Raw genomic sequence first — 72089 nt, 5'->3', positions numbered from 1 at the left:
TTTCAGTCTTATATCTTGTTTGACTCCAGTCCTTCAAATGATAAAACCACAGAACAGAAAATATAATTGTAGAAGCTGTATGTATAGCCCAAGTTCTAAATACAATAAAAAATGAAATCTAAGCATTGGGAATGTTTTTATGTCAAGCCATTAAATATTTTTTTCTTATTGTAATATTTATCGACTTATCAATACATTTGTATGTAAGATCATATAGCTTATTTTAAGACATCTTGCTTAGTAAATTTTGCTTATCCCATAAATATCAAAATTTGATTCTGACCTTAGAATTCAAACTCAATTTTAATAAGCTTCTTTTGAAATTCTCACAGTTCAAATACAATTTTTTTTAAAAAAGATTACATTACCAATTTTCAGCTAATGTATTCGATGAGAAGTGAATCAAAATTATACCTTTTTTTGTCTAACTGAAATGATTACAATATGCAAGCTTTTGAGGCAGTTCAGGCTTACATATTGTAATCTGTTCATATAGCCAATAAAAGGTATCATTTTACTTCACTACTCATTACATCCATAATGAATAACAATGTACTGTACATTACCCTACTACTATAACTAATGTATATCCATCCATCCATCCATTTTCAAACCCGCTGAATCCGAATACAGGGTCACGGGGGTCTGCTGGAGCCAATTCCAGCCAACACAGGGCACAAGGCAGGAACCAATCCTGGGCAGGGTGCCAACCCACCGCAGACTAATGTATATAAACAGTAAATTTAATCTAATTAAATTTAAATTTAATCTAATGTTTAGCAAGAAATGTACAGTATATAGCGAGTACAGTGAAGAGGATTATAAAGAAACAAAGTTTGACCCCTGAGCATAATAATAACAAAAAAAATAAAGAAGTTTTCAACTGTCTAATTGAGGATTTTCCAATTTAACTTTAAAAGTGGCAATAGTAATTCCAAACTAAAACCACACTGGGGAGTTAAAAGTGACAATTGCAGTACAGAGTGTGAGATAAAGATGTTGCTCAGTCAATGATCTGCTTACTCCGTAGGGAGAAAATAACACAGTTAACCTAGACACCAAATAGAAATGATTGAATTAAGAGAAATCTCTTGGGAGCTTACATTAAGAAGTGGATAATGATTCTAATACAAAGTGAGATTCCTCTAAAGCTCTTGTATATGACATTATCTCTGAAACAAGAACAATGTGGAAATATTTCCATCTGTTTTTATATGTGCTATTGAACACTTTTTTACATTTTGTGCAATAAACAAATAAAAAATGTATTATTTATCAGTCTCCTTGTATATACATGCCCAATGTTATTCACACTGCTAAAATATAACTTCATTGAACAGAGACAAATGACAAACCTTCAGAGATCTTGTAAAAAATAACTGAAAATGACTGAATAAATAGTTATCTGCCAATTGAGACCCAATATAGATAGATAGATAGATAGATAGATAGATACTTTATTAATCTCAAGGGGAAATTCACAATATATAAATATATAATATACGAGGTGTGGCAGAAAAGTCATGAGACTGATTTTTTATTTACCAAAGTTTTTATTTTTTTCAAACATCAATGTTATCCCCTTCAAAGTAGTTCCCTTGGGCAGATACATACCGATGGAGACATGGTTCCCACTTTTGGTAGCAGCGCTGGAAGTCTTCAACCGGTATGGTCTTCAGCATGTCCGTTATACTCTTTTGGATGTTTTCTAAAGTCCCGAAATGACGTCCTTTGAGGACATTTTTCAGTTTAGGAAAAAGTCACATGGACTGAGGTCAGGTGAATAAGGGGGCTGGGGAACCACAGGAATGCCTTTTGAGGTAAAAAATTCTGTTATGGAGAGGGCAGTTTTTCGGCACCATTTTGGCACAGACCTTTCGCATGTGCAAATGTTCAGTCAAAATTTGATGAACAGTAAATCTGTTCAAATTTAATTGTTCACTCAACATTCTTAATGTTAAACGACGGTCTGATCTCACGAGAGTGTTCACATGTTCAATGTTTTCATTGGTTTTCGAAGTTAAAGTCCTCCCTGAACGGTGTTCATCTTCAACGTGTTTTCTGCCTTCCAAAAATGATTTGTGCCAGCGAAAAACTTGAGCTTGGGATAAAGAATGTTCCCCATAGGCCTGTTTTAACTTTTCAAACGTCACACTTGCCGTTTAATGGCACAACGTTGCTCCAAATTCCGCTGTTCCATTTTGCGTGACGCACAACCAAAAACACAACTTCACTAATAGCAGTCACAAAAATCACGTAGTTAATGGAAGGAGTTGAAACTCGCACTGAGCTATGGGAGGGTACTGATACACGTGCTTTATCAAGGACACCAGCGCAGCGTTGCCAGATCGCTTGCAGTGTTGCCAGTCTCATTACTTTTCTGCCACATCTCGTATAATATATAAAACTAAAATGTATAAATGTAAATTCTCAGATTGATGGGAGGAATTTAAAGTATTTGAGCCAAAGAATGGCTTTGGTACGTCAGATAGATGCCACTATCTTTCAGGTAGGACACCATTTGCTTTGATAAAAAAGACAAATCATGTGAGTGATTATGAGGACTGCAGGCAGCCTTGGGTTACCTGAAGTCTCATGTTCCAACGAAAATACATGGTTTAGCATGACAACTTATAGAAGGAAGTAGTTTCAGAATATGGGACAGATGTATGCATCAGACATTCAGAAGAGGTGGCATTAAAAAAGAAAGTTGCCATGGATGAAGCCAAAATTCTTTCATTTTTAACACATTCATAATTGAATGTTGCAGTGACTCTGGTTTTCTACAATCTTCATGATTCCTCTTTCACATTAAGCAAGTCACTGAAGACCAGTTTTCTTTTGATAAATTACTTCTCGACAACAACAACATTTTTTACAGAAAGTATTTGGGTTTTCTTTGACCATTAATGGTTAAAAATGTGATTACGTTCACACTTTACTGTTTAGGGAGATTAGTTGCATCATCCTGATTAATGTTTATATTTCTGTATATCTCTGTTATCAACATTATAATGATGAATCATTCTGATTCTGGAATGGCAGTGAGAAATTTCCATCAGTATGAACACAACAAGTTCAACCTGCTTTATTTAAATGTGAACCTGACCACAATCTTATCTATCTTACTCCCACCTACAACACTGGTATTAGACAGCAACAGCTTTCTTATCATTATCCAAGACAGTATTTCAGGAATTTTGTTTATTATAACATTTATATTTTTGCTCTGTGTGCTCTAATTTTCTCCATACAAAAGGTATGCAATTTAGGTTATTTGATAGCACTGAGACTGGGTATGGGTGAGATTTTCCCTACATATTTTTTCATTTTTTTCCCAAATTCTCACATTCTTAAGACTTGAATGTTACATTAAAAGATGATTCTACATTTGCTTCCTATGAGTGAATGATTGTGTGAACATGAGAGGGCCCTGTAATATAACAACAATTTATTTTTTGTATAGTCCAAAATCACACAAGGAATGCCTCAATGAGCTTTAACAAGACCTATTTACGTAGTTACTATACAATACAATAGTAGAAACTACAAGACAAAACGCAAGAACAGATTACACTACTCACTAAATACAGAACTATCAGATAGAAGGATACAGATTTGTTCAAATACATCAAAAACAGTAGAAACTAACAAATGAAAAACAACATTTATCCATCAGCTAATTGTAGAACCACTCCCATATTATAGAACAGGAGTCAGACATGCCAGACACAGAGTCCTGGAAATGATTTTTCCATAGGCATGCAAACATCTTGACAGTAGAGCAGCAGACCAAGTGGCACATAAGGATACTGAGAAGAGAAAAAAATAGGTGAAAATTAGTAACAGCTTATAAACATCATATTACTTATATTTAAGTACTAATGACTAACAACAGAGATGCAGTATGAACAGCTAACCAGCAGCTCTAGTCATGGTATGTTAAACTGAAGTAATGAGTTTTCAGTATGGATTTAAAAGCTCAGACTGAAGTGGCAACTCTTATAGTAGCAGGCAGCCTATTCCACAGCTTTGGAGTACTGTAACTAAAAGCTTGGCTCCAATTGTTACTTTATTAATTCATTAAATCATAAGCAGGCCAGCCTCATGAGATCTCAAGTTGCACTGTGGTTTGTAAGTAATAATACATTTAGATAATTAAGCAGAGCCTTTGCCATATAAGGCTTTAATGTGAAAAGGAAGATTTTGAAATCATCCATTGCAAAGACTTTAGAACTGGGGTTAATATGTTCATATTTTCTTGTTTTTGTAATAATTCTTATAGCAGCATTTTGAATTAACTGAAAGCTATGTAAAGAACAATTTGAGCAGCCAGTGAACACCACACTGCTGTACTCCACCCTACTAGAAATAAATGCATGAATTCATTTATAAGAATCCTGCATATTTAGAAAGAGCCTTGATTTCCAACATTTTTAAGATGGAAAAAACATGTTTTGGATAGTTTTGTAGGGTTTGCTTTAAATAAATCACATGCAACCTCTGTAACTTGTATTTCCTTTTCTGACCATACCATTATCCTCTCCCCTTCTGTTACAAATCTGGGTGTCAAGTTACACTCCCATTTGTCATTTGATACACATTCCCATCACCTTTGTAAAATTGCATTCCTTCATCTCCAAAACATAGTCAAACTCCGTCCCTAACTCTCCCTCTGTGATGTTGAAAAGCTGGTTCATGCCTTTGTTTCATCCAGGCTGGATTATTGTAATACACTCCTCATTCGGATACCCAACAAGAGCCTTCAAAAGTTCCAACAAATTCAAAATACTGCTGCAAGAATCCTGATGAGGGTGTGGAAATATGAACACATTTCACCTATCCTTCAGTCACTTCATTGGCACCCTAACCACCTCTGTATTGAATACAAACTCTGTTTGTTTACTCACCAGTGTATCTATGGAAATGCTCCATAATATCTGAAGGAACTCCTTATACTACAATCCACTGCAAGAAACTTCCGTTTTCCAAATAACTGCCACCTTTGCCCCCCTTTTGATCAAACTTCATACAATGGATGACTGAGCATTTGCAGCCGCTGCTCCATGGCTCTGGAATGCCCTACCAGAGAGCATAAGTACACAGCAGATTGTGGGCTATTTTAAAAAACAGCTAAAGACTTTTCTATTTAGGAAAGCATATTAACAAGAATGCTATATCTCTGTTGTTTTATCTCTGTTTTTATCTTGCCTTGCTTTTATTTAAACATTTTTATGTAGCACTTTGAGATTTACTGCTAAAGTAAAGTGTCCTATAAATAAAATGCATTATTATTATTATTACTATTGTCAAAGTTAATACCTAAATTGCATGCTAATTCGGTAAAACTAATGTTGATTCCAACTTAGTTAAAAAGTGACAGAATGTTGTTGTGGTCAGTGTCATTCATCCTAGTAAATGGCATTTCTGTTTTTTATGTATTGAGAGATAATTTTCATCAATCCACTCCTTTAACTTAATGATGCAACTAATTAAAGACAGCATGTGAAAAATATCATTTGGTTTAAAACAAAGGCATAATTGGGTGTCACTTGCATATATGAGTGAAAACTAATGTTTTCTAATAATAGTTCCCAATGGAGGCATGTAAAGTGAAAACATTACTGAACCCTGTGAGACATCATATTTAACTTCTAAGTATAATGATTGAGTACTGTCAGCATATTTCTATACATACTGGAATTCATTTGATAAATAAGAACTAACCAGGCAAGTACATTGTTTGTAAGTGCAATGTAATTCTCCATATTGTGTAATCTACTCTCTATATATAAAATCCTGAGCCTAAAAGTGCAACGTTTTTAAGTCACGTTTATTGTCATGCTTTAAATCGGCTTATTTTAAAACCTACATATATATGTTTGGTATCATTCTATCATTTTCAGATTCTTATTCCATTTTTAAATTATAAACTAAAAAATATCAAGAACTCACATCCTGCAAGACGAAACTTAACCAAGAGTGCCAAGAGATTTAACCTAGCCTGGACTGGAAATAAAAGGCAAAGTGGAGGACAGCTGCTTTACAGGCTTTTAAATGTTCAAAGTTCTGTGTGAGATGCAGATCATGTGGCACAGCAGCAGCAGCAAGCCAGCAGCGGATCAAGAAAAGAGGAGGTAAAAAAACTGTATTTGTTTCCCATTGTATCACCATTTAAAAGGGGGTTTGGGGGAATGACCACATCTCCTTGGGCTGCATTCAGTCCTCCCTCTTTACAATGTGAGCGGCAGATTGGCCGCAACTGGGGGTTGGGCGCCGAAGGTGCTAGAGGTGCTTGCCCCCCTAGTATAATATATAACAATGTCATCACACACTGCACTTTTACCTAACATACATACTTACCATGGAATTTCCTTTATCACAAGTCAATGTCATTGACAACTTGGGCAATTGCTGTTTAGATTGGACTTTCTCAAATATATTGTAATGTGTAAGGTGAGAATGAAATTGAATGGCAACTATTTTTTCAAGTATTTTATCAAGCTATCAAGAAAAGGAAAACTGGAAATGGGTTTATAATTATTAAGTGTATATTGGTCAAACTCTAGCTTTTTAAGTAACTGTCTGATAACTGACACTTTCAGTTCATCAAGGTTTGTGCCAGTCTGATATTGATCTGGCTAAGGAAGGTTGTTTCCAAAACATCTATTGAGCTTTTTACTAGTTTAGTTGTTACTGGGTCTAAGGAACAAGTAATAGGTATAGTTTTTTAAATTATAGTTATGACTTACTGTTTACTAAAGTAATGCACACAGGATGAGACAGGGTTTGCTAATCTAGTATTAAATTTGCAATGTGGCACTGAGATCTGGGATCATATATTGTCAAATATTGCAATAAAGAAGATCATAAAGTCTGAACAGCTCATTTTGCATAGTAGTTCAGAATCATCATTTCTTAGATTAGCCATTGTTTTAAACAGAATATGAGAATTATTATTGCTGTTATCTATATCTAGAATATCTAGAATAGCCAGAGCAGGCTATAAAAAGAGTTTGTTTTTACCTCTTAACACTCTTTTGTCCATGCAATTCAGAAAACCATCAGTTTTGCTGCTCTCCGCCTATGCTCCAGTTTTCAACACTCTAAGAGCACAGGATTACTTTCTATGCACTTTTATCACATTTATTTTAATAGAAGCTACTGTATCCAAAGCCTATTTCAAAGTCACATTATAATTTGATGGTAACTGATCCAAACTGTTTTCCACTATTATGCTTGAGTTTACCTAAATATCTACAAATTTTGATGGCGAGTTACAATTCAGATGTTGCACTGTCCTTGTTTTATTTCATGAGTGTACTCATAAGGACAAAATCAATTCAAACATAATTAAGAAGTGATCAGAAATAACTTTAATGGTGTAATATTAAAAATTTTAATCTTAATTCCATAAGTAGCAATTATATCTAATGTGTGGTTATGAGTCTGGCAATTGGCATTGACAATCTGGCCAAACCCTATTAAATTTAACAAATAAGTAAAACATTTGCTAAAAATGTTGGTTTCCACATCAATGTGTATATTAAAATCACCCATCGACAATACATGATCATAAGGTATGACTAAATCAGACAAAAGGCATTCAAGTTCAGTAATGAGCAATGAATATGGGCCCAGTGATCTGTAGACCAGTACTACAGTTGTGCAGGAATCTGTTTTGACACACTGCAAAACATTTTTTCTTAAAAAGTAAAAATTTCTTATTTTAAGGTAATATATCTAATATTTTGCCCCAAGAGATTAAATATCTCACGTAGCATTGTATGTGTTAGATTATTTTGCTCAATTCAAGATAACTGGTCTTAAGCTATCTGACTTAGATATAAAGTGTAAAATTTTGACTTAAAAAAGCACAATTGTGAGAGAAAAGCCTGTTATCAACTACAGTAAAGAGCATAGCAGGACAAACTGTATATTCTTATTTCAAGAACCAAAACTTTCTAGGCTTATCTTGTTTTAAGAAATGAGTAAGACACAACCCAAAGACTTTTTTCATTCCAGAAAGGTTTTAGAATACACCCTTGATTTTCAACAACTACAACATTTCAGATTAACACTTGCCTAATTCAGTGGCCTTTCTCTGTAACTAGTATGATTTAATAGCTGGATTCCCAGCAAAGAGTAGTACTTTATTATATTCAAATGGTAACATTTTTTTTCAAATCAAAATGGTTTCCAGATTTTAAAATAAATTACTCTTGCATAAAAATGTGGCTGGTGGTTTGATGCAAGAGTTTTGTGTCTGTGTCAAATAAATGGTTTAATCCAAACAGTATTGCTGGAATTTATTAATATAAAAAGAAAAGTTCAAGAATTTGGGAATCTTTAAAAGTTTTATATAGTTCATTGATATCCCCCTGGTAGTACTTCGCAAGAATATATATTTTGTTTCTCAGTCATGTAGTCTCACAGGAATTAAAATCAACCAGCTTCATAGCATCAACAAAACTGGTAGACTTATCCAGGGATTTTAATTTCAAATGACAAAACATCTCTATCAAAGAGCACAGCATCATGAATTTGAAACTCCAAACAATATAATGTGTAGTGTTGATATGGCTCAAAAGTCATTTTAAACTCAAAGCCACAAACGAGCAGCAAATAAAACAACGCCAAATCATCTTTGGTGTTTAAACAGCAAAACCACGAGTGCTGAGCAATGGTAGCTGTTATGTAGAGTAATATACATAATTGTTCTATTATTTAAGCAAAAGAATTTATTTACTTCAATGACGTTGTTGAGTATATGAAAAGCTAATGTTCTTTTTTTTTTTTACAAGTACGGTTATTTTTTTTTTAAAAATATAATATCCAGTGCTGTTTTTGACTCCTTCTTTGGATGTAATGGAACATACCTTTCTTTGAGCATGCGTAAACGCGTTCCCTAAAAAGCATCCTTAGCTTTCTCGCACATCAGACATTACATTTTGAAAATGTTCTCACCATAAGGTTATTAACAATGTTACAATCTTTACAAAGCTAAAATACTGAATTGCTCTTCACAGCTGATAATTAACCTATTTCTGCATATAAATCAATGGATTCACTTGACAAAGTCACACTGGAAATATTAAAAGGTAAGCTTCTAATTGGCATTTACTGTTGCTGCGGTGCATTCTGTTTTTATGAATTCACAAGAATTTACCTGTCCACTTTGATACCTATAATCATTACAACACAAAACAGAAGTAGTGGGGCAAGCTAGTTTCGTGTAACCATTACATAAAATTTTAAAAAGAAATGCAGGTGTTTATGGTATAAATATTTATTATTTCATTTCTGTTTTTCACCTTTGCAATTTATCAAGAAAACACTGGCCTGAATTATAACTTCCAATGCACGCAGTTCTTGCATTCGAACATATTGGTACATTTAGCACTTCTCTTGCCATTTTAGGCATTAATGAGTGGTTTGAGGCTGCACAGTAACAACTGGCTCTTTTTATTGAGCACCATCATTGTTCGATTTCATATATACAGAGAGTTATTATGAAATAAATGTTGGTTAAATGTCATTGATTTATTTATTTGTTACAGTGATTTATGAAAAAGGTTGTTAAAGATGTTCTGATACAGACTTCTGCTTGCTTAAAAATAAATTGAAATATATCTTTTAAAAATGTGCTAAGTTCTAACTGCATTGCACATGCCTCATGCTATTGCCGGTAGTAAAAGCGAACACGAATCAAGTCGCTTCTATTAGAAATATCTTTAAAGAAATTTAGAGGCCAGTATTTTTAAATTAAAACCCACAATGGTAAGCTCATTACTTGAATATAAAAAGATCATTGCACTTAAAACAGCAAGGGGGCACCCATCCCCCTTAATTTCGATATCAGTACCATACATGAGTGCATCAGAAGCACAAATTGGGGACCTCCAAGAGTTCTCCACTCACGCTTAAATTTTCTATAAAAAAATCGAAGGTTTGGGCACAACTTGTACAACTTTGCCTATATTCTACAGCCAGCCCTGAGTGAGACAGTGCTCTTCAATACTTTAATGGCATAGGTGAAGGCCCCAGTCTGAGTGAAATGTTAACGCCCTGCTAATTTTATACACTCACAAATTAAGTTATTAAGTCATATGTATCGTGTCCTTGATCAGGCAACAGAGTAAATACAGCTCTGTATGATATCTCTACTTGCCTAAAACCTCAGTATGATATACTTCTTCAGAAAAGAAGCAAAATATAAAACATTTTTAAAAAGGTATCATGATTTGCTCTTGTACCATCCTTCAAGAAACTCTGATAAATTTGTAAATGTATCACTTAAAGCCTAAAACCTGAGCTGGAAATGACTGCTGGTAATTGTGCAGATGATGTCCAAATATGAATGAATTACTGGTCTTTTCTGTTGCTTTCAAGTTGCAAATGTTACAGAAGATCTTCTAGGGACACTTCCACATGAAGATCTGAACATTTCCTTCGAAGAAAGACCTCAAGAAATATTGTTGAGTAAACAATGTAGTTATTATTACTTTTGCTATGTTCTTTTTGTTGAGATTAAAGACTCTTGTAGCAACTTTTATGTCAGAAATGTCCATGTCCTGATGATACTTGAGATCAAGCAAGGAAGAAATATAAATGATAATAGGGAAAAGGAGGACGTTTCTGATATGAAAGTGATGACAACATAAATATATATTTATAGATGTGGAAATTTGAAGAGTAGAAACTTGGGCTTGGTCCTTCTCAATTAAAATTTCCCATAATTCAATAAAAGCAGTTTGAAATGTCACACCTGAGCACAGGACAGCTCATGTATCCATCAAGGCTGTTGCCCCAACATGTTCACATCACCATATGAATCTTTGTGTAAACATGTATTTATGTATATTTGTAATTTATACAAAGTCTATGTTAATTTATAAATATTTTGATAAACTTCTTTATCATGGCACCAGAGAATGATAGTGTGTCACCTGTTAATTAGCACACACAAGTAAGAATTTCACAGTACTCATGTAGCACTTATTTCGATCAATACAACATAGTGTGAAAATACTCCAAATCAATAGATAACTGAGCACATATTGTTTCTGTGTTTTATCAGGACGTAAAGAAGACTACTATCTTGTTTTTAGTTACCTAAAAATTTAACAGTGAAAATCTAAGTGGTCAGATATTTGAGCAATGCTTTCTTTGATTTGTCTATTATAAAAAAAAAATCATGGAGAGAAAAAGTAGGGCCACGATACGTGATCTTCATGTTAAGATGACGGAAGACACTTAAAAGACCCGCAAGACTAGAGAGCTTGGCCACGGAGCGTCTCGCGGGGACCATAAACATGAGACTTTGTACCAAGAGACTGACCCAGGACTGTCTCACGATGATGTAGAACATGAGATTCTTGCAAGGCACGCCGTACTTACAAATAAATAAGAACAAGGGCAACCAGCAACATACTCAGTCGTGTTTTGGCTTTGAGCACACACAGATCCAGGGCTCTCAACGCATATAAAGCGTATGAGGACAATACGTTATAAATGAAACATAGACGACTAAGCAAAGAAGAAAGCAGCGTGGAGAAAAGAGATGCAAAAGCGTTGGAGAGATAAAAAAAAAGAATAATCTAGGTGCAAATTCAGAAAATAAGGAAAGTAATTATCAGCCCGGAACAAGTGGAATTGAAAAAAAAGCATGTCCAATCTGAACGTTGGTGCTATACACATGCAGAGCAGGTTAGAGAGTATGAAAGCAGTGGAATCGGAAAGGCTCAAAAAAAAAAAAAAAACAGCGAGATACATGTGGAGAAAGTTAAAGAATATGAAAGTAGGAAAATTAGAAAGTATAAAAAAAAGAAAGTAAAGATCGCAGGAGCACAAACAAACAGAAATTATTACTCGAAAAAGGGAAAATAATCACCATGGACCAGGTGTCATTAAAAAAAAAAGCAGGACAAAGCAAGGTCAGAAATAAAAGACAGAGTAGAAAACAAAGTAAAACATCATAAAAAGGTTAAAAAACAAGGGGGCCAAACACATGCAGAGCAGGTTAGAGATAATCAAAACTGGAATTCAAAAGACTAAAAAAAAACATAGGTGTGAAACACATGCAGAGCAAGATACAAAATATGAAAGCAGAAAAAAACGACAGTGTCAAAAAAAAAGAAAGTAAAATCGCATTAGCGCAAAGAAAGAGAAATTATTACTCGGAAAAATAACGAAAAGGCGAATAGAGATTGAATATATGGACATAGGTGATATGTCAGAAGTATGTAAATATTGTAAGGCTTTGAAGTTTAAGTCAAGATAATTTCAAAAACAGAGTTTACCTCACATGCATTTATTGGTTATTTTGCAAAAAAAAAATATTAACTGCTGATGATGTAGATTGTTTTGTCTGTGCTGAAATTCCAAACAGAGAAAGCTATCCTGAATTATGGTACAAAGTCATTAAACACATGTCTCACTGACCACATTTAAAAGATTCAGCACTTTGGGACTCGAAAGATTCCAAATATTGCTTTTACAGAAGTTCTGAAATAAAAGTGAAACTAATGAAATAGCAACAATTGAAAGAAAAAAAAATGTTATTATTGTGTATCCAGAAAAACAAAAATGGGGTTGGCGAGCGAAGCGAGCATGGGGCAAAGCCCCCTAGTATGTTAAATAAAAGTAAATATTTCCATTTATGTTAGGCTTCATCAAAGTTCATAATTCATAACCAGTTTATTGGTAACTGGTGACTATTTTTAATGTCTTCTTCCTGTATTTTTTAACAGGAGCTGCTGTTTTCTGTGCAGTAAGATACCTTACAAGACAACTGTACATCTCCCTCATCTTCTGAATGCAATACTCTAAAAAATGCCAGTCTTTCACCCACTCTTCAATCCAGTGAGCAAGGATGTTCCAGAAAACGTTTAAGAGAAGCCAGCCCCTCTAAAAATCATTCAACTACCAAGCCCCAAATACATACTTCATAGTGATGGTTAGTTGGAGCAGGTCAGAAAACATTACTTTGAACTGCAGCACATAGGGAAAGAGGAGCATTGTATTCTTTCAAAGGATCTTCTCTGTAGATTAATTAGAAATACAGTGACCAACATGCCCATTTTGAGGACAACAACAAGGGAAGACAAATATACCTCCAAACATGAGGTTTCTTCAATGGCAAAATGTATAGTCAAGTATTATCCAATGCTAAATGCAGCTGAAGATCAAAATTCATGGGTGAGTTTAAGTAAGTAGTTTTTATAGGGGTTTTAGACTGACCAGTCACACCTTGTATTCACCTGCACACTTTTTAAAAGAGTGTAATTTCATTACAGGAACCTGTGTTTAAACAACTCCTGAAAAGGCTACAGAATATCCGCACACCTCAGAAGCGACAGGGCTCTATGCCTCAAACAAATAAAGAGATGTCTCAGCATCACCACTGACGTGCCTGATGTTGCTGAAGTCGAGAATTCAGGTGAGGCTGATTAAACTGCATCATCAGAGAATTCTATTGCTTCAGAGACGCTTGTTAACGTGACACCTTCTTGTCATACCCAAGAAGTTACAGCCGAGAAAAAATGTGAAACATCTGGTAAGTGCACAATAAAGATGGTCATATCCCATCTTAGTTCAGACTGTTTAGAAAACACAACTGATTTGATTATTCATTTATATGTTTTTGCAGCTGTTGACACAATTGTTGACAGCCACCAAATATAGGCCATGCACTAAAAAACACTACAGGACCTTTACAAGAAGCCAAGGACAAATAAATTTGCAGTTACCTAGCTCCTTGATCATGAATTTAATGCACAGTGGTCATTTATAGATTCTATGGGAGGCTTACCCATGCTTTAAATAACTGGATCATGTAAGTACATAAAACACAGACATTTGACTGCAATGTTTTTAAAAATGGTTTCTTAAAACGAAATATGTGCTGACTTTGAAGAGTGTGCTTATTTTAGGTAATGGATGAAATTTGTTGTATTCTTAGTTGGAATAATCTAAACTACATCACAGAAGTTAAGAGCAGATGGACCAGTTTTATGGAAAAGCACAGTTTTATGGTGTAATGAAGAACATCCTGAAGCATCCACATATGCATGAAGAAGGTAAAATTTATCATGCAGATTTTATTCAAACTCATTTTCTAGTTAGTTATGCACTTTACTCAGTGTTGCAGGATATGCCTAATGAATAGCCTAAATGAAAGTCAAATTGAAGTTGTTTAAAGTTACGATATTTTGCACTTGATGCTCAAAGGGTTGCACTTTTTTATGACATTTTTTCCATAAAGACATAGTCTATATTATAGTAAGCCAAACTTAGAGAATTTTTCATGCAAAATATTATTGCTGCACTCTTTGCCAGTTATCACTGTTAAAAGTTTGCAAGTTTATGTTATGCATTTCTGACTGTAAATTGTGACCAGATGAGACAGTCCTGAACGACAATGTAAAATAATGATATGGATATGACTTTTATGTTATATACAAGCTAATCTTCCTGTACCAACTAATTTTCATGTGCTTATGTTTTTCTCTGTTTCCGTATTGTAAACACAGCAATAGTGCTGTTGGATACTGATGTAATACTTAAATAAAGAGCAGTGCTAATGATTATGTCTTTATCCATCCATCCATCTTCTTCCTCTTATCCGAGGTCGGGTTGTGGGGCAGCAGCTTGAGCAGAGATGCCCAGACTTCCCTCTCCCCGGCCATTTCTTCTAGCTCTTCTGGGGGAATCCCGAATTGTTCCCAGGCCAGCCAGGAGACATAGTCCCTCTAGAGTGTCCTGGGTCTTCTCGGGGCCTCCTCCCGGTTAGACGTACCCGGAACACCTCACCAGGGAGGCGTCCAGGAGGCATTCTGATCAGATGCCCAAGCCACCTCATCAGACTCCTCTCAATGCGGAGGAGCACTGGCTCTACTCTGAGGCCCTCCCGGAGGTCTTTGAAGTACTCCCCCCACCGACCCACAACGTCCCGTTGAGGTCAGCAGCGCACCATCCCCACCATATACAGTGTTGACACTGCACTGCTTCCCCCTCCTGAGACGCCGGATAGTGGACCAGAATCTCCTCAAAGCCGTTCAAAAGTCGTTCTCCATGGCCTCCCCAAACTCCTCCCACACCTGAGTTTTTGCCTCAGCAACCACTAAAGCTGAATTCCGCTTGGCCTGCCGATACCTATCAGCTGCCTCAAGAGTCCCACAGGACAAAAGGGTCCTGTAGGACTCCTTCTTCAACTTGACGGCATCCTTTACCACCTGTGTCCACCAAAGGGATTGCCGCCACGACAGGCACCGACCACCTTATGGCCACAGCTCCGGTCAGCCGACTCAACAATAGAGGCACGGAACATGGCCCATTCGGACTCAATGTCCCCCACCTCTCTCGAGACATGGTCAAAGTTCTACCGGAGGTGGGAGTTGAAGCTACTTCTGACAGGGGACTCTGCCAGACGTTCCCAGCAGTCCCTCACAACACGTTTGGGCCTACCAGGCCTGACCGGCATCCTCCCCCACCATCGAAGCCTACTCACCACCAGGTGATGATCGGTTGACAGCTCCTCCCCTCTCTTCACCCGAGTGTCCAAGACATGTGGCCGCAGGTCCGACGACACAACCACAAAATTGATCATCAAACTGAGACCTAGGGTGTCTTGGTGCCAAGTGCACATATGAACACCCCTATGCTCGAACATGGTGTTCGTTATGGACAATCTGTGATGAGCACAGAAGTCCAATAACAAAACATCGCTCAGGTTCAGATTGGGGGGGCCATTCCTCCCAATCACGCCCTTCTAGCTCTCAATGTCATTGCCCATGTGAGCATTGAAGTCTCCCAGATGTACAAGGGAGTCCCCAGAAGGTATGCCTTCTAGCACTCCCTCCAGGGACTCCAAAAAGGGTGGGTACTCCAAACTGCTGTTCAGTGCATACGCACAAACAACAGTCAGGACCTGTCCCCCCACCTGAAGGCAGAGGGAGGCTACCCTCTCGTCCACTGGGGATTATGACTTTATTGCAAGTTATTTTATGTAATCTGGAAGCCAACATATATCAGGAAATTATATCTTAATTATGTGTCTTGAATGTAAGCATGAATTCTTAATTCAAACCTCTGCCAAAATATTTGGTTTGAATTTGAAATGAAGACCGTCCTAAAATGAGAGCACTGTGCTACTTTTACCTTATTCTTTTGTAGGTGGACTGAAATTTGTTGTATATATCATGCAAACATAGCTTAGTATGTGTTGAAATTAACTAATTTCAGGATTTTTAATAAATCCAAGTCAATATATCTCACTACATTGGCGTATAATATTGCTTATTTCAAGCATTTATTTCATAATAATCATATTTTTTTTCTTATTCTGTGATTTTTGTAAAATAATTTTCCTGTTTTAAGATATATGCTCTGAGATTAAATATTGGACTACCTTTTTCAACTTGTTTCAAGCAACAAGACTTTCATTCTCCACTGGTATTAAGAATTTTCCACTTATATTAGTGATTTATTCTCTTGTTCCTTGGCCTTCATTTTTTAGTGTGCTAAAATTAAGAATGCAAAATAACTGAATTTAAATAATTTTCTAATATTCAATGTATTTCCACTGTTGAAAGTTTAATCCCAAGTAACTTGTTCTAAAAACAGCATTTTCTACTTATTTCAAATCTTTGAACACCTATCAGAGCTTTCTTATTTCTAGACTGGAACTAACTTATTTTATATGTCTTGGCAAGTACAATTATCTTGCTGGATAGACAGATATTTTCACTAATATTAAGTCATTCTCTCTTGAAATCCAGTGTTTATATCTTATTTCTTAGCTAAGTTTTTTTTACAGAGTAACTAATATGTCTGTCTTAAAGGATGTGAATTCACCTAAATTCACCTACATTTTTGAAAGCTGTTTGCAGATCATCACAAAGAATTATCCCAAGACCAACTACTTGACCTGTATCTCTTGATTTATGAAGAAATGTATAACAGTTTATTGATGCCTCAGCTAGGAGAATGCTTTCAAATTTACCCAGCTAGGTTTCAGTAGGAAGACACAAATCATATTTTATTCTTAATATAATATTGTTTACCAAACCAGCATTATTTTTAAGTCAGTAAAATCAAGCAACATTTTAAACTGCAAGGATATTTTTTTGTACTGGTGTTATGCACTTTGTTTTAATTAATATTAAATCTATACTAATAAAAGGCAAAGCCCTCACTGACTGACTGACTGACTCACTGACTCATCACTAATTCACCAACTTCCCGTGTAGGTAGAAGGCTGAAATTTGGCAGGCTCATTCCTTACAGGTTACTTACAAAAGTTAAGCAGGTTTCATTTTGAAATTTTACGCGTAACGGTCATAACTGATTCCTACTTACGTACATATATACGGCCATAGCCTGCAGCTCGGTCGCCGTGTGAGGCGGATCACCCATCACCATGCCTCCCACGTAGTTGGCTGCCTGCCTATATTGCATCCCCCATACGCACGCCTCCCACGCAATTGAGTGCCTGCCCATATAAGGCCGTCTGTCAGCAGCAATCCAATAGACACACTTCCGCTACGAGGCGTTTGTCATGCCTAAGACGAATACGATATTCACAAGATACAAGTTTAGTGAGAAGACGCAAGGTTTAAACGAGACTTTTGATCACTTTGTAACGGAGTTGAAATTGCTGGTGAAGGACTGTGCTTATGAGATGGTCAGGGATAGAATAGTGTTTGGCACAAACTTAGCAAAAGCGCGAGAGAAACTTTTAAGTGCCGGGTCTGAGCTAACATTAAATAAAGCTGTGGACATCGCAAGATCGCACAAGATAGCACAACCACAGCTGAGAACCTTCGATGCATGTACTCCGAGCGGCTGACGTGAACTGACTGTGAACGCAGCCGCATACACAAAAAGCAAGAGCTCCAAAGAGCGCTGAACAAAAAACGCATTACACAATTGAGAAGGCAGGAAAAGAATATGAAGCATGTGATGTATACAGGCATATTCATAAGTGCAGGTACTGCGGAAACAAAGTACACGGTGGAAAAAGTCAATGTCCAGCTAAAGGAAGACAGTTTTAAAAAATGTGGTAAATTGAACCACTTCGCTAAAGTTTGCAGGACTGGGAAAGGTAAACCCGTGCATGCAGTGTGTGATGTCTCAGATAAAGAGGAACACGAGCTGTTTATTGATGCAGTAAGAAAGGAACAACCCTCTGAATCTGAACAAGCCTTTGTAGACATATCAATAGGAAAGCACGGTGTAAAGCTTAAGTTTAAATTAAGTTCATAGACACGCTGCCTCTAAATATTCACAGGCAAATCCAAAACTTAATACCGGGAATGCCTGTTAAACATCTTAGATTCATGAGTACCGATTTGGGTAGTGAACACTTCGATGAATGAAACCTGTTATATTTACAACGGTTGACAAACACGGAATATAACTTGAACACAACACATCCTCCAAATACTGAACCTGATTGAAAAAAAATAATGATAATCAAATCCTTGATGACAGCAATACTCATAACAGTCACAAAACAATTACATTGACAATCATGTTACGTTATTTTTAAAATGTTTCCTTTTCTTTTTCATAGCTTCTTTAACACACTACTTCTCCGCTGCGAAGTGCGGGTATTTTGCTAGTTACTAATATAAGTAGCCCTAGTTTAGGATCTCATTTTAATTCTTGGTTTAATTATGCTGTTTATACTAGTCAGTAACTAGAATTTACTAATTTATATGGGACAGCTTTGAAGTACCAGTTGAAGAACACTTTGGGTTATACTTAATTAAATTCTGCACAAGATAATTTCAAGACAACCTTTAAAATTTGGCCCCCGTTTGAAAACACCTGCTTTAATGCAACCACATAGCAATGTACTCCCAGCTAATATTTGAAAACACCTATTAGATTTGACATTTAAACCAAGACTGAAGACTCTTTATTTAGCAAAAATTAGTCATGTCACAGCTTCTGCCGAGGTTGTTCCACATTACTCTCTTATGTCACTTTTTAACTGTTTATTGCTTTGCTATTATTAATTATTTTCTATTTTTTAATTTCTTGGTGTCTGTGGTGGCATCTATTTTACCTTCAGTGGAATGCTACATAACATGTCAGACTCGCTTTAAGTGTCCAAATGTCATTTGCCTGCAAATATTCTTTTCACAATATAACTGACCTAAGACACTTCAAATTTTGACTTAGATCCACTTTGTATATGTTTGTTGTGAAACCTAGGGGGCACCACAGAGCCCCAAATCTCAAACACAAACACAAAAAACAGTATTTGGTTCAAATAAAGGGGTTTTTATTACAAAAACAGCTTTGTATAACAATTATACAAGCTGTCTCTATTTCATTTTTCTCTCTCTCTCTCTTCCTCTTTTTCTCAGCACTGCTACTCCTCCAGGTTAGTGTTACCTGTCTCCGCTCCCAGCTGTTACTCACCAAGTCAAGGTAGCACAGACTCTTTTACTGAGGACCCAGGAGTACTTCCAGTGACATGATGTAGCCAGTAGGAAACACTTCCAGGTTATTAGAAAGCAAGGGATGTCCTCCCCCAGCAGCACGCTCTATTGTCCTTCAGGGACCCATACAGGGCTGCTCCTTTGGACTTTAACTCCAGTGCGACCCAAAATGGGACTTTATATGAGGGGCAATGACACATTTAAAGTGGGGGAAGAACTGCTCACTGCTGCCAGTTCTTCAGGCATCCCACCCAGGACGGGGCTCATAAGGTGTCCCAATCGGGTATTCCAACTCTTTCCTGGATGGGACACCCAACCATCCTCTGTGGCATTTAAACTATATATATATATATATATATATATATATATATATATATATATATATATATATATATATATATATATATATATATATATATATACTACAAAATACCGTGCTTATGAGCGAGAAGTAGTGTGTTAAAGAAGTAATGAAAAAGAAAAGGCAACATTTGGAAAATAACATAACATGATTGTCAATGTAATTGTTTTGTCACTGTTATGAGTGTTTCTGTCATATATATATATATATATGTATATACACACACACACACACACACATATAAACATATATATATATACATATCCATACATATAAACATATGCACATATATATACACATACATATATACACATACATCTACATATATATACATATCTACATATACATACACACACATATATACACAAAAACACATATATATATACATACACACATATACTCAGCAAAAAAAGAAACGTCCCTTTTTCAGGACTGTGTATTTCAACAATAATGTTTTAAAAATCCAAATAACTTTACAGATCTTCACTGTAAAGGGTTTAAACAATGTTTTCCATGCATGTTCAATTAACCATAATCAATTAATTAGCATGCACCTGTGGAATGGTCGTTAAGACCTTAACAGCTTACAGAAAGTAGGCATTTAAGGTCACGGTTCTAAAAACGCAGGACACTAAAGAGACTTGTCTACCGACTGTGAAAAACACCCAAAGAAAGATGCCCAGGGTCCCTGCTCATCTGCGTGAACGTGCATTAGGCATGCTGCAGGGAGGCATGAGGACTGCTGATGTGGCTAGGTCAATAAATTGCCATGTGTGAGAGGCCTAAGACAGCACTACAGGAAGACAGGAAGGACAGCTGATCATCCTCGCAGTGGAAGACCACGTGTAACAACACCTGCACAGGATCGGTACATCCGAATATCACACCTGCGTGACAGGTACAGGATGGCCACAACAACTGCCCGAGTCACACCAGGAACACACAATCCCTCCATCAGTGCTCAGACTGTCCGCAATAGTCTGAGAGAGGCTGGACTGAGGGCTTGTAGGCCTGTTGTAAGGCAGGTCCTTACCAGACATCACCAGCAACAACGCCGCCTATGGGCACAAACCCAATGAGCTACCACACATGCACAAGGTTCGAGCCGCATGTAGACGAAGCTAGAGCATTTCTGCGGGAATGGAGTGAATAAACTGTGCGGGCACTGCAGTATCGTACTTTGCCTTCAGTGTGCTATTACACTGCAGCTCAATGACCTCCATCTGAATCTGCACAGGTGCAGTTTCCACATTGACGGCAAATGGGTTGCGAAACAACTCAAAATTCTTTTTTTGTTCTTCAAAGTCACCAAAGCGCTGTGCGAAATCAGTGCGCAGTGCGCTCAGTTTATCAGCAAAGTGCGTATTTGAGAACACCGTTGTGCCGACTTGGTTCAACATTATAACTATAATGGTGATAAGAGACAAGTTCAAAAGCTGCTGTCTAAATCTTGGGCTTTGTTGCACGGTGCATCTTTTGTATCAGCTGAAAAGTGTTTACTACTGCTACAAACCGCTTTAGACAGTTAAGAATATGAATTTTTGTTGGTTTCACAATTCTTAATCCGCACAAGGGTTTAACCATAGAAAACACCGTTTGTATTAATCTTTTAATACTGATCTTTTGACAGATGCTGGAAACACAAGGGTGCATTTCTTTAGAATCAGATTCTAGTAAAAGACAACCGTGCCCATCCTGAGATTCGTCACCCAAACGGCATACTAAACAAGATCCCGTTAATACATCTCTTACACAGCTACTGACCACGTAAGCTACAACAGACTTTACACAATGCTTCATTAATATCAATCCGGCTCTGTGACTGCGATGGCTGACAAGTGTTTGGGAAATTACACAAAGATCTTGAGACTTCAGATTTGAAGTTGAACAAGCTTTTACAATGAGTTTAAAGACCTCACCGGCCATCTTAAATTTAGTCTAATATGGGGAAAAAAAAAAAGAAAAGTTATTTTTCCACACAAAACATACATATTCCAGACGGGGTGTCAGTACAACATAGAATTCTGGACAATATTTCAGAAGCCAACTGGATAGTTTTCTTAACAGAATCGTCATTACTGTTGGAGCAGATATAAGCCACACGTCTTAAAAGACACAAAAATGTACCATGTGTCATTACAAGAACTCTATTCCCTATTGATCTATAGATACATCTAGTCACATGTGAAATAGCCATTATGGTTTTTAAATTGGCCCTTTTGTCCAAATAAAGAAAACACTCCACTAAGCCAGGCATTCTTTCAGTAAGCTTTTCAATGTCATGAATTAAATCTTTAACATCTAGTTTTAAATAATCTTTCTTTTTATCAATAAGACCTTTCAAAGTTGCTGAAAGTACTTCTTTTGCATAATACTTGGGCTCCCTGCATGCAATCTGTCAAGTTAAAATAAAATAAAATCAGAGCCTATTTTGTACCGCCATGCAAATAGACTTAACAGAAATTTCATAAAGTCCAGACTCACAATGTCCAAGGTTGTGCCGTCTAGGTCAGGTGTGTCTGTCTTTTTCTTGTCAAAGGTCGTGCTGCATCCAGCAGGTGCTTCAGTCTTTTTCACGGACTGGTGAGTTTCTCTTTTTGGCACCTCCTTTAAAGAAAAAAGTAAAATAGGTGTGAAAGTCAAGAAAAGCAATACACCTGTGAAAGCCAAGAAAAAGCAATACATCTCTGAAAGCCAAGAACATTTATAAAAAAAAAAAGCATACATTCAGAATTACCTGATTAGACTTCTCTGCTTCAGCTTCATGTTCTACAAAAACTGGTATTCTTCTAAAATGATGACACCGGCCTCTGCTTTATCGGTTGGTTTTGTTGTTGCAGAATCCATGTCTTGCTTCCTTCTAGTAAAACAAAACCGATAATGGTGTAATGGTGTGTCTCCGCGATGGACCAGCAAGCTCTGACGCTGCAATGGACCAGCGAGAATGCTCGACTGGCCCAGCAACACACAAACACTGGGTAAGACACGATGGACCAGCGAGAACGCTCGACTGGCCCAGCAACACACGGACTGGGTAAGCTGCTGGGCGGCAAGCTCCATAGGTCATGATGGTGTGTATGTTTAATTAATCTTTTTAGCCTAGGTATGATTAACTTGTGCCTTAAAACAAGAATAAGAAAAAAGAACCGGCGCATTTGATACGTATTGGCTATTTGCGCGGAACGCATACAGAGCTGTCATTTTCTAAGCCAGGAGTTAGTGCCGATCAAAAGAGCAAAAGTAAGGCGTGTACTTTTAAAAATGTGTATATTATTATGATTATGCATCACAGTGTTTTATTCTATCATAGACCTATAAAGTAAATGGTAAAATGGAATTCTCTTGTTGTTATTCTTAACACGCGTCATTTAATTTATGATAGCCTAGAGGCTAGTAAGTCACGCTAGAGCAGATGGTCTTGTAAATAAATAAATAAATAAAAATCCGGTAACGTGTTTATATATATATATATATATATATATATATATATATATATATATATATTGTGGCAGTAGGGGGCGCTAGTGCTCCCTTGAACCCTCAGGTACAACTCCAGACACCAGGTAAAAGTCCAAGACTCTTTATTTTTGTTTAACAACAATGTGCACAAAGCACCCTCCACACTACTCATTCAAAACACTATTCTCTCCAACAATAAACTCTCCTCCTCGCCCAGACACTTGCTCCTCTACCTCCCAGCTCAGCTCAGCGTCTGGACTGAGGCACCGTCCTTTTATAGCCCCTGACCCGGAGGTGTTCCTGTCCCAACAGTCCACAGTTCCTTATTCCTTCCGGGTCAGGGCAAACAGTCCTTTTCTTCAACCCGGAGCACGTCGTTCCTTCCTGTCACATGACCATGACGTACTCCCGGGTTATAGGGCACACAAGAGCCCATGAGCCCCCCTACAGCGACTCCTGGTGGTCCCCAAGGTATCCAGCAGGGCTGTGTAAAAACACTACATAGTCCATAAGGCCCTGCTGGAACTCGGGGCACGATCCTGCTGTCGGGAGAGCTCCTCCTGGCGGCCTGGGGGTGCGGACCGGCATGGGAAGCCGGCAGTCCTCCACAATATATATATTAAGTCATGAATGTGCGTACATGTTTATTTAGTCTTTTTATTCCTGGCATGATTAGCTTGTACCTTAAAAAGAAGAAAAAACATTATTTTGGTGCATAGCAACCATTAATTAATTAACTAGGATATGTTAAGAAATAAAATGTTTATATTATTATGATTATGCATAACATCATAAGTCATGTTAGATGGTTATCGGTCTATTATATATAACCGACTTGGGCGGAATTACACATTAAAATATTTTAATGCATTTTGCATTCCTGGAGCGTTATGGCTCGCTTCTTAGATTCGGATGAATTTGATGCACACTTTTCCGAACGACACAGAATTACTGAAACGCCCGGTAAGATTTGTATAATATATATATATAATATATAATATATAATATATAATCAGTTAAAAAATCCATTGGTTTACTTCCTAATGGGGTATAAGGATATTTGTATGTACAATGTTAATTTTAAAATACAACCACTAAATTATTATTATTATTATTATTATTATTATTATTATTATTATGAATATTATTATTATTAATATTATTATTATTTAATAATATTTTCAGCAGAGAAATTGCTTGAATCTCGATTAACAACAGCCTTGCCGAGAAAGAGCACCAAAAAGCCAACAAGACGCGTTACAACTACCCTAATAGGAACTGTAATGACGCCTCGGCAGACTACAGGTATGAAAATAAAAAGAAAAAAACATTTGATGTTTAACAAATAATTTAGTTGTTAATACCAATATGGCTGCTCTATTTTGTTTTGCATTCACATTATAAGTAAAGCATCCTGTAATCTGTAAGCCCTGTTGTCCATGCATAGCACTCAAAAAACCCCCAGCGTCAGCCAAGTGAATCACATGGGCTGCTGCCCCCTGGCTTGCCACTGTGTGCAAATCAGTGATAAGAATTTGGCAGACAATGCCCTGACGTGGACCGTTGCCCATTGTTTGGCTCTGTGTGTAAATCACCGATAAGAGCTATCCTCCCCAAAGGCCTCAGAAAAGGTCAAACGGTATAGAAAAAAGGTTGGCCGTGTGTCACTATTTCGGGGGCCCTTTCGGGATTGACGAGCTTAATGAATGGATGCACATATTAATATTTATATTATATAGCTTTTATCAGGGGGTCCGGTACCCCATACTCCCGGAGCACCCCTCCACAGGGTTCCCCGAGGGACACGGTCGAATGCCTTTTCCAAGTCCACAAAACACATGTAGACTGGTTGGGCAAACTCCCATGCACCCTCTAGGATTCTGCTAAGGGTGTAGAACGGGTCCACTGTTCTGCGACCAGGACGAAAACCACACTGTTCCTCCTGAATCCGAGATTCAACTATCCGACGGACCCTTCTCTCCAGAACCCTTGAATAGACTTTTCCAAGGAGGCTGAGGAGTGTGATCCCTCTGTAGTTGGAACACACCCTCCGGTCCCCCTTTTAAAGAGGGGACCACCACCCCAGTCTGCCAATCCAGAGGCACTGTCCCCGATGTCCATGCGATGTTGCAGAGACGTGTCAACCAAGACAGTCCTACAACATCCAGAGCCTTGAGGAACTCTGGGCGTATCTCATCCACCCCCGGGGCCCTGCCACCAAGGAGTTTTTTGACCACCTTGGTGACCTATTGTTGTTGAGCGTCTACAAGATGTTTCTATAAAGGTGCTATACATGCATGAAAGTGCATGGAAATACTTTACAACGGGTCCTACGGCGATAGATTATAAAGTGATTTTTCTTCTATTACACAGCGAATATTATTTTGGCATTTTAGACGTGAAGAAATTTATCGGGGCTAATTATTTTTGTGAAATTTGTCACGCCGCTTATTCTCACAAAGATCGCCATGTTTGTGCCAATACTTGCAGGGCCTGCCTCGATGATTCTTGCATTGAAGTAACAGGCTGTTAAATTATATGTCCAATATGCAAAATCATCTGTCACTCAAACGATTGCCATGTTACAGTGAAAAATCATGCAATAGTGCTACAAACACGACATTTAGTTCACTTTATTCAAGAACTATGGACAAAGTTAACTACTTAAAAATGCAGGGGTTTCAGGTGCATCGATTCTGGGAACGTAATTGTCGGCGTCTGGTTCGTGAAAACATTCGTGTGCAGAATTTCCTGAAAACCGCTCGTCTGCCTGAGGCTTTGAACCCTATGGAATCTCTCTTTGGCGGTCGAACAAATGCAGCACGTTTATATTACAAGGTGTGCACTAGTGAAAAAATCCATTACTATGATTTTATGAGTTTATATCCTTATGTGTATAAAACCAAAAGATATCCAGTCGGTCATCCAAAAATTATTTATAAGGATTTTGAACCATTAGAAACGTTTTTCAGATTAGCCTGGGTGAGGGTGTATCCACCCAGAAATCTTGTATTCCCTGTTTTGCCATGCAAAATAAACAAAAAATTATACTTTACACTTTGCCACACTTGTGTTGTAACACAGCAGCACTCCCTGTACACACATTGATGAGAAGGGAGCACTTACCGGTTGCTGGACAACACCGGAATTGTTTGCAGCCATTCAGCTGGGATGCAAAATTGAAAGCATATATGAAATATGGCATTTTGAACAAAGCTCTACCGAACTTTTTTCAGAGTATATTAATGGCCATTTAAAAGCTAAGCAAGAATCTTTGGGTTATCCTGAGAGCTGTCTAAACACAGAACAGTGTAAACAGTATGTATCCATGTTTTATGAAAAGGAAGGTGTACAATTAAGCGAGCACCTAATTAAAAAAAATCTGGCCAGAAGACAAATTGCAAAACTTCTTTTAAATTATCTATTTGCACAAAGACCTAATTTGCCACATACATCTTTAGTTACGGATCCAGAAAAACTGTTTGAATTATTATTTGCCCAAAATTATGAGGTATCTACGTGTGATTTTATTGATGATGAATATGCCTGTGTGAATTGGATATATTTGTAATGGTAAAAATGATAATAATAATAATTAACAGTACAATTGGATGAACAAGTGCATTTAAAATAGTGTTACTAGATGGTGACCACTTAGTGAAAATATTCCACCAGTGATGTGTAGATATCTCCTCAATTTCTTCTGCAGAGGTAATTACTTTTGTTTCATCAGTTTTCAATCTTACTAGTAGGTCCCTTGCTTTTTGTAACGTTACATTAAACAGATGTTCATATTGTTTAGCATGCTCTAAAATCTTTTATATTTAGATAGTTCTATCTCATAGGCAAATTGTAAATTCAGGAATGGGTTAGCTTCTGCTTCCCAATGTATATCCTCCCATGTAGTTAACATGTAGGTTCTTCCATAATAGTCATCTCGTATAGTAATAACATTGGTGCGACAGGATACCCCTGGGCCCTTGTAGTGGGTACCATCACTCCAAGTGATGTTATTTATTGTCACAGCACATGCAGAAGTAGTATCAGTTTGAAACACTTAAGTGGAATTTACTGCTATTTGGCGCCAATAACATGCTCCAGCTAAAGGATGCAACCAGGGATGTGGCAATGTACCCACCCTTTGACATACAAACCCTTCTTGCCAGTAATAACAAAAGGCATGTTCAACAGTATTATTATTCAGATCTATCCATTGTCTATCTACTATGGGTGCCCACCATGTTCCTCCTAGTAAAACAGGCAAAACATGAAACGGACACCAAACATTGTCCTCTTCAGCAGTGGTTGCTACCTGAAATACAGCTTGGCATAGTGATTCCTCACACATGAAGGACTTTGGCTGCAACCACCAGTCCAATGGTAATTTTAATTCTTTTCTCCAATGTTGGGGGTCTTTGAATCCCAAATCTGACTTAAAATTTAGTTACTGCTGTATAGCAATAATCTGTTAAATAGCAAGCTGATTCTTCATCTATGGCCCATTGGCTTTGCAAACCAGTCCATAAGGACTCATTTAACCACCCATGGTGAGTCTTCCATAAAAGCAACTCTTGTATATGCCTATCTGCCAACTCTGGCCCCCAATGAGCCAAAGTTTGCAAACTATTGGCTTGTTTCACACCAATAGATGATAATTTGTTATATATTGTTGCTATGTCAGCAGTATTAAGAGACCCTAAACCTAAACCTCCTACTCCTAAACCAGTTCCTATAGCTCCCCACATGTCTCGTTTTGGCCTTCGTTTTATTCCTACCTTATGAGGAGGCCATAAGGATTGTATGTTTCTACAATTATATGTTGCACCTCTACTGCGGGGTACTATATGTTCCCCTCTTGGAAACTCGTGACTTTTTATATCAAACCCACTAACATTAATGTTGAGTGCTACAATAATTATTTTATGTGCTACCCTAGCTTTTTTACAACCTTTCATTTGTCTAAGTAATGTTGCATCAAATGGATAACCATTCCCTCTCCTAGTCTTATGAATTTCCCATAACATTACTGGTACTTTTACATTTGTTGTTGCTTCCTGTTTAACCGCATATAATATTACATCATTCTCGGGTGTTGAAATTGCAGTCAGCTGTTGCCCCCCCTTCAATTGTCCAACATAATACTCCGTTAGAATCAGGTTTACAGTTCATCATAGCCAAACAGACAGATACGTTATTATGCACAGTCACAGTTATTGCAGTGTCTTCATAAGTCATCACAGGTAAAGGTAACAGTTCAGGATATTCCAGTTTCATGGAAAATGGAGCCGTAGGTGTCTTGTCTCGTAACTGCCAGGTACAGTTCTTGGTAAGTGTGAAGTTCAAGGTCACATATTTTTCTGTTCCTGGCGTATCATCAGCCCAAAAGACTTTATTATAGGGGGTGCATCAACTCCATCCGGTCCATAAACCATCAGTCCCGATTATTCCACACGTGAGGATAATCTGTGAAAGGGAAAACAGAGGGTTGACTGAGAGCCCGTTAAAAGAACCATTCTAGTGTCTCCTGGTCCTGCAGCTATTATTTCTCCTGCCCTAGGCTTTTGCCCTGGAGTTAAAACCCATACCTTCCCTCCACTTTCTCCTTTAAACTGTTCAATACTGACTAAAACAGGTGTGACTTTTTCTATGTGCAATTTACATATGGCCTGTCCTTCAGCTATGTGTATGTCTTTACTGCCTTGATTTTCCAATACTAAATACCATTCATTTAAACAGATATCTAATGTCTCTGTTAAGCATGCATCTGTTACAAGCATTTCAACATTTATTCTAACCTCCCATTCCTTTGGCCACTGACCTGTTATTCCCAAGCTGAGTCTTTCTGAGGAGTTTAACTTAATTGTAAGTGATTTAGGTGCCCTAACCAATAACCCTGTGGGAGTTAATTCATTGTTTGCCAGTGGACTAATTGTTGTCAGGTGGAGGGCACACACAGGTGGCTCTCCTCCGACATTTTGATGTCTCATAAAAGGTGTGGACCCAGCCAACGGACGATTATTGAGATTAAATAAGGCTTGCTTTAAAACTTTAGTCCAGCCTTTAAGATGATTATGCCCAGTTAGTTTTTTAACTTGTTCTTTCAAAAGGCCATTCATTCTCTCAATAAGTCCTGCTGCCTGTGGGTGATAAGGGATATGCAGAGTCCACTGAATGCCAGCTCCTTGAGCCCACTCTTGTACATCTCTCCCAGCAAAGTGGCTTCCTTGATCACTTTGGATTTCTTCAGGCACTCCATATGCTTGGATTAAATGGCTCAGTCCATTAAGTGTAGCTTTCTGGTCAGCTCTTGTTGATGGATAAGCTTGTAACAGTCCAGAATAAGTATCTACTGCAGTTAAAGCATATAGTAGTTTATTTTCTCGTGGCAGTGGCCCAATGTAATCCATCTGCCAAATTTGTCCTGGTCCCATTCCTCTCTTTAGTTTACCAGTTGCCTTCTTCTGTAGGGATTATTGTTTTACTTCTGTACATGTGGAGCAATTATTCACTATTTGTTTAACAATATCTGTAGGGACTAGTATACATTGCTGATGACACCATTGATATGTTTTTTCTGCTCCCATGTGTCCTGAAGTTTCATGAGCCCACCTTGCTAATGATATTATGGAAGGCTCAATTACATTTACTTCAGCATATTTGAACAATTCATCATTCTCTGTATAGGCTTCTTCCAGGTTGATTTCTCGAACAGCAGCTATTATATCAGCTTGTTGGTTATAACTCCTCTCAAGGGATATCAGTGGGGCATGGGCATCCACATGACCAATGAGAGTCTCCCCTCTTGTGCCCATTGTCCAAAGCTGCTCCTACAGTTCTGTGCCACCCCAGAGTTCTCTCCCATGAATAGTCCAAGCAGCCCTTCTCCACATTGTGATCCACACTGTTAGTCCTTGAAAAACTGCCCAGCTATCAGTATAAACAACAATAGGGAAGCTTTGATTTTCTGTTAATGCCATAGCGACAGCAATAAGTTCAGCCCATTGGCTTGATTTACCTTCCCCTGTTGCTGCAGGATGGTCTCAGTGTGAGGTTGATAAGCCACTGCTCTCCAAAGCCTTTTTCCTCCTTCCACAGTGCTGACCCGTCTGTGAACCAGCTGTTCTCCTGTTGCGCTGGTGTCAAATGATCGTAGGCTGGTGCTTCTTTAAAGGGCAACTCCACTACAGGCAGAACAGCTGGTATGTCATCTGGATCCTCATAAATCACAGCTCCGGCCATGGCCCCTTGTAAGGCACTCGTGTCTTTGCCTTCAAAGTGTGCTCTTGCTTGCAAATACCATTTCCATTTGCATAAAGTTTGATTTTTGGGCAGCGCCTGCTCTCGCTCCCAGGCCATTATCTCTAACCCACCCAGCAATGGGCAAATTAGTGTGTAGCTTTACCCGAGCAGGACCTGTCTGTTTCTCAGTGTGCAAAAGAGCCCAGGATGCTGTAAGAAGCTGCTTTTCAAGTGGTGTGTATTTAGTCTGTGATCCTGTCAGCTGTTGGCTCCAAAAGCCGATGGGAACACGTTTACTGCCATGCTTTTTCCATAAGCTCCACGTAGCAATATTATTCTGTTCTGTGGCTTCCAGTTCAAAAGGCAAATTAGCTTTTAAAGGTCACAGTCCTTGGTGTTAGACTAAAGCTTCTTTAGCTGCCTCAAAAGCAACTTGTTGTTTTTCTGTCCATTCAAACTGTGCCTTTTTCTTGACAACATCATGTATAGGTCTTAAAATTAGTCCCAAATGTGGCACAAAAGCTCTCCAAAATCCCATTAATCCCACAAAAGATTGAGCTTCTTTTTTGTTAGTTGGTGCCTTTAATTTATACAAAGAGTCAATTACTTTTTGGGGCACTCGTTTTTCTGGTCCAAACCACATCATGCCCAGAAATTTAACTTCTCTAGTGGGTCCTTGGATTTTGTCTTTATTTATAGCCCATCCTCTGCTCTCCATGTGGGATATTAAAACTGGCAATGCATTTGTTACTGATGCTTCATCCCCAGTTAACATTATGTCATCCACATAATGGAAACATTGTATCTTTTCCAAATCTGGGCAGGTAGCCAGATCTCTTGCTACAAGTCCATGGCACAACGTCGGGCTGTGTAGGTTTCCCTGTGGCAGTACTTGAAAGGTGTACTGTCTGTCCTTCCATGTAAATGCAAACTGATCTTGACTTTGGGTTGCAATTGGAATAGAGAAAAAAAAACATTAGCCAGGTCAATAACAGCATGCCACTCTCCTGCATTAGCCATGATGTCTTCTATGATGGTAACAATATCAGGAACTGCAGCAGTCAATTGCGGTGCTTTAGCATTTAGACCTCTGTAATCAATTGTCATTCTCCATGAACCATCCGGTTTTCTGACTGGCCACACAGGAGAATTGAAAAAGGCAAACTGCAGGTCGAATAATTCCTACCCACAATAACTCTTCCACTGTTTCTCCTATTTCCTGCAAACCTCCTGGCAAACGATACTGTTTTAAATTTACAGGTGTATCAGGGACTGGGATTTCTAAAGGGGTCCATTTTGCCTTTCCTCTTACTATTGCTTTCGCTACTCTACACATTACATTACGACTCCCAAAATAAAATCTTCCCCATTCTGTTTGGAATGACTTTCCTGTAAGAATATTTATCCCCAGAATATATCCAGGCAATTCTGAAATAAGCACCTTAGCTTTAAAAGAGGGTGACTTTCCTATTGCTAAGTGTACTGTGATTAGTTTCGCCTGGATATCTGAGCCTCCGTATCCATTTACATTTACAATTGGTCCTGAAAAGTTATGTGGATTCCCGTGAATTAAAGTGACTTCTGCCCCAGTATCCATAAGTGCCATAACCTGATGTGTTTTTTTTCCTTTACCCCAGTAAATGGTTAGCGGGACGTACGGGCGTCGGTCTCCTGCATGAATGAGCCGTACCTCCCCGCCTACAGGAGACCTGCCCTCTCCTCAATAGGTTGGTTAGGGTGTGTGCCACTCTTTCGGAAAGTTAAAAAAGCGTTTCGGTGTTTGTTCGGAGTGTTTCTTTTCCTCCTCACTAGGCGGTGCGGTTGGAGGGATTCTGCCCTCGTCTGTTTTAGACTTTCTCAGAGCTTGCCATCTCTGAAAAAGTTCCCCTGTTGGTTTGCCATCGATATCCATTCAATTTATTCCTGCTTGTATCAAATCACGCACCATCTTTGTACGGCTTATTCTTTGTATTGTATGTCCTGCTATGGCTCTGACTGGTCTCTGCCCAGCCGATACCGTTGCACCCAATTCATCTAACTGGCCCAATAATGCGGCCACATCCCATACTGTCTGCTGATTAACTCCGGCAAGCATAGATAATAGAGCCCCTTTTAAATGATACAGTGCATTTTTTATTAGATGGTTCCGCATTCCAGCAGTGAATGCTTCATTATCAGGACCAGCAAACACAACTCCTGGTGCGGCTTTATAAATAGCTGATTGCACACCCATTTCTCGCAGCTGATCTATCAATTTTTTCCGCGTCTCTTGCATCTGGATATGCGTGTTTCATGGCGTTTACGACCCATTCCACTATGGATACGATCGCTTGATTCTGTCCCCCTCGTAACACATTTCTTAATTTCGGATTCGTGGTGATAGAGCCTAAATGTTTGATCTCTGTATCTGTCAATTGCCAACTATCACCCCCTTCATCCCACATTCGTAATATCCACTGCATCAAGCTCTCGCCTGGTTTCAGTCTATATTGTTTACCAAGTTCCAGAAACTCTGCTTGTGTAAAATCGCGGACGGTTCGCGTTACCCTGTGCTGTCCACCTGGGTGCCCCTTGGCTTTATTTTGCATGACCGGTCTCGCATCTATAATTGTACACTTGTCATTATTATATTTTAGCGCATCTACGTCCTCATCATCCTCCTCCCAGATATTGTCGTCACTATCTGAGTTATGTACACTGCCATCCCATGTTTCTGGGTTACAATTGCCTTGCATTATGGCTCGTATTTTAAAAGAGGAAACGGGGTGTGTTTTGCCTTGTTTACGATGCTTAGCATGCACTAAACGGACAGCTAGCGTAGTACATTTAGTTTCCCACTCGTTCGCCCGAGATGTCGCATTTTCTATGCATTCTCGAGTAATAAGTTGCTTTTCTTGTAGGTTTTCTATTTCTTGTTTGAGTTCCCCATAATCATATTCTGCAGTTTATGATCCAACTCATGTACTGCAGTTAATAAAAGCCAGCCGATTTCACCGGCAGATTGTTGTTCCTTTTTTCCCCTGCGTTCTAGCCTGAGTGCCAATACCGCCTGTTGGACATTTGAAGGATTAATATCTCCCTCTAACTCAGGCCACGCTATTGGGGCTGTATAAGTATTAAATAACTCAGCCACGGGTGTCCATGACAGTGCGCACGACCAACCAGGCAAGTGACTGAGACCACCTCTACCAGCATTTTCCAAAGCATATGTTTTAAATATATTATTCATCATAAAATTATGATTTATTAATATTAATATTGGTTATTAATATAGCCACAATCCTGCCAACTACGCCCGAATAATTCCGATGGGAGTGTTAGCTCCTTGGAAATATGTTCTTTTATATTGTGGCATTTTAATAAACCTATATTTTAAATAATTATAAATAATAACAGCGATATCCTTCTTTTCAGCGATAGGCGGCGACAAAGTCACAGACAAGGCAGAATATACTTAGCTTGTTTAAAGCATCTTATGTTGCTGTATAGACAGGAGAAACAGGCCAGCTTCATTTCACCGAGGATTTCTCTTGGGGACCCGGTCGTGTAGAAACTGCTTTTTTTTGTCACAACGAAGGTGGATTTTGGACCAATATCTTTTGTCCACACAGTTTCTCAAAGTTGGCAAGGCTCCAAGCTCTTTTATATTGTTTTCTACATGACCAGGCTCCCATTACAATTCCAAACAAGGCAGACAAATTCGTGCTGATCATCAAACAGTCGGTTCAAATAACACTCAGTCCTTTTTAGTGCTTACAACACAGCCTTCCAGCTGTCCCTGTCTCTCTTTATGCTTTGCTTGGCCCAGCAATTCTGAATGCTGACACTCTATGCTAAATCTGGCTCAGATCTTCATGGCATGTTACACAGAAAAAGAATGAAAAATACATTTAAAAAGAGTTAAAACAGATGCAGTGACACAACTCTTAATATTATAACAAACCTATTATAACAATTGTTCAGAATCTTTTTTGCCAGGAAAAACAGAACCATACTATAGCCTTAAATGCAAAATACAAATATCAATATTGGCCCATCAGATGTAACCCACAAGATGGCACAACTTTCTTGAGGCTTATGAGGATGCCACTATGTCAGCCTTTGGCTTTCTACTGGTAGATTTAAATACTAATACTCCAGATGACTTTCGTCTCAGAGCATCCATATACTCATCGCAGCACCCAGTGGCTTACATGTTTAAAAAACCCAAGGATAAAAAAATGTGATTTTAGCGTCCCCGGTATCATTTTGTAAAAGATGTCATCCTGATCACCATGTCGTCCAGGATTAAACGAAATTTACAACTCATACGATTGCTTATAAAGGTAAAACCAAAACAGAGAAAGTCCATTTTGTGTGCAGCTTCTAACAATTTAATTCTGGCTTTTTGTGAAATTGCACTCAATGCAATTAAGGGTAGCTTACCTTTAAATTCCAGACAGATTGGCATTTTTAAAAAGAAACACATTATTATAAAAAATCTGAGCAAAATAAAAAATAAAAAAGTTACTATTAAATGAAAGAAACCAATTATAAATCAGTCTGGTGGATTTATTGGTCAACTACTCGGCATAGTGATCCCTTTACTCACCGGTCTAATTTCGAATCGGTCAATGGAGCACGCTGAGAAAATGTACCTTGTACGAAAAGCAACTGCAGCAGATCAAAACATCTTCTGGTGAAGAAACAGATATGACAAAAAATACTATGCAAACTCTTGACAATGAAATGAGGAGTATTTTACAAAATAGCACCCTATCACCGCATGAAAAAGTGGAACTGTATTTTTATACTTTGCAGCGATATCTGAGTCTATTCAGACAATGTGAATCACAGAAGTCTACATTAACTCTCTTTCTACCAGAAACTGAAGCGCCATCCCAGACCACATCATTGCACCCGACCACTGACAGGGGTGATATTGTCATAAGAGACGTTTTGGAATCCGTCTCTCAGAGACACCGGAAAAATATGGAAATGCTAATTCGGAAAATGACACAAAACCCGTCCACAATGTCCTGGAATGAAAGAGGGGAATTTTTATATAAAGGCACACCTGTTATTGGCACAAATATGGTTGATCTGATCAAGTTCGCAACGCAAACACGAACATTAAACAAGAGTGGAAAACTAAAAGGTTGGGATTTATTATTTAACGCTATGGCCGAAATTAACGTACTCGGGTCCATTTTTCCAAACATGGACGTTTAGGTTTTATTTCAAGAGATTAAAAATGATACAAAGCCGATTCAAACAGCCAGTAAACATCTTCGCCCAACTGTATCACATGATTTTCCAACCATGCTGGGCCAGGCCTCTGGCTCTGCAACTGAAACGCCCTTCTTCGGCGGACTGCGGTCTGTCTTTGTTAATTTGTCAACAGCCCGATCAGCCATTTACTGGTCCTCCTTACCTTCTTTCGGGGTGTGAGGTGCTTCGCTCGCCTCCCCCTTCCCCTTTGGAAGGTCCAAGTCCGTCTCTTTGGATACGAAGGTGCAAACAGCGGGACGAGGAGCTCCTCCTTCCCAGAAAACACTGGGGTTGATCACGTATCCCTCGCTGGCTGCCAACATGCGGAAGTCCACTTCCATGCTCTTTGGCTCGTACAGGAGCGTGCCATTGTCTTCGGGTAAGTCTCCTTTCTCCCGCGGAGCCTCTAGGTGATCATCTCCGAGGTAAATGCATGGGGTAAAGTGTGTTATTTTAAACAGATTATCGATGACATTCCCGGCACGTACCTCAGTGCGATCGTCTGTCCCTGGATGCTTCTCCGGACTTGTGAGGCCACTCCGTAACTCCTCCCAAGCGTCGGCCATTACGAGTGTGGCTCTTCCACTGGCTTTGTCGCTTTGTTTGCCCTTCTTCTTCCCCATTCCGGACTTGGTAAAAAGGGTTCCAGCGTTGTTGCTGCGTGTCTGTACGTTGTCCTCAGGAGTTCTCTGCCCACAGAAAATGTTTTAAACAGGTCCTCTGCCAAAAGGATGGCCATAGAATCCTACCGTCTACACCACTGTGACAGATAGGGGGCACTGTCGTTCCCTTGAACCCTTGTCCAATATGCCAGACACCAGATAAAAGTCCAAAAGTAGACTTTATTCAAATTGCACAGTGCACAAAGCACTCTCCTCTCCACAATACTCATTAAATAAATTACAATACTCAATAATACACAATTCACCACTCCCAGACGCGTTGCCACTCTTCCACCCAGCTCAGCTCGCCGTCTGGGACCTCCCAAAATCCTTTTATATTCCCTGACCCGGAAGTGTTCCAATCTCCAGTCCATGTGATCTCCTATCACTTCCGGGTCAGATAAAAAGTCCTTTTCTTCACCCCGGAAGCACGTCATTCCCCTTGTCCATGTGACTCGGACGTACTTCCGGGGCGTAGGGTAAATAACCGTCGTTCCTCTCTGCAGCGTCATCTAGTGGCCCCCACGGAAAAAGACTCCAATGTCCATGATGCCCTGCTGGTCTTCGGGGCACCTCCATGCTGCAGGGAGAGCTCCACCTGGCGGCTTGGGAGTATTGGCTGGGATGAACGGCCAGCCATACACCACAATGCGTAGGTGCATGTATCTCTGTAGTTTTTTGTTACAAGCATGTTTAAAAATTGATAAATCTTGCTGGACGAAAATGCAACTTGATTATTACCTTACCATACTGGAACAGAACTGGTTTATTCTGGTCCATCTTAATTTCAATCCTTATAGTATTGAAGCTTTGCACGGCAAGAGGTATATAGTGTGGTTTTTCAAAAAATATGGTGACATTTGCACCGTCTTCACCTTTTATGTTTACACATCTCAGTAATGGTGCATGTGTATCTCCAACAAGTTGTGGTTCGATAATAACATGGTGGAAAAACTACCTGTAATATCACCTGAATGAGGTGACTTGTTAGACGGCTTATCTGGATCAAACCCGAGAATGTAAGCCAGCTCCCCAGACACGGAACAAAATGGCTTTATCACCCATCAGGCGAACGGATCTACTGGCAGGATTGTATTTTAGCATTGGCTTAGGAGATGACGGGTTGGTATTAATGACATGATTAATTTCCGACAACAATGCTTCTGTATTCCTGAAATAGCCTTTGTTTAAAGTGTATATCCATTTTGTTGATCTTGTTTCCTCATTCATTAGTATAAAAGATGCTGGCTGAGTGATGGAATTGAAAGTTTTTGGGTAAGTCAGTTCCACCAATGCCACTTCCCAGTCTCTGGACAATTGTCTTGGCTAGCTGAACGGTGAATGATGCTATCGTGTTGTTGGGAAAAGTCCTGGCTGATGAATTACTCTGCAAGTGTCATATAAAATCCATTTCTGACTGTAGACATTTTTTTTTCTTGCTTTCTCAACTCCTTATGTCTTTCACTTCTGAAGCCTTGATCCAACTGTTAAATTTCTTGTCCCAGCCAAGCCATTTTACCAATACATGCTTATTTCTACCATGCACACGAGTGGCTATAATTTTCTGGATTCGGTACACCTGGTTAGCATCGGGGTTTATTTTTTGTAACTCTTCTGCGTAAAACGTTCCTTGGATTTCATCACCTGCGTAATGTTTTAGTTTATATACAGGTTTGACCCGTTTAAAACAGTCCACGATAATAAATATTTCATCTGTAAATGACTGCTCATAGCCTTTTTCATTTACGCCTTTTAATTTTGAAACTCGGACATGATCACCTATTTTCAAAGTGCACAGAGTAGATTTTCTTTGCTTGGCCCTACCATAGACTGTTTTCCAAACACTTTCAGCATTTTCAGGAGTCACATCTACAGGTCTTGTTTTAATCGTGGTGTAAAAACTGTGGTTATAACTCTGCAGAAAGTCTGACAGGACATCTTATATACCGAAAAGTATTGGCATATGTAAAATATTTCCACAATTTGGATTTTAAGGTTCTATTGAACCGTTCTACTATGCTGGCCTTTACATCGCTGTTCGTGACAAAATGTACAATATTCTGTCTTAGAAGTTTTTGTACCAATGTGTTATGAAATTATTTGCCTTGGTCTTTCTGTAGCTTCTTAGGAACTCTACCCTGTCTAAAGATTAAATAAAACCCTGAGAAATTTTTTCCCTGTCTTGGCCTTTAATGGCACAGCCCAAGCATATTTTGAGAGCACATCGATACACGTAAGGATAAATTTATGATCATCATTGAATTTTGAGTAATAAGACATCTCTACCAAATCTGCTTGCCACTAGTCATCAATCGTTGAAACAATGGTTCTGTTTCCCTTGAACCTCAGCCGTGCTGGTTTGTGCACACTGTAGGTATATTGTCCACTCATCCATTCCAATACGTTTTTTCGCTTAACATTTTTCCGACGACGATACATTTCTCAACAAGCTGTTAATACCACCAAAACTGGTGGTGTGTAATAGATTCTCTCTAAAAATTTTTTTGTACATCCTCTCTTTGGGTCTGTCACTCATGTTCTCTGTACTATCTGTACACACACCGGCACTGTACGCAGATAAGAGCAGGATGTCTGCTCTGCCCCATTGCTGACTTACCTTTTTGACACCTTACAGGTTCCCGAAGCACCGTCTCGGCTTACAAAACCGATCACTCTGTTTTTAGGACCAAGGCCAAGATCAGCTGACCATTTTCCTTAAGCACCACTGACAAAAGGTCCGATGCCTGTCAAACATAGCACCCAGGAAAACAGGGCAGAGACACCTAAGAGAGCCAGGAAACACCCCGCCCAATAACCAAGTTGGCAGCAGGTGGGTACCGGAAATGCCAGGGGGGCGGGACATACACCTGTCAAAATCTTATGATGTATAATTGTGACGCACCTTTACTACTGATGTGTTTACTCAAGATCCTGCCTTTTCCTAGATGATTATAAAGAGTTTTCTTAATGATACTACTATTGCCTTTGCCAGTGGCTTGTCACATAAACCTCGTCAAAAGATCTATGATCTGAAAATTCTCTCAGTTTCAGAGATTCAATGCCCCTGCATGATAGACCAGGGACAAAAATCCTCATTGCTAGCAAAAGGGCTGAAAAAAATGCTCCACCATTGGTCTGTGCAAATCGTTTGTGTCATATTAGGTGCTTTTGCTGCAAATGCTTTGAAAACAATCATTTTATTTTGTTATTTTCAGAAACTCCATTTCATTTTGGTCCCACCTCTTTCTCTCATTCCAGTCCAGACTGTCAGGTCAGATTCAGGTTGGGGAGCATGCACTGGTACAGGACATTGCACACCTACCACATGACGAAACAGTTTGGGATTCCGGTTGGCAATCCCCCAGACAGACACGTTCCTGTCCCACCATCCAGAAATGACATCTATCGGCCGCAGCCAGGTGTTATGTGGGTGTCCCTTGACCTTGTCCAGCCTTTCCTCAGCAATGGGGATCCTGTGAGCCATATTATCTTCAGGAAATTGCACAACATGGTTGTATTGCTGTAACTGATGCTCCCTCACAATGCAGGTAATGCCTCATTTGGGACTCCTTGAGTAACTGCTTGTTTGACACAAAGTCAAACCAATGGTAACCAAAGATTTTCCAAAGAGACACAGTACTGAAGGAATCCCGTCTTCATCTCAGGTTACTGGATAGCGTCCATATCTCACAACCATGTAGAAAAACAGGAAGCACCAGGACTCTAAAAACTTGGACCTTCATGCTTTTGCAGAGATATTGGGGAGCTCTACACACCCATTTCCAGTGACTTCATGACCCACCCCATACTCTCCCAATCCGCCTACTAACTTCATAGGAAGAGTCATCAGAGACATGAAAGTCACTGCCAGAGTAAGTAAACCTCTCAATGAGGTCAACATTCTCTCTGCAGACAGACACACTGCTGATGGTTGTGCCCAAGAGGCCATTAAAAGCCTGGCCAGTCCAGAATGGCAATTATTAAAATGCATTTGCTATCTAGAATTAACTTTGAAAGCTCAATGTTTCCTCTTTCTCCCTCTTCCAAAGAACTAGTGAAGAAGAATATCTAGTGTCTTCATTTCTTTGAAATCACAAGAGACCATCTATTAAAAATTCTACTGAAATGCAGGATGTCTCCCTTGCAGACTTTAACAATTCCACATTGCCTTAACTTTGTGGCCAGTCTGCATATTGTAATCTTTTTTGTTAGCCAAAAATTGGTGCCATTTTGCTTGACTTCTCATTACTTATTTCTAATAAAGTCCCCTTTCCCTATTGTTGGCCCCAGATGCGTCTTATGCCCTTTACATGTGGAGATGTGTTGAAAAATTGATTGGTCTAAAGCCAGGATGGCACCACCACACCCCTTTATTTTGTAAATCGGTTCTAAATATTGAAGGCTGTCCAATTTTCACCTCCCCTTGATGTGGTGTCTGTAAGATGGGAGATATACTGTATTTCATGAGTCAGGGCTGGAAACATTCCTTTCTCTTCAATGTAGGCATCCTATCTCTTCCACTTCCTACTTTTTCAATTTGCAGCTGAGGTCTTTGCTTTAGACATGTGGAATCCCCCTCTTCCCCAAAACTATTCATGTCTGGTATTAATTTGCTTCAAACCTAAATCCAAATCGATATTTGATCTCTACTGCCTGCTTCACAAACCATCCCTAAATACTTACCCAAACCTTTGTAACTGTCCTTCTAACAGACCATTCCACATCCTCTGTATTGTGCTGGCTAATCATTTTTCAAAATTTCACAAATTGCTTTTAAAATCCTTATCACCAGCACACACAATCAATATTTGTCCAGTTAGTGTTCTATGCCTGCCAGAGATGTAATCTAATGGGAATATAACTAGATCTCCTAGCCCTCTTAATGTCATTTGCACCTTCCTTGATATGTACTGGGAATGTTCTGTGACTGCGGCTCTCTGGCATCTGAATACCTCATCCTCCTGGACCTCTTTCTCTTTCCTCACTATCTTTTTTTTTCTCTCACAACACAGGCTTTTAATTACTGCTACCATTGCATCTAAGTTGCAGCCAGCCTCTACCTGAAATTTCCTCTTTTGTCTCTCTTAAAATCTGGAAATCTTCATTTTACAATCTTACCCTTCTTGAATTTTCCCATCTCAGATCAACAACACTCCATTAAGCTCTATTGACCCCACCTGACTTTTTGCTTTTGAGTTAGTAAAACGTATAATTGGGGGCTATGTTAGTCTTCTTTCCACTTTTCCTCATTCTTTTTTTCCCCCCTTCCTTTGACCATGTGTGTGGTGCGTGTGTATGTACCAAATTACCTATTGACTCTTTTTATTTTGTTCCTGTAAAGTTATCCACCTCAGGTGGGCTGAATGTGTTTTTGTTCTTACATAACCCAAATATCAATTATTGTTGGTTTCCTTTGAATTTTTTTCAGTAAAAAATTGATCACAAAAAACGGTATTATTATTTTATTTATATTTAAGTTCCTATTTAATGATATGATGTTTGCCTAAGACTTCTAATTATTTTTGGGACATTTAGATTTACAAATATATAGGATGTGTTATGAATTGTACTATTTATCTGTATGTTGATTGGTGCAAACTAACGTGTTTCATAATGATGGTATGCAAATTATCCTGTTTTTTTAAACAGAAAGCTCTCCCAACCTTACTTAGTCTGCAATAGAGAACTAGAGAACTTGGCTATTAATATGCAGGCTGCATTGAATTCAATGCTGTAGTAAATGAGGATAACCTTGAAATTATTAGAATGATGACCTTCACAGTTATTTAAAGGGAATTTCCACAAAACCAGTCTATTGCAGGCACACACAGGCACACACCAGTGCTTAGCGATTCCGAACCAAAAGTATGAGCAAATTATTATTACATCAGTAGCCAAAATATGTTTTAAAAAATGAACAGAATAGTTCAAATGTGTGCCTTAAAATTATTTAATTAGCTTCAGTATACAATTATCATCACAGTTTTATATATTTTTTCACAGACAAACTATTGTGAACCATTCTGTCTTCTATGTGTTTTTTACTTGTTGGAACGATTAGCATTATAGCTTTGTGGCTAACAGAAGGAAGCCAACCATGCCATAAAAAGCATAAGGTAAACAATGTATGCACTATTGCATACTTGAATGACATAAAATAGATTTTATATAAAGCATTAAATAATATAATGTGTTTTAGCAGTATATGAAAAAAAACAATCAGAATAATAATTAAGCCACAGTATTTGATTGAAGCAGTTTATAAAATTATCCTTGATTAAAATACATTTACAATTTTTAGCATTTAGTAGAACAGAATTTGCTGTTGTATTAATTGAATATTAACACATAAAAATTATACTTAACATTACAGTTTTCCCATCCATTTTGTGTCACACCGCTTCTTTGAAGCAGAGTTGTCCTTTTCTGTAAAAATTACAAAACCATCTACTGAAAACTGGTTCCAGTCATTGAAATCACCTTGTATGCTGTCCCTGGAGACAAACCAAAAGCTTTTACATCATTTTAGTGACATCAAGGTTCACTATCCTACAGTCATGATAGGATTAGCAAATCCAGATTTCGGTGCATATTAGTCAACACACTTATGGAAATTTAGATTAATAGTGCATTCAACTAATGGGAAAATTCCATTAAGTCTCACTACAAATTGACCATCAACAATGTGAAAACACATTAAAAGAATATACCTATTTCCATCACCTAGTAAAAGGTAATGTAATTGTTGAAAAATAAAATTCAAATTGAAGGACACTTGCTTCTTTTATTTAAGTGCTTTGTAGTGCAACATTGCTGTATTGGGTAAGAAAAAGAACGCTTTCTGCAGTAATGCAATTTCAGTAACGTATTAGCATCAGCAAGTCATGCATTAGGTTTAAATAAGTACTGAAAAAAACTTCTTTATATTAAACATATACTGTACATTTTTAAAGTGTTCTGTGAAAATAAAATCCATTTTACATGAGCAGTACATGGAATTCTTTCTCCAATTTCACAAGGTCTTTCCTCATAATATATCAGTCTCTTATTAAAGCCAAGTTTATGGTTCTTTCCCAACATGGTCTACCAGTTTAGTGATCAATGTGCCAACTAGAAACTAACCAAAATTCAGAGAGCTGCAATATGTGTTTGCTAATTCTTTAAATTAGGAATCAGTGGGTTTTGTTTCTGAAAGCAACCTTGTTGAAATGCTGAAACATTAATTTATTAGAGATTTTACCATTTTATTTACAAATTAAATAATAATTTGCACAAATAAAACATCAGCCATACTGCACATTGTCTTCATTTGTGTGTAAAAATAGGTTTTTTATTTCTATGATTTGTTATTCAATAAAATCTTAATGTTGATTTAGTTCAGTTAATAACAATTTGTTGAAATAGTAATTTTTCTCGCTCCCATGACAGGCTGAAATTGTTTGTAAACTGAGATGCATCATTCTTGTGTTGAGCTATAAAAGCAAAATTACATTAGACATAAGAGAAAGCAGAAAAAGTAAACTGAGTGATATGAACCAACCTTGGCATTAGCAACAACTAAACATGTAATCCATGATTGATTTTTTTTTTTACGTACCAACTATAATTTAAACCATCAAGTTTATGGCTTCAAGAAACATACTACGCAAATGTTACTAGATATTGTGCAAAGCTTAAAGACACAGATTCCCTCCTTATTAAAATAATATATCAAAAGAAAAACAAATAATGGTGAGGCTTTGTTAAAAAAACTGGTGAATGTTGGATCTGTAGGTATCAGGAAAAATGGAAATTCTCCAAAGAATATACATTTCTTATGTTGCTTCATAATGGCCATTCTGATTCTTTCAAGCTACCCTGTAAATGGAAATTTTCATTTAATCATCAGTAAGATCCAGTGTGGGCAGCAGTTAAAATTTTTTTTTGTCCCTCTCTGAATTATTACCTTCACAAATATATAATGAAATAATTTATGCTTAATTATACAGTGGAACCTCGGTTTGCAAGCATAATTCGTTCCAGAAACATGCTCGCAATCCAAAGCACTCGTATATCAAAGCGAATTTCCCCATAAGAAATAATGGAAACTCAGATGATTCATTCCACAACCCAAAACTATTCATATAAAAATGATTAATACAAAATATACAGTAAAATACATAATACAAATTAACCTGTAAATTAAATTTAAATTAATTTAATTAATTTAAATTACCTTTAAAAAGAATCATGGCTGGTGTGAGTTTCTAAACTCATGTGGGATTCCACCCAACGGGACGACACGCGGAAGAGCGTCCCAAAGCAATCGCAGTCTCCCAGCTGTAGCAGTTCGCCGTATAAGCGCATCCAAAAAGATCGCAGACATGCTATAAGCGCCTGTCGTCAATGGGTCATACAAGGAACATTATAAAGATCCCGCTACAATAAATAACAGAGCTGTTGCTGTTTCAAGCTGAATAAAGCTGGTGTTAAAGTACTGAGACTCAGCTTCGTGTTTTGGGGAGCAAGATCGGGATTCGTACTTCACAGTGCACACACACACAGTCACAATCCTATAGTAAACAGTATACGCTCGTACGGATGTTGACTATATGAGTGAGGCACACAGACTCAGACGGAGAATAGGAGAAGATTGCCAGAGAGAGAGAGAGACAGGCGAACGAGATAAGGAGAGAGAGAGAGAGAGACGCACTGGGTGAGCGAGATAAGGAGAGAGAGAGAGATGCGCTGGGCGAGCGAGCGAGCGAGATAAGGAGAGAGAGAGAGAGACGCGCTGGGCGAGCAAGCGAGCAAGAGAGAGAGAGAGAGAGACACACTGGGCGAGCGAGATAAGGAGAGAGAGAGAAGAACCATCAAGCTCAGTTGTGATCACATGACGCTCAGCAGACAAAGTGTATCCATACTACTCATATTGCAAGACATCGCTCGTTTATCAAGTCAAAATTTATTCAAAATCTTGCTCATCTTGCAAAACACTCGTAAACTAAGTTACTTGTAAACCGAGGTGTATAATGTATATTAAACATGCTGATAATTAATTTCATATTACATTGTCCTGTTTGAAAGAGCAAAGCATAAGCATAGTTAAAACTATAGTTTAAACTAAGATTATACTTTACAGAATTTGTAACACTTTAGGTACTGCAGGAATGCATCTTTTACTCATTTACTGTTATGTAACAACACCTTAACAAAGGCTTGTTTTAGTCTTTATAAAATTTATAAAACATCAGTAGATCAGTAGGTTATTTGTCTCTGTGCAGTGTGGTACATTGAGATGTTGGTAAAATTACTTATTAATATGAAGGATTCACAGGTCTTATACTAAATGTGTAATATCAAGAGAAATACACCTCATTCAAATTACCACAGACTATTTCAAAGTAATGTTTTATTAGGAGGTAACATTGCAGATTAAATAAGCATTTTACTAATGTAATGCAAGTGTTATGAAAACCCAAAAAAGTATACGTTAAAACTTTATTTCAAAATAGTAATTGACTAATAGATGCATTTTTACAGCTCCTAAAGTCTCACCTGAAAATCATTAATTTTATGAATTAAATGAAGGAGAATCATGTGACTTGTCCTTGGGTAATGCACAATTCAAGAATAAAAAAATAACAATCATGTGATTCATTCATAGGCAGCAATTCAGTTTCATTTGAAAGAATAAGTGAATCATACATGCCTGGTGGAATCAAAGAGCTGTAAGAAAGTGTGTGTTAAAGTAAGACTGAAAACAAACAATTGTTAGAAATTAGAAAATTTTATTCAGTTTTCTTTGACTAAATTGTTTAATTGTACAAAGGGACCTAAACATATTAGTTTAATTTTACATTTATATATTTTCTTTACAACATCTGCAACAACAAATTATACAAAACAAAAATGTATAATTAGTGTAAATGTGTTATTACTGTATTATACAGTACTTGCTTGATCAATAATAGCACCACAAGTGACAAAGTTCTCATTCAGCAGTAATAATTCAGTTTGAGCCTGAAAGAATTATAAGTGAAGTGAATGTAAATCATAAATCATATAGTCGGTACAAGCACATGTGCTTTAAACATCTACCTGTAAAACAAAGAAAACATCATGCATACACTACAGTACTCCAGTCGGGGTCTGCTGAATCAATTCATTCATGCCCCTATATTGATTTATATGACTCACTTAAAAGAACAATTCACAAGAAACGAATTTGCAAATCATCCCTTACTAATATTGAATGATTCTTCTGACTGTCTGCAGCAGGATCAATTAGGAAAACCCTAGTAGCTCAATTGTCTAAATTAGTGTAGGATTATTTTGGTTTCACATGCAAACTCTTTTGACAATGGCAAAATAAGTATTTCTAATGGTGGAAGTAATATGCATGGTTAGCTTTTTAAAACAGTTTAGAAACGTTTCTGATGCGCCAGAATGAGAAACAGAGATAATATTTTTTGAGTTCTAAAATGAAAAGTGCAGATTTAAAATAGAATAAAAATGACTTCATTGTTTTTTTTTCAGTAGAACTGAAGGATTAAGTGGCCTGCCATGATTAGGGCAACACTCTTGATTAGAGATGTACATTTAGCTTTCATATTTGCAACAATAGTTTCTTAACAGAAGGAAAAGAGAAAGACTCTAAGGAGTTTTCAGACTGTGTCTCCCTGTGGAACTGAGAAAATCTACAGAAAGATGCAGACATATAATGTTTCAATTGTAATGTATCATGTCATTCTAAGATGAATAGTCCCAGAATTCCAGAAAACTAGTAATCACATTATTTGAAAGGGTTTGGTAAGTTAATCAGTCTGATTGTAGTATTTATCTTAATAATACTAATCGCATACATAATAAAGTGGAAAAATGTAATGCTAAGGTGAGAGCTGCAGCTGACATAGTGTCCCCTTGGAACACCCAAAGAGTGTCTGATTTAAAAAGAACATGCCCGAGAGCTGAACGTAAAAGGGGGAAAACTAAACTCATAGTCCACTGTAAAATATTGAAGGTAAAAATAACTGAATATAACAACTCAGTCTTATATCTCTAAAATTATAAATGATAGTACTAGTAATCCAAGAGTTTAATTTTCAACCATTCATCATCTCTTAAACCCAGCTCTCTCAATGGAATGCCCCCTAGAAACCACTAGTGAAACTTGTGAGGATTTTGCTATATTTTTTTATCAAAAAATAAATCAAATTAGAAATAACATAATACAGTCCCAAGAAGTTAATCCAATTAAATGTCAGCCAGGATTTCCAGATGTCCCGATTTGAGCAGGTCTGTCCTGAGTTCAACAGACAAATCCAGAGTCCTGTATTGCCTCAGAAAATCCCAATTGAACAGAAACTGTATGTAAAATTAAAAAAAAATCTTCAATTTTCATATTGCATATCTGAATAAAGAGGATCTCTAACTTTTTGTAGACAGCCGATGTTTTTTTAATAAATAAAAGCTGAATCCAAGTATTTGAATCATGTGTGTTCATGTACGTCATGTGCTTGTGTCATTAAAGTTTTCTCATGCTCATCATGGCTGCTTGCACTTCTGTGTAATTTGTTTTGAAAGTAACGTGATACTAATAAAGACTTTTTGACTAACAAGTGTGGTCCCCCGAGGGCTTGTGCCTCCTCCAGACTGCGAGGGGGCGTCCGCCCTGGTTATGTTGGGGGCCTCGGGTGAAGGGCTTGGAAGCCTAGCCCTGTTGGGACCCGTGGCCACCGCCAGGCGGCACCCCAGTGCCTCAATATCCCGGGAGCCCAGCACTTCCGCCACACCAGGAAGTGCTAGGGGGAAGATGACAGGGGACAACTGGACGGCTTCCGGGTGCGCAGCCGGCACTTCTGCCACACTGGGGTGTGGCTATGGACGAATGCCGGGAAACAGCTGGAGCCCATCTGGGTTCCCATTTAAGGGGCCGCCTCCCTCCAGTCATCGGCGGATGTTGGGTGGAAGAGGACGGAGCTAGAGTGAAGACTGGAGGCAGCCAGGAGAGAGAGGCACAGAGACTGTGAGGCCTGGACATCGGACTGGAGGCACTGGGTTTCTGAGTGCACGAAAATTGTAAATATAGTTGTAAATAAAAGTGTGTTGGGTGCAACAATGATGTCCGTCTACCTGTGTCCGGGTCCTAGTCCACACAAGGTAGGCTGTATCTGCATTCTACTTACATATATTGTGTCGTATTATATGAAACATAAAACATATTACAAGTTATATCAAACACACCCATTGTAGCTGCATTTTCCCAAAATTACCAAAGTTCAGCAGCTTCAACTCAGAAAATGGGATTTAACAAAAGCCTGACGCGCAGAAATGATTCCATAGGCAAAATATCTTCGTTTTTGAAAGTTTAGTTAAGTTTTGAAGTAGAACAGTTCACACAAAAAAAGGAAAATTAAAATAGCAAAAAAGGAAAAATTAATGTTAAGAAAAGTTCAGTTCTAAGCTTAATCTTGTTACTTCTCAAATCGTTACTATTTACTTAACATTTCTGAACCATTTCAAAACGGTCAGAAAACTGTATGCTTATCCCATTTCTAAGTTTAAAATGAGTCTTTTAAGTCCCTATGTACTGGGACCTGTTCTAAACAACAACTGAGCTTATTATCACACTGTTTCTCAGTTACAGTAAGAAGGTTCTATCTCTTGCTAACTTATAGGGGGAAAAAACTATACCATAAGTTATGATTGTGAAAGAAATTTATATTCTATTCAAATTAAGCAAACATTAATATAAGTTTAACTCAAAACTTTAACTTTCTAAGATTGGCTCTTACACCCATACTTCTCTGTTTTACATATGTTCTCTTCTATATATGTTCTTAATTCCATTTGTGTTAAACTTTTCATGTTTATGTATATCTATAAATATACTTAAATTAGAATGATCTAATTTATTGTCTTCCTTAGTTCCTTAACATTTTTTTTTTTGGTCTTTTGTAATGGTTGCTGTTCCAAGCTGTGATTTTGGAAATCTGGCAACCCTGATCCCAGCATATCCTTTTAAGTGAGTTAAATTCTTTAACTGGAATAGATCAACCTGAAATTCGTAGAATCATTTTTCAGCTTAAACATTTCAACTGCATCCTTACCCCATTTTTTTTTTAAAGAAGTTTACAATGTCCTAATCGATATTGTACTTGATATAGTAAATTCATCATTAGATACAGGGGTCTTCCCTGACTGCCTAAAGACTGCAATTGATAAACTCCTGCTCAAGAAAAATGACAGCAACGCACTGGTTAAAGTAGTAAATGATTTGCAGGTTAAAGCAGACAACGGCCACATCATTTGACACCACAGTATTATAAATAAATAGTGTTGGAGAGTGGGTTGTCCTCTCTGGCAGTGTAATAAATTTGTTTCAGTTGTACTTAAAAGGTTTAAAATTCTTTGTTAGTTGTGGAGACCAAGATATTGTATACTAGCCTCCCCCACAGCTCCGCTCATGTAGTAGTTGAAACAGGACAGTAAGGAGGACCTTGCCTGGCTCCCTACTCCTAACGTCACACTTCCCCTTCCCTTCATCCTGCAGCCTCTGTCTCAGATTAGCGTGAATGTATCGCTCCTGCAAAATCAACCAGAATGTTCAAGCAAATTATTGAAAAAAAAATGGATCTAAATCCGTTAAGTAGTTCTCTCATGAAAAGAGGACAGACATACAGACTGACAGATGTTGGATTTTATATAGAGAGAGATGGTGTACCATTAGGATCTATTTTGGGTCCACTGCTCTTTTTAAAATAAATGCTTACATTAGGTCAGATTATCTCAGCTATCACAGCTATGCAGATGACACACAGCTTTATCTATAGCGCCTGATGAACCTGATGCTTTTGGCTCTCTGATCCAATGTCTTAGCAGTGTTTCCAAATGGAGGAGTGGAAATTTTCTCAAACTAAATATGCAATAAACAGAATTCTTAGTGATTGGCAAACATGGATATAGCAAGGATATTAGAAATAAACTTGATCCCTTAGATTTAAAAATCAGGCCAATAATGTGAACCATTAAATAAAAAACTGCCAGAAACCCATTATTTTAATATGGCTTTTTCTGAGCTATATTTTAGTTGTATTTCTAATAGACTGTATGGGCATAGAATTATCATATTCTTCAGGTATCCACAGGTATCTGGATTAATCCCCACTATTCTGTGCTGTTTTTTCCTGGTTCTTCTGTGGTGATGATTTGCAGCACCACCACCTGATCTAGGCACCATGCAGTCCCCTGAGATGGAATGAAGGAGAGTGTCTCAGCTGTCCACAAGACCAACTTCACTAAATTCCTATTATATGAAGCATGAAAATTAAGGAGGGGCGGCACGGTGGCGCAGTGGTAGCGCTGCTGCCTCGCAGTTAGGAGACCTGGGTTCGCTTCCCGGGTCCTCCCTGCGTGGAGTTCACATGTTCTCCCCGTGTCTGCGTGGGTTTCCTCCGGGCACTCCGGTTTCCTCCCACAATCCAAAGACGTGCAGGTTAGGTGGATTGGCGATTCTAAATTGGCCCTAGTGTGTGCTTGGTGTGTGGGTGTGTTTGTGTGTGTCCTGCGGTGGGTTGGCACCCTGCCCAGGATTGGTTCCTGCCTTGTGCCCTGTGTTGGCTGGGATTGGCTCCAGCAGACCCCCGTGACCCTGTATTCGGATTCAGCGGGTTGGAAAATGGATGGATGGATGGATGGAAAATTAAGGATTGATTTAGGAACATGTACGTTAGGTAGAATGCCTATTGGGGGATAGGTGGTCTTTTGGCCATGCAGATTTTGTTTTTTTTTCTCCAGCGTAATTGGACTTTTGTTTGTTTTTTCTATCCGTCATGCCATCTAACCTAACCTTTTTTGTCGTTTCTTAATTCTTTAAGAAACAGCAATTGTTTTTCTTAAATATTGTTAGTTGTTTTTCTTTTCTTGTAACTTTCTCTTTGTCATCTTGTAAAGCACTTTGAGCTACATTGTTGTATAAAAATGTCCTACATAAATAAATGTTGTTGTTAATGGTACAATAAAGCACTACAAGGGTAATAGCTTTCAATTGCAAGAATCTTTAAATGATTGACTTTAAAATGATGTGTTGATTATGGAGCAGCTGGCAATTTCATAAGTTGACTTTTGATTTTAATGTTTGATTTTAATGTATTGTCTATAAAGTAACTAAAAAATTAAATATATGCTACATATTGGGATGATGTCTTTTCCTTGTCTTTCATTTTTGCACATATTAGTAAAAATACATTTTTTTCTTCCATATCATAAGCTGCAGTACTCTTAAAATCCTCCCTGGAGCCCATTTATATAAAGCTATAGACTTTCACTGGTGCTAAGAGTAAAATCTGTAGGCTTATAATCAGGAGCCTCATGTATAAACGGTGCGTATGCACAAAAATGTTGTGTAAGCCTGTTTTCACTTTCAAATCGTGATGTATACAACCTAAACTTGGCGATAAGCCACGCACATTTTCACGGTAGCTAAATGCTTGGCGTACGCAACTCCATGGTTTTGCAAACTGGCGGCACCCAGCATCAAAGCAGTACTACTGTTTCAATGTGGTTTCCCTTACTTTTTTAGATCCACATCCCTGACGCAGCTTTATAAATACACTGATATTAACCGCATATTGTTTATTAGTTTAATGCATCTGATTGTAATTAACCTGTAACAATATAATGGTCCACAGAATGGTCAAATTATTCTAAATACCATAGCTGCTTTAGCGTTGTTACTCTCACTGCACCTTCTTCTTCTTTCAGCTGCTCCTGTTAGAGTTTGCCACAGCGGTTCATCTTTTTCCATATTACTCTCACTGCACCACTTGGAATATTTATATCACTGTATCTGAGTGGGGAATCACAGCTCTACAGTAGCTGATTGGAAAGAGATTATCGGTATACAGCATTAAGCACATGCTGCCTAAGCCATGCTGTCTATTGAACTGCTCTCATATGGCAAACACTTCAGAGTCTTTCCTCACGGTTCAGAAACAGTTTCATCCCAAGAACTATTAACGCACTGAATCAGTCCATCAAGTGCTCCTTGTAAAGCTCTTTGTACTTATAAGTACACTTACCTCACTGTAAACTTGGAATACAGTTATAATATTGCACAACCTGAGCCACTTTATAAAGTGCGTATTTACATATGATGACAATATCATTTGTAAGATGAAATGCAGCAAAATATGCTTATTATACAGATAAAACTTTAACTTAATTTAAATAATCTATATTGTTAATAATTAAACATGTGAGGACACAGTGCAGCAGCGCTAGCGAGGAGCTGGCGCTCCGTTCACGGATTGTTCCTGCCTCGCGCTGTATTCTTGCTGGGGCTGGCACGACACTGGAAGGATAGATGGATAGAATAATTAAACATGTACTACGAAGATATTTCAATGTTCCTTAAAGGTTTTGAAGAATCTGCGTTCTAAGCTTACAGATGGCTTAATGTCTATTACAGAGCTGATTGTGTGGCGATTGGGTATTTGGAGAGGGAAAGGTAGGGGCGGGAATTGGGGGTTAGTACGTTTGAAAGAGACAGTACTGCTGCAATAAATTATTTCATTGAAGGTCGTGCACTGCGCAGCAAGAAGCTTGCGTGGGCCAAGAACAATCACTGCGTCACTGTGTTCCCATGTTTAATAACATGCTTTAATTCCTATCATCATGAAAATGATATTGTAAGAGCCATTTTCCTAGTTCTATAAGATTCATGAATATTTTACTAGATGACAATGCATAATCTATGGGAGGCTCTTGTAACCCCCATAAATAGAATTGTATTGGTATATTCCTGCCATTTCTAACAGCTTTGAGAAAACAATATTCTTCAGTTAGTGACAGCCTTGCCATGAGTAAGGTATGGAAGGCATAAGGTTTTAAACCGTGCCAACCAGCCTACGGGCCTTTTGAGTGTGAAGTAACTCGTAAAGCAGCACTTATTTAAGTGTTGAACCGTATACTTAAGGCATACAGAAGAAGAAATTAAGAATCTTTAAGTATAACAACAACAACAACATTTATTTATATAGCACATTTTCATACAAACAGTAGCTCAAAGTGCTTTACATATTAAAGAATAGAAAAATGAAGGACACAATTATAAAACAAAATAAATCAACATTAACATCGAATAAGAGTAAGGTTCAATGGCCAGGGGGGACAGAAAAAACAAAAAAACTCCAGGACGGCTGGAGAAAAATAAAATGTGTAGGGATTCCAGACCATGAGACCGCCCAGTCCCCTCTGGGCATTCTACCTAACATAAATGAAACAGTCCTCTTTGGATTTAGGTTTCTCACGGAAGGGCTTGATGATGATGATGGTCACGTAGACTTCTGCCTTTTAATCCGTCCATCATTTATAGTATAGAAAGAAGAAGCTAACAATCTTTAAGTATATAAGATATTAAGAACCTTTAAGTATAGAAAGAAAAAGTAAAGAACCTTTTAAGTATAAAAAATAACTAAAGTTTCTCAAGAAAAGCTACGTTTATAGAAGATACATTTTTTCTTTTTCTTTTGCCTGTTATTCTACGTGTGTAACTATTTTTTCTTTTATTCTTGTGTTGATTTTTTGCTTTTAACATTCACTAAATATTTTAAAAACAAACTTTTGGACTTTGAGTTTTCTTTAGACACACGTTTTACCCGTGCTTGACTTCGCATTATGCTCCGGCAGCTACAGATATCAAGTATACATCTCAGTATTTTAATTATTCTGAGAGCTGTAACATCACAAATGTAATGGATTCTGTGTCCTGTCGGAGGAAGAGAAAGCCCGTTTAAGAAGCACGTAGTGATTCACACACATAGAGCACATAGAAGATGAAATACAAAACAAAGCACTTAAAGTGCTACTTTAGTTACGATGGGATTTGAGAAACTACTAAATTAAATGATTTTAAGATGAAGTTTATGATGTTCTACTTTAATGACAAAATAAACTATGTGATTAAAGTGGAAATTTTGAGGTTAAAGTTGACATTTCGTGCTTTTTTTTGTTCTGTACCCTAATACGCTATCATATGACATTCAGACGGTGGGCTACGACTCACCTTTCACGGCAACTTTGATATCTGACAATTTTTTTATTTTAGGCACTGTGTGACTTTGTGAACTTGAGCTTTCGAGTTTCTCCGACACTCTATGTCACTCAATCAACTTCCTTTTGTTGTTTATACCACTGTTTAAGCCAACAAATAGTACGTTTTTCCTTGCCTCCACTTGGTATTCGCTGAAATTCTTTTATTTTCCCCTGTGCTTTTGCCATTGCCTTTTCACAGAATTCTGAACATAAGGGCTATTTATACTGATTTGCATATTCATATAGGCATAATTCTGAGAGGAGTTTGGGGAGTGACAACAGGCGCATGCACGTGCATTACTTTTCACGCTGACCGTGATTTATGGAGAGGAAGAACATGGAAGTTGGCGAACACACAGATTTATGCATCTGGATTTTTTTGTGCGTATGCACATTTCCGCTTTTGTACATGCGCCACATTTTAGTGTGAATTCTACGCACGGCGTTATGCATGAGGCCCCAGGTGTTCACCCCGGCAATCAGACGATCCAATACCTAATGGATGTTTTTGGCTGTAAAGAAAGATGAGTATCTAAGACCTCGTGCTGACTACTGAAAATTAAACAATTCCTCACATCTATTGATCTATTTATTGAAAAAATGTTCACTTAATTAAGAACCTACAATCACCGAAGGTTACTTCATGATGTATTAAAAATTCCAGCTTTTCTGTCTTTTGTTAATAATAATTTTGGGATGCTTAAAGAATTTTGTCTTGGTATATTGAAAATATGTTGACAATTTCCTCTGCTGTAAATATCCACAATGATACGTTTTGGTAAGTTTAAGACATAAGAAATTCAATTACAGAAATGTTCCACAGACTTTCAGTTTGATTTTGTTGATGAGATCTGAAACAGAGGATTCATTCAGTACTAACCTGGCCAGTCTGCACTTCTAAGAAATATGTTTAATGATTCATTTTGCTAATTACTAAAGCATTTCCACAATTCTGAAGAGAAAAGGCAATTTAATTCAATAAAGCCAATTCTGATACTCTAATTTCCCCAAAAAGACATCAACCAGAGTGTTGAAGGTTCCTGAAGTATTACTGTCTACCACACTACTTGATTACTTATTTCATGTTTCTATGATTGTGTGAGTAAAGAGCTTACTAGTGTTTGTGCAAAATATACCTTTAACAACTTTCCATCTGCGGACTTGTGTACTTCTTGAAAAACTTGTATTAAAATAATATCTTATATCCCTTTTCTAACCTTTATTAGAACTTTGAAAAGCTGGACAATGTCTCTGAAAACTTTACGGTGATAGCTAAGGACGGGGAGCCAACAAACTGGTCACAGCCAGTCTCCAGTAGAAAAAAAGAAATGATTGTTGGGGTTCAGTCATTAGAGGAATTTAGATGCAGGTTTGATCCAGAAATAAAGAGTCTTGTATTATGTGTTGCCCTAAGGGTGCAAAGGTAAGAGATCTTCCTAGTAGTGTGAATAGGCTCTTGGTGGAGGTGGAACAAATGACATACATAAGGGCAGTCTGTCATCTTTGTAATCTAAATTTAAAGAGTTAGTTGACAAACTAAAGTGTAGAATTTACAAGGTGGTCTGCTTTTAGGTTCTTCCTATTTCACATGCCATGTCCAGTTAATCTAAAGAGATTAGAAGGCTTAACCTGTGACCCTAATCTTTGTATAGGATACAGGTGCATATTATTATGGGACATTGGGACTTCTTCTGGAATAGATGGAACATTTTCAAGAGTGACTGGTTATGAATGAACAGAAGGAGAACCCCAAGATATTAGAGAGCCATGTGAGTAGATTATTTGAGGTAGGGAATGGGGGGAAAGGAATTTTAGGATAGGCCAGGTTTAGAATTTCACAAAAAGGGACAGGCAGTAGTTTAAATACAAATACAATACATAACCTGGCAAGTTCTAGTTCACTGTTAAAAGGCTAAATTAAAGTATGTAATACATTAAAAATGATTTGCTTTAGTGCTAAGAAAATTAAGAATAAAATAAGCAAATTGAATCTGTATATAGCTACATGTAACTATGATATAATAGATATAGCAGAAGCCTGGGGAAATAACAGAGATTTCAGTTGAGTATTACATAGACACATTATTTAGGAAAGACAGGAAAAACTAAAAGGTAGTTGTCATTTATGTAAAACAGGATTTAAATGCAAGACTTCTTCATTTAGAAGGCAGCCACAGCTTTGCAAGGATGTTTATATTTTACTAGAGAACATCAGGGAATGAGGCCTGATATTATAAGTATTTTGTAAACCACCCTAACGCAGGCTATAGCTTTAAATTACATCTTTTTATTTTTACTAAAAAGGCAAGTTAAGAGGGGGGTATTATAGTGATGGGGAACTTTAATTATTCATATATTAACATTTTTACTTTCTCGTACGCATAGTATAGAGAAAGTATGGAATCGTGAAAAATATTTGATTTCAATGAATCGACATTTTAGACCTTCCTGAGCCCAAAAATACAATTTTTGAAATTACGTCTGTCTGTGTGTAAACATGATAACTTGAAAACACTTTGACATACAGTAGGTCAATGAAATTTTGTACACCTACTTTATATCAAGAATAAGGAATCCTATCCATTTTTGGGCCACTTCCAGCAACCAGAAATGGTACTTTAACTGAATACTTTTGCAAATTTTAAGTAAACTAAACAGTGACACAATGGGAAACAAATAGTTTTTTTTAACCTCCTCTTTGCTCGATCAGCTGCTGGTTTGCTGCTCCATTATCTCTAACCTGCCGATCAGCTGCTAACTGGCTTGCTGCTGCTGCCATGTCGCGTGATCTGCACTTTGCTTGCCTACCAATGCAACCAGGCAGATTGAAGACTTAAGTGCCAGCTTAAGTGAAAAAATTAGAGAAAATCCATCCATTATCCAACCCGCTATATCCCAATTACAGGGTCACGGGGGTCTGCTGGATCCAATCCCAGCCAACACAGGGCGCAAGTTAGGAAACAAACCAGCCCATCACAGAAATTAGAGAAAATGAACTAAGCAATTTCAACACAAACACTGAATCAGTTTTAACTCAAAAAGATGCCGACAAAAGAAGAGAAGAAGCAGGCTGTTAGGGTGGAGAAAAGAAGAGCTGCTTAGGAAACAGCAAGCGCATCAACTACTGAGCAAAAGAACACTAAACATACAGAGAAAGAGGATGAAAACTAGGAATGATGAAGTCAAGTGTATTCACTACACGTTATCGTGCAGTGTTCCGTTACTGGTATTTGATAAATACTGTCCAACTGGAAGTGGTTCTGATGACCTTTTCATCTTATCTGAGTATATGAGAAAGTCGAGGGGAGCAGGCTCCTGATTTTCTAATACGGTATCTTAAATGACCTGTCTAGGTTATGTATTCTGTAATAATCAGGATAGTCAGGATTCAGAGAATACATGCAATTGAGTCACTAGGCTGTAGTGACCATAATGTATTTCACAGTAGTGTGCATAATCTAAAACAAAATCACTTAGTTTTAATTTTAGTAGATAAAATTTTAAGCATATGTGCCAGAGCCAAAGTAAGATTGTGATAATTTTTTAAGTGTGGAGACAGTTAAGGGGACTTGAAGTACATTTATAAATGTTCTTTGTATATACTGTATGTGTATTTTATGTATAATACAGGGCACGTTTATCCAAAATTTAGAAGTGATAAGAAATTAATGATGTTAGCAAAAAAAAAAACACGTATAAGATATATAAGACTCTAATACTAACCATAGGGCATAAGACACTGAAATTGTATAACAAATTACAAAATGTACACATGACATAACATTTAGGTCTATTCAGCAACTATGATAACTGATATGATAATTCAAGCACATTAAATTTTTATTTACTCTATCCTAGCATCAGTTATCTCATTTTGTTTATTATATACTTTTATAAAAAATTCAGAAATAATAGTGATAGTAGAATGCAATTATGTGTTAGCAGACTACATTAAATATGTGCTTGTTAACGATTCTTTACAATGGAAATAAAAAGTTGCATAAATGGGCTTTTTAGCTTTTATACATATAACAGATTCCAATTCAAGTGATGTATAAATGGCATTGATTGATGTATGTTGGTGGTGGAATGTCTGTAGCTAACTATTGTTTAATTTATGTTAACATATTTTTTCTGAAAGTATATCTAATAGAGTAGTACCCAATAATTAACAAAAAAAAATCAATAACTGTTAATATAGAATGGCCGATACTAGCATAAAATTATTGACAATATTGCCTTAAGGAAGTAGAAGTGCAACTAAAATAAGTTCTACATTTAGCTATTAGAATAATCCATACAAGAACAAGCCTTTCAGCTCAACAAAGCTCACCAGTTCTATCCATTTAATTCTGCCAAAATAACATCAAGTCTATCTTTAAAAGTTCCTAAAGTCCTACTGTTTAACACAGTACTTGGTAACTTACTCCATGTGCCTGTGGTTCCCTATGTAAAGAAAAACTTAATAGTGTTTGTGCAAAATGTACCATTACATTTCTGTAATGCTTTCCAGATAAAACCACTCACTTGTGTGTAAATTCTGTTTGACATAAAAACAACCCAACCTTCTTTTCTGTTGTTTCTAAAAATGTGTATCCCTGTATGTTATACTCATTCCCATATTTTTTAAATACAACAATGTTTCTGTCATTGCTATAATATCATAATTATGCTCAGCTACATACAATTCTAACTCACTTGTTTTACTTTTGAAAGTTTTAGAGTTAAAGCAAGCTATGTTTACCCAATTTACTTTTGCACTTAAACTTGGGTTAGAATTTGTGCTTATATGCAATTTTTATATTTTCAATATTGTTTTTTCCTTCATGTGCAGTTCTAAACACTCTGTCCCTGCATTCAGTAGTTTTCACAATCCTTGGCTACTCTACTCATACTGGGAACTGGTTTTGAAGTGGTCCATTGGACACCGTCCAGCTCCGCAAGGGCCTAAAATTGGTTTGTCAATTCTACTTCTGGGGTTGATGCACCTGGTTAGTGTGCAAACTTTACCTCATGCCTCGTTATTGTGACCCACCTACTCTATTTGTCTGGTCTAGAGTCTCCTCATGTGCCACCTTAGGGGTGTACATTATCTCTCTAAACAACACTTGGGCCAGGTCTTCCAATGTTAATATATTGGTCCATTAATATTAATATTAGATAAAACAGTCATTTTGTTAAATTTGTATAAATAAGTAAAAACTTGAAAAGGAAATGATTTCTGTAGAATGGGAGTATGATAGATGACAGTTATTTTAAAGATTTGAATTCCCAGCTGTAGACACACAGAAGCGAAAGTGACTCATTGAGTACGGATAAATCGTAAGTCACATTCAGTCTGTTGTATGCAATACTGGTAATTAAATGGAATGGCATAAACTGTACTCCTGTCCTGTCCTTGCTATTAGTGGCCAGAGAGATCCCTTGATGCTCTGATATTATGCTTACTTACTGTATGAACTACAGTTTCATTTCTAAAATTGTCCTATGTTTATGCCCCTATCATGAGTTCAAACACCCTCTAATCTGCATGTTGATACATTGTTTTTTTACAATAATAATCTCTAGATAATATTAGTTCAATTCAGTCTTATATATGCTTACATAATTGCTTTCCCGATCAAATTATTTCCAGATAAGTTGCTTTTTTCTTTTTAATTTTTTTATACTTCTATGGTTAACTTACCTAACGCAGCAAAAGGGTGCTGCTGTATGAGAATCATTTGCAGCTGTCAGATCAATAACAGCAAAATATACAAAATATACAAGTTTAAGCAAACGTTGTCAAGGTAAAATTAAAACAGCAAACCAATTCATAGTTGAAGCTGCAAAGAATGCTCCTCTGCTTTAAGGTAAAGGAGTTTTCAAATTCTGCAGTGCTTTTCAGTGGGGGATTTTTAAAATTCAAAACCTTCTACATTTGACCCCCACCCCCATTCCCAAAACCTCTGGAGCTCATCTCTGGCAAAAAGTTTCCCTGCATGTGAGGTCCTTGAGTTGCATAGGGTAAATAATATATTGTTATTTGGAACAAATGCATTTCATGTGTGTTCCGTGTCTACAACGATCTGTGTAATTGTAGGATAACAGGAAATGTGAGAAACACAAGAAATGTTGAAGAAATTCCTAAAATAGAAACTTTTTTTCATGTGATAGTACTAAGGACAACATTTTGGCATTAAGTGTGTAATGTGTGAAGACTGAAGTCCAAAAATAAAATAAACACTTTCACAAAAGGTACACGTATAACAAAACAAAGGCACTTTTATTCAAGAATATAACCGAAGAAACAGAAATTGGGTTATGGTACAACATAGATATGACCTCTTGGGTGGCACAGCAGTAAGAACTGCTGACTCATAATCAAGAGGTCCCAGGATTGAATCTGGGAGCACTCCAGAATTACCATTTTGAGCAGCAGCTGCTCTTATTGTTACTGTTAAAAAAAAAAACATACCTTTGATTTGTCTGCAACAGCCAGTTTAAATTTATGGTGCTTGTAAAGGATAGCGTTTTTATTTTTTTATTGTTTTATTCTCTCAGCCACGTTCACACTCTCCCCAATCTGACACTGCTGTTGTCAAATAAAGATGTGCTAAAATAGAAGTGAACTCAGATGAGGATGAGGGTTCTACATCGGAGAAAGAGAACAGAAGCCCTCCCCCGCAAGCAACATCCACTCACATATAAGAACACCAGGCGTAAAGGCGAAAGATGGTACTGTTTGGATGCAGCAACAGGTCAGTCATCATCTTGCTAGTCAGTCTGACACACACACGCCCTTCAATGGAAAAGCAGGGGTTTACAGAGCTCGCTAAGGTACCTTGCAAAGTCCTGTTTGCGATTATGTTTTGGTCTTTATATAAAAACATTTTTATGTTACTTATATAAAAGCCAGATCGAATGTTATTTACCTTGATTTATTTACTTATCTTCCTACAACATAAAGTCACAAGTAGACTGCAGAGTTTCCCCTGTTTGATCAACATGGGCATGCTCACAAAGTACACGTGCACTGAAGTGACTTTAGCTGCAGGTGGAAGCTCCACGCAACTGTTGTTATGGTTCTGCTTTTGCAGTCTCGGAAAGTCTTTCTCCTGTGGGGCAACTAGGATCTTTTCCTGAATAAGATCAAACACATTTGCATAGGGTAAGACAGGAAGTATTAAAAAATGTTATAATTACATTTTTTAAATAAACTCCTAAATGCATTCATTCAATCCAGCCAATTTAATCGTGCTTCATACTTTAATGAAACTGAACCAAATGAACCCAAGTCATGATAATTGGTCTTTATCAAAACACATCAGAATGCTCACAACTTGTCCCTTATAACACAGGGGCATCCCGTATTGCAAAACACAATACAGAGTACCATACTGAATTAGTTATGGAAATGATTTGTCCTGTATTTTCATACACATCATTTCATATATACACCAGTACTGGAATGTGCATAGAATAATATATGAACATTCAAAATTAAACCAATTATACAAGTGGAATGAATGAGTTTAATTTATTTGTCGCTGTAACGTTTCAGACTGGCAAGCACTACACGCTTAGTGAGATACATCAGCTGTCATCCTTGCCATTATGCTGTGTTTACATATTAATAGAGTTTTAAAAAAAAAAACTGTCAATAGCTGGTTAATTAATGGTAACCAATTAGCCAAAATGTAGTCATATGTAGCCAAATGTACATATAATTAAAGAAAGAAATATCAGTTGTGAATTGAATAGACCTTGGCACCAAAAGGAGGTTTGGGGTAGCCACCAATATACTTGAATAAGGCTGAAAATATGAAGACTGAGTAACACAGAAGTGTACAAGTTGAGTCCAACAATAGAACTGAGTACAAATGAAGGATGACTGTCTTTTAAAACAGGCTGGCGGAAGTGACATCATATTGGAGGGGGGGCCATAAGTGATAGTCTTAGGGGCCGGAACCGTAAGTGATATCATCAGGGTGGAATTGGAGGTGATGTTGTTGGAATCGGGCAGAATTTCCCGTTTCTGGTCTACAGAGATAAAAGAGAAAGGTTTACAGCACTCTGCCACCTCTTGGCCTAATGTGGAATTACCTTCTTTTGTTCCTTCTAGCTGCTACCTATGCACACGTGTGTGACACAGTATAATAAGTGAAACTTAAAAACAATGGAAAAGGATGACCAAAAAGGAAATAAAATATAATATATAGTTATGGCAAATGTCACACTGCAAATGGCCCAGGTTGGAAGCCTCAGGTAGAATCTTTTTTGCCTTGCCAGAACATGGTGTGACTCATGACCATGTGTTTCAAAAGAATGTCGGGAACAATCTTCTCAGCTCTTGCTTCGTCCGGAGAACTAAAAATGTGAAACTATCCTTCAATAATAACTTTCAGTTTGGCAGGGTACAATAGCTTTACATAGGCACTATTTAATACTGTACAATGCAGCAAATTTAGCAGCTGTTGCAGGGGAAAAATCTGGGAAAATACAAATGCAGTTATTTTCAATATCCTCCTTCTGTTTGAGAAGAGATATTAAATTTTGTTTGGCTTGTAGTTTGTCGAAAATGGTAATTAGGCTTTTCAATTGGGAGGCATTCAATCCACATATACAGTAGGCTGCTGATATCTCTATGAATGATTTAAAGTCCCCTCCAGTTATTTTAGAGAATAGTTCAGATATGAATTTTACTGGTTTTGGACTTTCCTATTTTTCAGGAAGACCTTCAATTCTGATAATGTTCCTTCTATATCTATCTTCCAGCACAGCCAAATGTCATTGAGCACTTTGCATTCTTATTTTGCAGCCATTGTTCTTTCGGCCACAGCAGAAGTCGACTATTTCAATAAAAGTCATAAACATTCAAACTGAGCAGCAAGTATTTTAATTTTATTCTCTAACTTACTTGTATTTTCCTGTATTTTTCATCAATATTTTGTATCATTTCTGTAAAGTTTGTAGGAAACTTAGTACTTAAACGTATCTCCCGGGGCCTCATGAATAACGCTGTGCATAGAATTCACACTAAAACATGGCATATGGACAAAACTGGAAATGTGTATAAGCACAAGTAAAATCCAGTTGCATAAAACTGTGCGTACACCAAGTTCCAGTTATATATCCCAACAAACTTGAAATTTAATGCAGGTGCACGCACCTACAGCCCCACCTGAACACCTTCCAGAATTTTCCATATTTGAATATCCAAACCAATATAATATATTCTGTTCAGTGTTTGTGCAAAAGACAATGGCAAAAGCAAGTAGAATAAGTAGAATTTCATTGAATGCAAGGTGAAGGCAAAGAAAAACATTATTTGTTGCCTTAAACCACAGCGTGGTGGAGACACTCGAAATTTAAAATTCAGAAAGTTACACAGTGCCCTAAATAAAAATGTGGGCAGATACCAAATTCGACATGAAAAGGTGAGTAGCAGCCCACTGTCTGTTTATTCTGTTTCAGACAATATTACAAAAGCTGACCCCCATGCCGAGGATGCAAATTAACGTGATGATGGTGCTGCTGGGCCCAGCACATCTTTGTGTGCTGCTTTCGCACACACCTCTGTCTTAGAAATTGCCTGGCAACTATCTGGTTGTGCGCTGACAGACACTGTTCTGGAGTCACAAAATGCAATAGTGGATGCTGTAAGAGATATGGCCAATGAACTAAGGAATGCAAGGTGTGTACTATGTGATATTGACCACAAATTAAATAAACTGGTTAAAAATAAATGTGGCATTTGATTACCTGTTTTCACATTCTGCTAATTACATTCAAACAAACAATTCATATTCAAACAATGATTTGGCTGATTATTTGGTTGGTCAGAGGTGACTCGCTATCCTTAAAAGGACTGCTTGCATTTTGCCATGTTAATTGGAAAAAGCACCTACAACTGTTCAGACTTGCCATTTTCATAAGCTCTCCTGCTATATAATATGTAAAGCTAGCTCATTCTTTTGGTGATTCATCCCTGGCTGATGTAACTTGTCCACTGTTGTTGCAATAGCAATGTGTGTGCAGTTGACCATTCCGATTACATTTGGAAAACCGGATGTTGCTATGGATTGAACTTTCATTTTTGCCACTTTGCCCACAGTGTAAGCAAATCTTATATATCGGGATGACAAGCGGATAATGTCATCCCATACAACTGACATGGCATAACTCAGTGATGTTTGTAAAATACCTGATTGTCAGAAAGTTCATGTTGAAAAGCTCCTATGGCTAAAAACCCAAGAGTGGACAGAACTTGCAAAGGAGCAGGCAGAGCACAATTGCTCAAAGTCTGCCTTTATAAAGCTGGTTCCAGATCAGCCCACAGTTCCAAGAGAACAGCTCTTGGAAATTTAAATCAACTTAGAAGCCAGTCATCATCACCTATAAGTATGTACTCTCTTCTAATTCTTCCATTTGCAATGTCTTCTAACAATGCTAAAGCAGCTATGGTAATTGGAATAGTTTGGTAATTCCGTGCACCATTATATTGTTACAGAATGATTACAATCAAGTGAATTAAATTTTTAAACGATATGCAGTTAATTTCACTGCATTTGATGAATCCCACGTCATTGATGCAAATCTGAAAAAGGGAGACCACAGAGAAAAAGCACTGATTTGAAGCTTGATGCCACCAGTTGGCAAAACCAAGCACCAAAGTGCGTATGCATGGGGACTGGCTTTACACCAAGTTTAGTTTTTTATACATCTCACAACTGTGTGTGGAAATGGGTGTACACAACATTTATACATGAGGCCATCTGTTTTTTTATATTCTGAAGCTGTTTCTTATTTTTCTTTCTTAGACCCTTAATTCCTTTCTTTATATCCCTATTGTATTGCTTTATATCCTTTTTTACATCATTTATGTCCCCCCCCAAAAGCGGAAATCATTATCTTCAGCTTGAACAGTACGTTTCAATTTTCTCCGTGCTACATAGGCGGAGTTGTGAGTCGAGTGGGGAACGATTCTGCAGACTCGCAGTGGGTATTAGTGGTAGTTGACAGTAGGAATGATATGGTCATGCTTAGCTCCAACAGTCTTCCTGGAATCAATAAATACTATTTGCTGTCCTTGCTCACTGCTTCGCTCTCAATAATGCTATCAGTTGGAGCCGATGCTGCAGTGTCAGGTCTTAGTGGGTTTGAACCTTCACCCATCTGTTTCAGGTCAGTCTCTGCCAGGCTGTACCATGAACTTAAGGCTGGTTCAGACTTTAATGGAACTTTTGTTGCCTTATCTTCTTCCATGTCCCTTTTTCTGAGCCTTTGGTTTCCTGCTCGTGCTTATATTTACTTACGTGTAATGTAATTAATTCCTACAAGGATGAGTAAATACAGGATACCTCAGAAAGATTAAAAAAAAGGTAAAATAAGACTGTTGCTAATAGAGGTCCCTCTACTTGTCACTCTCCTGCAATAGACAAGACCAACCCCAGCTTTTAACAGGTTTTTTTTGTGTGTGTAAGCTTCAGTTCCATTAATTATATATACACTTTGGCTTCATATGTAACAATGTACTACATTAACCTAAGACTACAAAATGTCAGCAAAAGTACAAAAGTGATTTCTTTATTATGAAATGGTGAACTTTTGTGAGCTGGAATATCAAGGGTCTCAATCATGAATTAAACAGAAAAAAGTACTGTCTCACTTAACAGGTTTAAATGCCAAGATGGTATTTTTACAGGAGACTCACTTATTAAGCAGGGGCCAGTTTCGAATGCAAAGAGAGTGGACTGACCAAATTCTTCACTCCAGCTATGCAAAGAAAACTAGGGGTGTGGGTACCTTAATGCACAGAACTATTCCATTTTTAGTGTCAGATGTAATTTCTGGTTCTGTAGGGCAGTATGTCATGATGACAAGGCAATTTATCTAATACGTTCATGTGGGCTCCCACATGTGTGCATACACACTCACACTTTCACTTGCACATCATCATTTGCACAGCTCCTTTATAATTGTACTATTCTGCAAACTTGTATGAAGATTTTCTTTCTAAATTAAACTATTTATATTTGTATGTGATGTTGTACTCTATTATAAGCAGCTCCAAATCTACCAAGTCAAATTCCTGTACATAAGATTGGTATCATCCATTTCGGGAGATGTACATCTGAGACAGACGTTAACAGTGGTGTTATTTTTCCATCTTTTATTATCCTGAGGTATTCTATATTTACTCAACCTGATGGGCTTCAATTATTGTATATGCAAGCTATTATAAACATGAGTGGCAGAAAAAAAGGCTCAGAAATAAACGGAAAAGACAGCTAAAATTTCATCCAAGCCTAAACAGGCCTCAAGTTCAAGCTCAAGGTACGGCCTGCCAGAGACTGACCTGGAGCAGATAGGTGAAAGCACAGATCTTACAGGACCTGACGCTGCATTGTCTCCAGCCAAGAGCAAAAGTGGGAGCAAATGTAAAAGTGAGTCGGGCCAGGAGTACTTGCCGATTAAAAAAGGTTAATTAAAACTGAAAATCGTCTTACCTGCGGTGCTGTCAACTACCTCTCGTGAGCCAGCAACACCGACTGCAACTGGGCTTGCTACTTCACCCGCAGAGCACAGAGAAGACTGAAAAGATCTGTCTGAGCTGAAGGTAACAATTGCTGCAATGGCCACCACTCTCAGGGAGCTCAAGAATAATATAAAAAAGGATATAAATGTTATAAGGAAAGATATAAAGGACATACAAAAGACAAAACGAGAAGCTGCTTCAGGATATTAAAGACCAGGAGAAAAGTTTAAGTAATCACTTTAAGGCATATTTTAAACCAATGCTAGAAAAAATTGAGGAGAAAATCAAGGAAAAAATACAGGAAAATTCATCTGAGATTAAATTTAGAGTATTTGGTGCTCAGTTTGAAGGCACTAAGCAAACATTCACGACTTGTATTAAAATAGTTGAACAATTGGCATCTACCTCTGACAGAAAAGCAACAGCTGCAAATTTCGAATGCAAAGTACTCAGCTACATACTAGTTGCACTGGAAGATGAAGAGAGAAGGAATAATATCAGAATCAAAGGTCCCTGAAAACTGTGAAAGTCCAAATCCAGTGAAATTCATAGCTGAACTATTCTCTAAAATAATTTGGAAGGACTTCAAATCAAACACCAAAACAGCAGCATCTTACCACATACATGGATCGAATGCCTCAAAACCTAGAAGCTTAATAGTGCACTTTGATAAATTACAATTTAAATCATATATAATATTACTTCTCAGACAGAAACAAGAGGATGTATTTGAAAATAACCACATACATATTTTCCCTGATTTCTCACCTTCAACAGTTGCTACATATGCTGCATTAAACCGCCTCTTGTATCCTGCTAAATTTAAAGTGGACATTCAAAGCAAATTTTATATTTTTACTTCTCCGGAGGAAGCAGAAAAAGAACTAATAAAATTGATTCCGACACTTTTTGAAATATGATTGTGAGCTGCATCATGTCCAGGCAAGGTAAAGAAGATCTTACGTGCTGTTTGATCCACTCACAATGATACACTCACAATTATATATCCTATTTCCTTCTTGGACAATTTTTTTTAACATTTTAATTACAATTATATGTGTGTATCTGTGCGTATATATATATATATATATATATATATATATATATATATATATATATATATATATATATATATATATAGAGGTACCAGCATCAGCTGACTGGTCCCCAGCTGATCAAGGTGCTGAACATGTTCTTGTAGCTGATACACCTATGGCAACGTTCGCCTGGGAGGACAGACACGATGACAGGAGGTACAAACCATATTGCGTCTTACTGCAACTGCCACCCCCTCATACCTGTCTCACAAAGACAGACTGGCAGACAGCCCACCATACATTCCTGCTGGCTGTTGAGCCCTAACATGCAGCCATATACTGCAAACAGACACCACTGCTTTCTGCACTTTTTCATTTTTCAGAAAAAATAATAGCCCTCAAAGATTTGCAACTGAATAGAGACTGTATTTGCTGCTCCCTGATAAAAGAAAATGTTTTTTGCGGGTATCTGTTCAAATAAAAAAGAAAACAGATTTAAAAATGTAAACTTGCTGTTGCTTGGAAGGTGCCTGTTATAATGTTATGGTCTCTGAGGGTAACTTGTTTTTCTAAAGCAAACTAGATAAAACATTAATGCCCTGGCAGTGGCAAATAGGTTTGGTTTTATATTTGATTTGATTAAATTAATGTTTAAGTTAAGATTTACAAGAAATATTTTAACTGCTACTATGTAAAGGGAATACTGCTGTTAAAACGCACCTTATTTGTTTAAAGTGTTTGCAAACCAAATACACAAATTTTGCACATAACAATGTAATTGTTGTGATTATCACATACAATCATGTGATTAATCGCGATTAAAACTTTTAATCACTGCCCAGTCCTAATATACATGTTGTCACACACGTACGTTTAGGAGGCAATCAACAGGTCCTAAGGTGAGTGAATGGTTACAGGATGGAGGTTATATGATGGTGCTAATGCCTCTCTTTCTGATTCTACAGAACTAAAGAAGAGAATAATTCTCACATACCCGCATCAGTCACTTTACCATTTACTACCTGACCTCCAGCTACCTTTGATTACATTACTTCCGGCCCCGCCATAATGATGTCACTTCCGGCGCCCGTAGATGATGTCATTTCCTGCTATTACCATTTCCTGTAGCCATCTTTGTCAAGATATAAAAGCTGACAGATATCTTTGATAGTCATCTTGACCATATTTTGTGCGCAACAATATAAGGGGCCTGTCCCCAAACCTTCATAATAGTTTTTGTGATTTATTTCATCACAATGTATATGTGTGTATATAAGTGTATGGAGGTTTTTTTGTTGTTTTTTTTCCCCAAAGGGGACTATTTAACATCATACCCTTGGTTTATTGTATTAGGACTTATTATTACACATTATCTGTTTATCCATGGCTATTGTTTAACATCATTCCCTGGTTTACTCTTTCAGGACTGCTTAAGATTATATTTTATGTTTATGTGTTTGGACATTATTGTCAATAGATATTTCTAATTTAATCTTTATACAATGCTGCTGGTGGGCTTGTTTCATTTTACATGTGCTCTGTCTCTAGGTATGTCAAAGGACTAGGAGTTTGTGAAGTGTGGTCTAGCCTCACGTGGGAAGGCAAAATGGGGGCAGCAAGGATGCAAAATCTGATGGCGGCTTGGTATGGGGAGAGAAAGAGAGCAAGCTAGTTCTAATCTATCCTTTCAATACTTATAATTGTAAGTGCCACCATAACAATATGCTAAAGTTTTCTGAAAAACTACAAACATACCTATTCATAATGGAGCACATAATATGTGAGCCAGGGGGTCATGGGGAGGAGAGAAAGAGAGTAAGCTCTTTCTGATCTATCCTTTTCATCCCCACAATTGTAAGTGCCAACACAACAATAGGCTTCATAGCTAAAACTCCTGGCAATATTGGAAGTTAAGGTTAAACCTATCATATGCAATAATGTATAGCCCTTATTTAAGATTATAAAGTGACAACAAAAGTTCAGAAGCAATGTCTCTATGACCAGACAGTGAACTTTGTGAGCTATAATGTCAAAGGTCTCAATCACAAATTAAAGAGGAAGAAAGTATTCTCTCACTTAATAGGTCTAAACTCCAAAACAGTATTTTTACAGGAGACCCACTTAATCAGCAAGGATCAGTTTCGGATGCAAAGAGACTGGACTGGCCAAATATTCCACTCAAGCTATGCAAAGAAAACTTGAGGTATGGGAGTCTTAATTCTTAGAACAATTTTATTTGCAGTATCAGTAATATTTGATTTTGATGGGTAATTTATTTATTTATAAAGTTATTTTGATAAATATCTACACATCCAATGTGGATGATAGAGACTTTATCCAAAATGTATTTGAAATGATTCCTGACTTGAAAACTCACAAAATTATAATGGTCGGAGATTTTAATTGTGTTTTAAATCCAGACCTGGGCAGGTCTTTAGCTACATGGGTGACAGCATCTAACACTGCAGTTTTTAATTGATAATAATTTATCAGATCCATGGGCATTTCTAAATCCATGCTTAATAGCATATTCCTTCCTCTCACCAGCACATCACTGCTACTCAAGAATTGATTATTTCTTCATAGATAACAATTTCTTGCCTACGATCAAATACTGCAAATACGAGACTATTGTTATCTCCAACCATGCCCCTCTGATCATGGAGTTCATATCACTATGCCTCACATACTCATCTCGCAGCTGGCGTCTTAACCCCCTGTTATTAGCTGACAAGAACTGTATAGAATTTATATCCAAGCAAACCAAGAAGGCCTTAGAGTTAATCAATGAAATTACCAGAATAGATCAAGAACATACCAGGTCTCCAAATGAGGTATTTTTTTAGGAAAAGCTAGGCTTTGCAATCAGAACTCAACGTTTTGACAACAAAAGAAACAGAACAACTCATTTTTAAATCGTGCCATCATTACTATGAACACTGAGAGAAGGCTGATAAGATCTTAGCTCAACAAATCCACAAACAGGAAGTTTGCAATGCCATATCATTAATCACCAACACAGATGGAGGTAGAATCATTGGCCATAAAAATATAATGCACACATTTAGAGAGAACTATAAGCCCTTATATGTTACTCAGTTTATAGAATACAAGACACAATCTAATGTGTTTTTTGATACATTATGGATAACACAAGTAGATACTCTCAGTGCAGAGGAACTGGATAAACCTTTGACACTTTCAAAAGTATTAGATGCTATAAACACACTTCAGAGTTGGAAAGCAGCAGATCCTATTGGCTACTCTGCTGAATTTTATAAAAAAAAATTCAATCAAGTTAGCTCCCATTTTATTAGCAACATTTATAGAAGCCAGAGACAATAACATTTCTACCTCAAATTTTTCACCAAGCATTAACTACCATTTTTCCTAAGCAAAATAAGAACTTATTACAATGTGCATTATTCAGACCAATCTCAATTCTGAATAATGATGTTAAGATATTCACCAAAGTTCTGTCTATAAGGATTGAGAAAGTGCTTCCTTCAGTAATATCACAAGACCAAACCAGATTTATTAAAGGTAGATATTTGGCTTCCAGTCTTTGACGTCTATTTAATGTAATATATTCACTCATAAAGTCCAACACTACAGAGATCTTATTATCTTTGGATGCAGAAAATGCATTTGATCTGGTTGAATGGGATTACCTATTCACCACTTTGCACAAATTTGGGTTTGGCCCTAACATATGTGCATGGATCAGACTATTTTATACCAGTCCGGAAGCTTCAGTTTGGATTAACAACACTGTCTTGGACTACTTCAAACTAGAACGAAATACTAGACAAGGAAGCCTTTTGTCACCACTGCTATTTGTGATTGCCATTGAGCCACTGGCTGTTCACTTTCGAAATGCATCAGACATAAAAGGGAATTTCAGAGAAGAACTTGAAAAGAAAATATCACTATATGCAGATGATATGGTACTCTATATATCAGTCCCAAAAAATTCAGTGCCTGCAACCTGAACTGAATTTCAAAAGATATCTGGACTCAAAATGAATTTAA

This window comes from Polypterus senegalus, chromosome 10 (genome assembly GCF_016835505.1).
Source record: "Polypterus senegalus isolate Bchr_013 chromosome 10, ASM1683550v1, whole genome shotgun sequence".
In the NCBI taxonomy this organism is placed as follows: Eukaryota; Metazoa; Chordata; class Cladistia; order Polypteriformes; family Polypteridae; genus Polypterus; species Polypterus senegalus.
This window is presented reverse-complemented; position numbering follows the sequence as displayed.